The sequence below is a fragment of the Tenrec ecaudatus genome, chromosome X (genome assembly GCF_050624435.1).
Source record: "Tenrec ecaudatus isolate mTenEca1 chromosome X, mTenEca1.hap1, whole genome shotgun sequence".
Taxonomy (NCBI): Eukaryota; Metazoa; Chordata; class Mammalia; order Afrosoricida; family Tenrecidae; genus Tenrec; species Tenrec ecaudatus.
Window position 1 is genome coordinate 149,398,436 of NC_134548.1, and position 72,089 is coordinate 149,470,524.

General features: G+C 43.3%; 1 protein-coding gene and 1 pseudogene across 1 annotated transcript; both read left to right on the forward strand.

The window, feature by feature from the left end:
* The first annotated feature begins 23,837 nt into the window (after positions 1–23,837).
* Positions 23,838–33,503, forward strand: CCDC160 (coiled-coil domain containing 160). Its single transcript, XM_075538563.1, has 3 exons — positions 23,838–24,169; positions 25,216–25,273; positions 32,454–33,503. The coding sequence occupies exon 3, from the start codon at positions 32,478–32,480 to the stop codon at positions 33,465–33,467; it is 990 nt and encodes a 329-aa protein (XP_075394678.1). The 5' UTR covers positions 23,838–24,169; positions 25,216–25,273; positions 32,454–32,477; the 3' UTR covers positions 33,468–33,503.
* A 26,830-nt stretch (positions 33,504–60,333) lies between these two features.
* On the forward strand, positions 60,334–60,461 carry LOC142435438 (small nucleolar RNA SNORA32; annotated as a pseudogene).
* Positions 60,462–72,089: the final 11,628 nt, after the last annotated feature.

A 72,089-nucleotide genomic window follows, 5' to 3' on the forward strand; every position in this document is an offset into this window, starting at 1 on the left:
TTAGAACTGTCCTTCTGGGTTTCTGAAACTGTGACTCGTTAAGGAAGTAGAAAGTCACTCTGCGGTTGAGAGCCCTGGAGGCGTAGTGAGTTACTTGTTGCACTGCTAACCGAAAGGTAAGCAGTTCAAAACCACCAGTCTCTAAAAGTCAAGATTTCCTTCTCCAGTAAAGAGGAAGGCTCTCAAGGAGACAGGCGGACACAGTGGTGGCACCAGTGGCCTCTGGCATAGGGACAACTGTGAGGATGGTGCAGGACAGGGAGGTGTTTCCTTCTGTTGTGTCGACATGGGTCAAAACAGACTAGATGGCACCTAACAGTAACAAAGAGTGACAGCCTTGGAAACCCATAGGCACAGTTCTGCCTTCCCACAGGATCGCCATGAGGCAGCGTTGACTCGATGGCAGTGAGTGTGTGTGTGTGTGTGTGTGTGTGTGTGTGTGTTTATCTCCTATGACTTGTGAATTCGAACATCATTGGACTTTCAGATTATCGACCAAGTGTTTAGCCTTTGGGCCAACAAAGCTCCTTATCTATAAGAAGGGCTGGTTAAATAAAGTAATTTACTGTAATTTAAAGTACAGTACTAATAGCATCTAAAGGAAAAAAGTAGTTATGTGTAACTTGATACTGAACAGCCTCCAAGACGAAGCAGTGGGGGGTGGGGTGGGCGGGTAGCAACAAAGCGCCAAAAAACAAAATGGGCTGCTAAGTATGTAGAACAGGAAGAAAGAAAATATACATATGTATTGAGACTGCTTAAAATCTGCATGAGAAAGAGTTGACAAGGTGGCTTCTTGGGGGGCAGGAGAGTGAGTGTCAGGAGAGAGGCATACCTTCCTTTTCTAATTAAAATAACACAAAGAAACGCCCATTGAATTCACATTTAAAATATGGTCAGCAGGTAGGAAGGGAACTTCTTCACCGGGCTGTTTTTGCAATTCACAATTTGGCTGGGCGGTAAATTGGGCTGGGGTGGAGACTAAGTTTAAGAGCGCATTTTGAAATAATTCGCAAATTGGCCAGCGCCGTCACCCTCTGTGTCCGAGGAAGTGGACCACTTCTCACTCACAAATGAGGGAAACATGCCCGTGCGGAGATTCCCCGAGGGATTCATCTTTATAACCAAACACATGCTTTCAAAGGCGACTAAAACGACAGAGGAAATTCGACCCTCTGGAGCAGTGGCAGCCCAGATAATCTGAAACAGCAGATAATCCGAGCTGCGTAACACGTTGTTTTGAAGTGCAAGATCTTATTTTTAGAAGCGGCCGCTCTGGCTTCCCAGTCACTGGTCTTGCTGTGGAGGGGAGCCATCGGAAAGTGCGTTTTGTCTCTCTGGACACGCACCCACAGAGGTGGCAGAAGACACGGGCCAGAAATCTACTTCGGGCCACAGGAGCCGCTGATAACCTCTATCTAGGTCAGCAGGCAATGGCTGCAGACTCGCATTTCCCGGTCAAGACCCCTTTGGGGATCGCACGACCCTTTCCCAGGGGTCACCCGAATCATCACAGTAGCAAAATGACAGTGATGAAGTAGCAATGAAAATAATTTGAAGGGGGGCGGGTCACCACCACATGAGGAAGTGGATGAAGGGGTCGCGGCCTGAGGAAGGTGGAGAACCGCTGGTTTAAGCCTTCTGCCTTTGCCTGCAGGCGACCTCTCCTCCAACGTCCTTCGGAGAGCATTTCAGTGACACATCCTTGCAACCCACAGGTTGAAAGAACAATGCTGACTTGTAAGAGGAGAAGAAATCATTAGCATCCTGTCCATTTACAAAGTTAAGAAAAAAAGATTAGGGTATTTTTCAATTAATATGTTCCACATGGACAACTCCATTATCCCTGCCCAGTGACTGGCGAGTCGCAGCGACACCACGTTCTCCAGGTAGACAGTTTAACAAGTAGGCCAGAAGCCTTTGGGAGACAGTGTGGAAAGCCATAAATCATGGATAAGAGGGCTTTTTGTTGCTGGTGTGTGTGTGTGTGTGTGCAGACAGAGAAAGCAAATGCTACAAAAGGGGAAGGAATGAATTTCTCTGTCCTGACGGCCACTTGCCTGGCGCTGTGCTGAACTCTTCCTGACAAGCTACCTTATGCGGTTCGCTCCCCTCACAAAAGTCTAAGGAAGGAGGTGAGCACATGGGGAGCAGCTGCATGGGGCTACAGGAAGGCATCCTGAGGACTCCCAGCTTGCTGCGACGCCTTTCACAGAGAACGGGGATGCAGCAGAAGCTGCCAATTTGGGCAAAAGGGGTCAGTTAGGGAGTTCTATTCTCCACAGGATAATTGGTGGGTCAGTAGGTCCTGACAGGTCACGTGGTGCATGGCAGGTCATAACCTTTTAGCCAGTGAAAGAAACAAACCATCCTTTCTATCCCTCTGGAAATCTTAATTCTCACCATATGTTTTACTAACCGTGGCACATTACAGATCGTTGGTGTCGTTTATCTTAAATGCCAGAAAACCAGCATTTTCATTGTTCTTGCCTTTGGACATTAAGCATGTCCCCTAGCTTTAGAAAAGGTTTGTCCGGGTTCTTAAAATTCATCCACATTAAAGTGGGTGCTCTCCTAAGGTGGCATTTCCAACTCACTCAAGGAATCCTGCATTTCAAAAAGGGCTTCTTTAAAGAAATGCAAAGAACCAACAACCAAGGAAAATGCTTTTGTGTTGCAAAGCCAATCTTCTACCACCGGAGACACAAACACGCACATTGACTATGCACAACTATTATCCGCCTTCCTAAGCTGGCAACGGTATGTGGAAACCAGTGGGCATCATCCGTGCACTGATAATGAGCATTTAAATGCTTGCAAACTTTGGGGGCCAAAAAACCCTGTATTGAGTTTATGCTAATAGTGGAGAAATTATTTACAAAAGGATCATAAAAATGGCAGCACAACTCAAAGAATCTAATTAATCTTATTAAAGTGCAACAGATCTTTTATCAGACTTTCCCCCCCTAAGTAGTTTATATTTTTGCATCCTCCTGGAAATCGTGATGGTGCTGTTTCATAAGCATTGACCTACCTAACCACAAGGTTCATGGTTCAAACTCTCCAGCTCAACAGCCACTCTGGGAGAAAGAAGAGGCGTTTGCTTCCTGTAAAGATTGTAGCCTCGAAAACCCTATAGAAATTTGCTGAGTCAGGATTAACATAATGGCACTGGGTTTTAAAAAAATGATTATTATATAAAGGTATTGTTTGTTTTGATTTCTAAATTGGCTTGGTTGATTTCTATTGGCTTGTTCTGAAATCCTAGTGAGCAATGGTTAAGTGATTGGCTGAGAACTGAAAGGTCAATGCTTTGAACCCACCAGTGTATTCCTTCCATCTTCTTTTGATGTTTCCTTCATCGCTCAATATTGTTCTCATTAAATCCTTTCATATGGCAAATAAAGGCTTGTGTTTTTTCTTCAAATTTTTAAGTTTGGAATCAATATCTCCCTTTCCTAGAGGAATTTGTGCAAAAATAGTACTTCTTTATTAGACATACTGTAGAATCTGACCCTGGTGGTATAGTGGTTATGCATTGGGCTGTGATCCACATGGTCAGTAGTTTGGAACCACCAGCAGCTCAGAGGGAGAAAGACTGGGATTTCTACTCCAAGAAACAGTCACTGTCTCAAAAACCCACAGGGGGTCGCTATCAGTCAGCATTAACTCCAGGGCAGTGAGGTTTCAGGTAGCATTTGGCAGCAATGTCTTCTAGGCTTTGAGTTGTCTCAGTGGGAAGGTTTTTGGTAACAAATTCAGTATGTGTAATAGAGAACTAGACAAGTTATCTATTTTTTCATGGGTTATTTTAGTAGGTTGTACTGGTATCTATGAATGATGTGCTGATTTCATCTGTGTCATTGAATTGATAGATGTTGCTTTCTTTGTCATATATTCCAGCTTCTGGGATAACTTCCTCAGCATACAGATTTAATAAGTATGGTGAAAGAAAACCACCCTGCTCTAGGCAAACGAGTGTCTCTTGGTCTATGTACCAGTTCTGCATGAGCACAACTCAGTGGTCTGGAGTATTCATTCTTGGCAATGTCATCCATGATCTGTGAGTGAGTGAGTTTATTGTGCCAACCTGGCCGATAAACACATGTGGAGTTAATTGAAGGGTGGAGAGATAAAAGGCTTGGTGAGTCTGGCCTTTCTAGTGCTCAGGTCTCTTGCTTTGTGGTGGTTGCACCAGGGTGCAGCTGCTTCAGCAGTTCCCTGCTTCAGCTTGCAAGACTGACTTCCTACAGTACACCCTCAAGACGTCGTATGGACCTAACCCGATGCAGCCCTGAGTGCTGGAGCAGCCGCGTGGAGACCCCTGCCAATGCTGAGATGCTTACACATTCACTGACTAGGACTTCCTCCTGCAGTCGGCAGCATTGTCTCAGTTTTGTGAGATGAAGGAGGACTTTGTGGATTGGTGTTGGACATATGGGTTAATGGGTAAATGTTGGACTTGTGGGCTTGGGCAGCACTGATTTGGGATGTTTTCTTGATGCACACTTAACCCTTATATAAAACTCTCTCTTATACATGAGTTGCTGTGGATTTGTTTCCCTAAAGTACCCAGACTAATACAGTCTGTTATGATCCACACTGTCATCTGCCTTTGCCTAGTCAATAATACAGAGGTCAATATCTTCTTGTTTTTTTCTGCTTCACATAAGATCCATCTAATGTCAGCCAATGATAGCCCTCAGTCTGTGTTCTCTTCTGAATCTTGTTTCGACTTCTGGCAGCTCCCTCTCATATTGCTACAATTGTCTTTAAATGATCTTCATCAAATTTTTACTGGCAAAATAAAATTTTACTTGCATGCAATATTAGTGACATTGTTGGATAATTTCCACTTTCTGTTGAGTCACCTTTCTTTGGAATGGGTACAAGTATGCATCTCTTCCAGTTGGTGGGCCATGTAACTGTCTTCCAGATTTCTTGGCATAGACTAGTGAGCGCTTCCCTCCCTGTGTAAACTTAGTGACCTGTTTCCGTTGGTATTATTCTGCCCAGTCCTGGAGCCTCAGTTTTCACTATGCCTTCAGTGCAGCTGAGACTTACTCCTTTAAGGCCACCACCTATTCTTCACCATATGCTATCTCTTAAAAGGGCTAAATGTTGACAACTTCTTTTTGTTACAGTGACTGTACTCCTTTCACTTTCTTTTGACATTTCCTATATCATTCAATACTTGGCCCATAGAATGCTTCCACGTTGAAATTCAAGGCTTGAGGTTTTTCTGCAGTTCTTCCGCTTGAGAAATTCTGAGCGAGTTCTTCCCTTTTAGCTTTCTGCCTCCAAGGCGTCACACATTTCATTATAATACTTTGCTTTGTCCCTCAAGCTGCCCTTGATATTTTTAATTTAGCATTTTATTTCATTGTTTCTTCCATTCATTCACTTTAGCTACTCTATATTTTACTGACATCCATTTTGGCCTTTTCTTTCTTATTTATCTTTTTAAGACATGATTTTTTATCATTTTCGCCAAGGCATTTATTTTTTATTACCCTATATCATATTATTCAATAGTTCACGTCAAGCAGAGTTGAACAACTGCTACCACAATCAATTTCCAAGCACTCTTTTCTACATGGACTTCTTGACATCCTCTCCCCTTCAACCCCCACTCCACCACTAAACCCCTCTCGCCCTGAAACCCTTACTCTACCTTGCTGCTGTTCTCTATGCAGCTCATCAATCTGGGTTTCATATATCGAAAATTGGGAAAACATGTAACGCAACAAGAGGGTGACCTCCAATGACATGACACTCTTGAAATACATCCTAATATGGACAAGCAAAAACCAAACAGAACAATACAAACCAAAGATACAGACAACTTAGGAAACCAGATCAGGTTCAGCCTGCACCATAGGGCACAGATCCACTGACAACGTTTTAACTGTTCAAGACAGATGTATGCCTTTGATCTTCTACACCCCTCTCTCCAAAGCTCTCTGTTTAGTAACCACTTTCCTCCTATTGCTCAATTACAGATAGAGGGAGTTAGTTCTCTGGAGACTTCTTTCCTATGTAGTTCAACAAATGAATCCTGGGCTCCCACTGTCAACCGTAACCTTCTGTCCACGGGGTTCTCATGATTTAGGCTCTGATACTAGTCCCTCCTTTGATTTAGGATTATACTCATATGGTTTACCATCCTTTGATGACTGATGATGGTGTGCTTCTTTCATGTGGACCACTTTGACATCTCACTTAGATGGCTGCTTGCTTGAAAGCAAGCCTTTAATACCCCAGAAACTATTTTATCTGCTAACCGGGCACCATCTACATTCTTCAAGAAATTATTTTTTTTTTGTAAATTGTGAGTTTGCATTTCAGACCATCTTTATTGCTTTAATGTCCCTGGGCTTGCTTTTTGACCCCTCTTTTTAGCAGTTGTACTGGCATATACTTTACATATCATACAATTCAATAGTTTAATCACATCAAGAAGACTTGTACAATTATCACCATAATTAGTTTTAGAATGTTTCTTTCATTCTTTGTTTATTTGTTTGTTTCATTCTTAACGACCTTTTGCTTTCTTCGTGTATGATGTTCTTGATGTCTCCCACAGCTCATCTGGTCTTCTGTCTTTAGCGTTTAGTGCATCAGATCTGTTCTTGAAATCTATCTCTAAATTCAGGTGGGATATGCTCAAGGACAGAGTTCGACGTGTATAGACTTTTTAAAATTCTCTTCAACTTCGACCTGAACTTACATATGAGCAAGTGGTCTGCTCCATTGTCGGCCCCTTGATGTTTTAGGCTGATGATACTGATCTTCTCTTGCATCTCATCTCACAGATAGAGTCAATTTAATTCTTGTGGTTTTCATTCGGTAAGGTCCATGTGCATATTTGCTGTTTATGTTGTTGCAAAGGTGTGTTTTTAGTGAAGAAGTCATCAATCTTTTAAAATTCTATCGAGATGGCAGTCTGTGACTGCCTGTCCAGATACACGTGGGTTTTTTGTTTTTCTTTGTAAACATGGAACTGAGTTCTGGGAGTAGAGAGATCACCTGAATTGGAGTAGGGAGAAGCACATTGCTCAAGTGCCTGAAGTTAGCTCAAACAGTTGTCACACTCACACTCCGGGGCCACGCCAACCTCTTCCCGCTCAATTTCCTGAAATTTTGTGGAGGGTGACTTCAGTTGTATTATGGGTCTGGCAAGTGTACAAATAAGGATAGTCCAGTGCTGGCAAATGCAGAGTCAATTGCCTCTTGCTTTTGGTATAAAAGCTCCTTTTCCTTCGCAACATCTGTGAACAGGTTTAGCACTGTTGTAAAGCAGTAGCCCACTCTCAACGTTGTTTTTTGCTTTATTTCATGTAAGTGTCCTTCAAAATTGACGCAGAAGATTTTGGGTCGTAAGTCAGATAAACATATTTCATCGTCGTGAGATTTAAGAAAACTAGCATCATTTCGAATTCAAATACCCTTTTGCAATTGGCATTTTCAGTGGCCTGTACCTCGATCATAGTTTGGCAGCAGCGATCGATTACAACTTAGGGAATCTATCATAACTCTTTGTTACAACAGCCCATCTTTTGACAACTGGGCTCGGTGAGCCAATAGCCCTGTCTGTTAAGATGGCTGCGAAAGGAGATTTTTTGAAAGGTACCAAGAAAGGGAAATTTACAAAGGTGCGGACAGAGTAAACTGAAAACAAAAAGTGACACTGAAGCACACAGGGCTAATTAAAACCCAAAACCAAACTCAACTGCCCCGGTGGGTTTCCGACACTAACTGTTTACTGACGTAGCCAACATCACTCTCCTGTGCAACAGCAGCTGGGTTTGAACTGATGACTTTTGGGTTAGCCCGCGCATAACCTACTATTGCTAACAGGGCACCTAGAGGGCTAATAAACGATCCGTTTCCATCCTGAAAAAAAAATTCTATCATGTGCTCTTCAGCTTCATTTCTTTTTAAAAAAATAATTTCGTTGGGGATTAATGTAACTCTTAAAAAATCATTTTATTGGGGGCTCATACAACTCCTCACAATCGATACATACATCAGTTGCGTGAAGCACATTTGTACATTCGTTACCCTCATCATTCTCAAAACACCGGCTCTTCACCTAAGCCCCTGGCATCAGCTCCTCATCCCCCCCCTCCCTTCCTGTTCCCCGCTCTCTCATGAACACTTGAGAATTTATAAATTATTACTTTGTTATATCTTACACTGTCCAACGTCTCCCTTCACCCACTTTTCTGTTGTCTGTCCCCCAGGGAGGAGATTATATGCAGAACCTTAAAATCGGTTCCCCCTCTCTACCCAACCCTCCCCCCACCCTCCCGGTATCACCACTCTCACCAGTGTTCCTAAAGGGATCATCTGTTCTGGATTCCCTGTCCTGGATTCCCTGTGTTTCCAGTTCCTATCTGCACCAGTGTACATCTTCTGGTCTAGCCAGATTTGTAAGGTAGAATTGGGATCATGATAGTGGGTGGGGAGGAACCATTGAGGAACTAGAGGAAAGTTGTACGTTTCATCGTTGCTACCCTGCACCCTGACTGGCTCGTCTCCTCCAAGCGACCCTTCTGTAAGGGGATGTTCTGTTGCCTTCAGATGGGCTTTGGTTCCTTACCCCAAACTACCCCTCATTTACAATTATATGATTTTTTTTTGTTCTTTGATGCCTGATAATTCATCCCTTCAACACATCGTGATCACACAGGCCGGTGTGCATCTTCCATGTGGGCTTTGGTGCTTCTGAGCTAGATGGCCGCTTGTTTACCTTCATTCTTTAAGACCCTAGACAGTATAACTTTTGATAGCTGGGCTCCATCAGCTTTCTTTACCACATTTGCTTATGCACCCTCTTTGTCTTCAGCTATCTTCTTGGGAAGGTGAGCATCATAGAATGCTAATTTAATAGAACAAAGTATACCTGCATTGAGGGAGTACTTGAGTGGAGGCCCAATGTCCATCTGCTACCTTAACACTACACCTATAAATATATGCACATAGATCTATTTCCCCATCCTCATATATAAATATATTTACATAGATACATGCCTTTATTTAGACCTCTATAAATGCCCTTTGCCTCCTAGCTCTTTCCTATAATTCCTTTGACTTTCCTCTTGTCCCACTATCATGCTCAATCTTCATTTGGGTTTCAGTAATTCCTCTTGGTTACATTACCCTTGATCACACCTTACCAGGCCTCCTATACCCTCCTCACCACCAATTTGGATCACTTGTTGTTCCCTTGTCCCTGGGTTTGTTAACACCACAACCTTTCCCCCCACCTCCCCGTCTCCCATGTTCCCCCGGAACTGTTGGTCCCATTGTTTTCTCCTCCAGATTGTTCATCCAGCCTATCTTATTTAGAGAGACCTGCAGAGATAATAACATGCACAAAAACAAGGCAGAGAAAAACCAAGCAACAAAAGAAAACAACAACCACAAAAAGCCAATGACAAAAACAAAACAAAATACAACAACAACAAAAAAGCCTGTAGTTAGTTCAAGGACTGTTGGCCTTTAGGAGTGTTTTCCGGTAGAGTCTGATGGGGTACCATGCTCTGGCCCCAAAGTCTATTTTTGGTATTGCCTGGGGACTTCGTTGCTCTGGTCCACTTGCTGTTCTGTTGCACACCTTTAGTGTTTTGTCTAGGTGTGGCGGGATCAGATCGGGCGCAATCCCCACACTGTGTCTCCAGTGTTTTCCCCTGTGGGGCTATGGATCTGTGAGGGATGCTGTGTCTCATAGCTTTCCATATGGTCTTCTCTGTGGATTGGCCGCTCTGAGTGGGAATCTTGTCGTCAAGGCTTGATGGGCCAGGATGTGCTCCACTCTCTCTTTCTCCCGCTTCATTTGCTCCTGTGTGCTCTGATCAGACATGTCCCTCTCCCTGGGGCGAGGGGCCAGTGTCCATGTAGTTGGGATTGGGGCCAGCCCCTCAGACCTCTCCACTGGTTCTCTACTCCATGTGGGCATGTTGCATTCACATCTTGGAACACTGGATTGAAGCCTGCTCCCTCTTTCCCTGTGGAGATATAAATAATACCCTCCCTTTGGGTGGGTTAGTCCCCTGTTTTCTCGCTACCCATTTCTTTTTAATTTTTTTCCATTCCCCCCTCCTTTTAAGTTGGCTGCCCTGGATTTCATCTGGCCTATACCATACTACCTGGTCCTCACCCCAAGAATATTTGTATACAGTTTCAGCTTCATTTCTATCACCAATGCCATGTTTTCCAACTAATTACCCTTCCTCTGTGTTTCCAATTTTCATATTCCAGTCACCTGTCATTTTCTTTCTTTCTCCGTAATTTTCAGTGCATCTTGATTGCATGTTTTAACAACTTCAGGCTGAAGAAGTTGGTAGAAGTCTTCTGTTTCTTCATCACTAGCATTAGTGGATGATGCATTAATGTGAAACTTAATTTTATTAACTGGTCTTCCATGTGGTCATATAGATATCATCCTATCACCGATAACATTGTCATTCGAAATAGATCTTGAAATTATTCTGGATAAATGTAACACCATTCTTGAATTTGTCATTTTTGGCCTAGTAAACCATATGATTGTCCAATTAAAAATCGTCCAGACAAATACATTTCAGTTCACTAATGCCTAGCCTTTTGATGACTTTCATTTCGACAGATGCAGCATAAGAAATAAAGAGCTAATTAGTCGACAGAGCAGTACAAATGGCTCAGTTCAACTTACTTCTGTGAGACAGTTAATACACTGGCAATCCTTCAATTCATGAGGGCTCCTGGGTACAAGTCAAGGAAGCAAACAGCTGAGTCTTCTGTAGAGCAATACAGGCAGTCCGGCCACAGGCAGCAAACAACAGGGCAGGGCACCAACAGTCAGCTAGATGACAGGGTCTGGCAGTCCCCAGCTCAAGTGTGTTGAAGCAGGTCTTGAAGGAACCTCAAAATATAGTGACACAGTCCATGAGTTGGGTGTCCCACAGGTAGCCTAGCTCACAATTTGAGGCAGAGAACTAGCTAAGGTAGCCTCACACTGGTCAAATCATCAGAGAAGAAGAGACATAAAGGTGAGGCTCAATGAGCCATTTATCTCTTTGTCCTTCAATTAAACTGCAACCTTATTAAGCCCAGGTTGGTACAATAAACCCACCTATCACACTTGACTCTACTTTTAGGAAGCAGCTCTTCTCCAGTGGTACATTGAGTGCCTTTCAAACTGAAGGGTCCATTTTTTGACACTCTATCTGACAATGTTCTACTGCTATTCATTCAGTTTTCAGTGGGTAAACCCTCAGCTATAAACAGTATTTTCTTTTTTCCTAGTCTGTTCTTATTCTGGAAGCTCCACTGAAACCTGTTCACCATGTGTGACCCTACTGGTAACTTGAAATACTGATTTCAAAGCTGCCACCATCACAGCAACACACAAGGCACCACAGTATGACAAATTGACAGATGAGTGGCTAAAATTTTAACATATCAATAATTAGTATAAATGTAAATTACTTTCATACAATAGCTAGAGGATGCAAATTGACAAAGTGGACTTTTGAAAACATGATCCCAATATGCTGCCTACAAGAACTCCTCTTGAAACATTATTATATAAACTTAAAAATGAAGGGAAAGAAAAAGTTATATCATGCAAACCTTAATAAAAGAAGAGCAAGCATGGCTATATAAATAGGAGATAAAATATGTTTCAGAGCAAAGAGAATAACCAGACATACATTATTTATTTAAATTTGTTTCCTATATATTTATAATATAAATATTATTTGTATTTGTTACTCATCCACCAAGAAGACGAAGCAATCTGAAATGAACATGAGCCGAACAAAAGGCTGCAAAATAAATGAAGCCAAAAAGCAGCACAACAGAAGATAGACGCAATAATAACTGGAGTTTTTAAATTTTTATTTATTTTTATTATTTTTTTAATAATTGGAGATTTTAACAACATTAAACCAAACCATTGACAAGTCAGATAGAAAATTATTAAGGATATAGAAGACCCAAGCAATGCTATCATCAATTTAACCTAATTTATGTTTATAGAACGTTTTACTTCCAACAGCAAAATACAAACTCCTTTCAAGTGCACACATTGACAAAGATAGGACATATTCTGAGAGCCATAACACAAACCTCAACAAAATTGAAAAAACAGTTTGTTTTCTCTAGCGACAAAATATGTCCCAAATCAATAACATGTCCTAGAACTTGAAAAGCAAATTGGCATGTTTCAAAATAATCTCTGAGTCAAAGAGGATATAAAAATACATTTAGGGGACTAAAAACAAAAATAAAACAGATAAAAATGGTGGGAGAGCACAAAATCCATATAATGGAAAAGAAGAAAAACTCAAATCAATAATATAAGCTTTTATGTCAGGAAACTTGGTTTTTTTAAGAGCTAAATAAACTCCAAGTAAACAAAAGCATGGAAATAAAGAGCCCAAATCACTGAAATTGTAAACGGAAAAATATAGATTTAATAAAACAAAAAGCTGGTTCTTGGAAAAGATGAGGCACATAGACAAATCTCTAGCAAGACTGATAAACGAAAAAAGAGAGAAAATAGAACTGATCAAAGCAGGAATTGAAGCGGGATGTCACTATCAATCTTATGCATATCAAGAGAGCAATAAGGAAACATGGTGAACAATTATATACATATAGACTGACAAATCAGAAGAAAAAAAAGAAATTCATAAAAAGATACTACCACAGCACACTCAATATAAAAGAAACCATTTCAGTAGCACTATATATATTAAGGAAATTTAATTCATAATTTAAAAACATCCCTTGCCCCCAAAACCTCCAAGCCCAGATGATTTCACTGGAAAAGTCTACCAAACATTTTTTTAACCATGAAAAGGTGTTTTAATTGTCTCTTTTTGAGAAATTGCTTGGTCTCAGGATAAGGATGCCAGATTTCTGTGTACTCTATCTGCAGAAACCCATATATATAGTAGCATTTTGTGTTCTTGAAAAAAGATATTTGCTGTGAACAAGTCGTTGGTCTTGCAAAATTCTATCGTGGGATCTCCAGCTTTATTTATATCATCAAGTCTATATTTCAAACTCCCGCCCTTTCTTCTTTACTTCCAACTTTTTCATTCCACTCACCAATAATTTTCAATGCATCTTGATTGTGGGTTTGATCAATTGCAGACTGAAGTCCTCAGTAGAATTTTAGTCTACCAAACATTTAAAGAACCAGCACCTGATTTGCATAATCTTATCCAGAAAACAGACCCAAAAAAGTAAAAAAAACAAAACACTTCATTGCAATTAAGTCAAATTTTACTCATAGCAACCCAATAGAACAGTAGAGAACTGTCCTTCTGAGTTCTGAGACTGCAACTCTTTACAGGAGTAGAAAACCTCATCTTTCTTCCAAGAAGCTGGCTGGTGGCTTCGAACTGCAGAAAACAGAATAGAAAACTCCCAATTCATTTTATGAAACTAGTATTTCCCTGAAGCGCTGATGACCTAGTGGTTTACAATTTGGGATGCTAACAGCAAGGTCAACAGTTTGAAACCACCAGCGACTCCAAAGGAGAAAGATTAGGCTTTCTGCTTCCGAATAGATTTACAGCCTCAGAAATAGGGGTTGTTACGTTTCTGTGTGTATAATTGTTTGTTATATTCCCTTATTATTCCACTCTGTTCTATACATTCACAATGATAGAGAATCAACTCAATGGCAGAGATTGGTTTGAACTTGAGAGTATTTCTCCGGAGCCTGGTGGCGCTGTAGGGCAAGCATTGGGCAGCTAAACCAGGTTAGCAGTTCAAACCCACCTGTCAGTCATTTAGTGGGAAAAATATGAGGCTTTCTGCTCTAGTATGTCTTGATATCCTCAGAAACCCTATATAGAGTTGCTATGAGTTGGCATCAACTCAATGTCAGTAGGTTAATAATTATTTCCTTGGAAGAAAAAATTGAAAACTAAAGACAATTATTCTTCAGGAATGTAAATGAAAAAATCCTTAATAAGTTGAAGTCGGTAACATGTAAAAGGAATTATACACTAACCCAGTGGAGTTTTTTTCTATTGCTGTAAGGCTGATTCGGTATTTAAAACTGAAGCAGTGTAACTCATATTAACAGACTAAAGAAGAAAAACTACGTGATCATCTCAACAGATGCAGGAGAAGCATCTGACAAAACCCAGCACTTTTCATGATGGAAGCACTTAACAAGTTAGGAATATAAGGAAACTTCCTGAACGTGACAGAGGGCATCTCTGGAAACCCAACAGCTAACAGCAAGCTATACTTAATGGTAAGAGACTGAACACTTTCCCCCTAAGATCAGGATTTCCACTTTTGTCGATTCTATCCAACATTGTAGGAGCCCTGGCGATGTAGTGGTTAAGTGTTGGGTTGCCATCCAAATGGTCAGCAGTTGGAAACCAACAGCAGCTCCGAGGGAGAAAGACTGGATTTTCTACTCCCATAAACAGTTACAGTCTCTGAAACCCACAGGGGGTCGCTATGAGTCAGCTTTGACTCAATCACAGTGAGTTTGGTTTGGTTTAGTCAACACTGTACTAAATTCTGGGCAATTAAAAGAAACAAAAGGCTTGTAAAGGAAGAAGAAAATATCTCTTTGCAGAAGACTTGATGTTTTATATCCAAAAACCTAAGGAATACGCACACACATACACACAAAACCCCTTAGCACTAATGAGACCGTACAGAAAGTTCACAGGATACACAATCAACATATAAATATCACATGCATTCTTATTTCTATGCTTTAGTGAAGAATGATACAAAAATGAAAATTACTCTCTTTGCAATAGCCTCAAAGACATTAAAAGACTGCACAATGGCCAAGGTGGAGGGAAATTTCTTACTAGGACTCTTCTACCCATGCTCAGGATCCCTGGTGGCATAGTAATTGCACGTTGGGCTGCTAACTGAGAGGTCATCAGTTTGAAACCACCAGTACTGTGGGAGAAAGATGAGGCTTTCTATTCAAATAAAGAGTTACAGTCTGGGTAACTCAAGGTAGTTCTACCCTGTCTTATAGAGTCGCTCTGGGTCAGACTTGACTCAATGGCAGTGAGCTTGTTTGTTTGTTTGATCTATGTCTCAAGACCCAAGGTGGTGTAGTAGTTACATGCTGCAAGGTCAGCAGTTTGAAACCACTTCGGAAGAAAGACCGGCCTTTCTACTCCCATAAAGAGATACAATTTCAGAAACTCACAAGGGCAGTCCTAACTTGTCCTATAGCGGTGATTCTCAAACTGTGGGTCGCGACCCCTTTGCGGCTCGAATGACCCTTTCACAGAGATCACCGATTCCTAACAGTAGCAAACTTAGAGTGATGAAGTAGCAACAAAAATAATTTTATGGTTGGGGGGGAGGGATCACCACAACATGAGGACTGTATTAAAAGGTCGTGGTATTAGGAAGGTTGAGAACCACTGTCCTATAGGGTCACAATGAGTCGAAATCAACTTGATGGCAGTGAGTTTGGAATTCTTATCCACATCTCTGTCCAACATCCAAATGCACTGCCATCCAACTCATAGTGACCCTATCGGACAGAGTAGAACTGTCCCTGTGTGTTTCCAAAACTGTCCATCCTTATGGGACCAGAAAATCTCATCTCTCTCCTGATGAACTGATGGGGGGTTAGTCCTGCATATAACCCACTACACCCCCAGGGCTTGGATCATGCAAACAGGGAATGAACAACACTAATGGAAGAGAGTTGTCCATTTTAGTTGCTACTCCCCTGGTTATAGTGATGACCTGTGTGGACGGGAAAGGAGAAATTCTAGGACCATTGAAAGTGGCGCATGTTCAAGGTCTCTGTCTTAAGTGGCAGAGTTTATGTCAGCTTGCATCTGTGTGAAAGTGGCAGAGTGAGAGTCCAACCTATCAGACAGATCATAGCATAATTACGCCTCTTTGGGGGTGTGACTTTTTCTATAAGAGAGACATTTTAGAACTCCTCTCCCCTCTCTGGCCTTTCGCCTCCCTTCTTGCTTGGACTTTGTGTCTGCCTCCAGGGGTAGCCCCTTGTGGGCTGCCAATCTAGAGAGCTGTCAGTGCCTTGTCATGTCTCCACCAACCTTGGATCCACACGACTCTGCACCCACCTGCCTGCGATCTCCCTGCTTCCCTCCTTCATTTTCCTTCATCATTGGCCCACAGCTAAGGTAGGCTGGAGAGGGCTCCAGCTAACATGGGATGCATGGGGCTGGGATGCCTTCTTGATAGAAAATCCCTTCTTGATACAGAGTTCTTAGACATACATACATGAGCATCCCCAATGTAACACAACCACCATCTTCTGAGTAGGAGACCAAACTAACCCACAGTGCCACCATCGGAGTTCTTGTAGATTTTCTCAATTCCCATTCTTCCAGGCCCTGACAGGCAGTTCCCTCTGCGTTTACCCCTTTTGTCTATGTGAAGCTTTCCTAGCCTTTTTTTTTCAAGACTTAGCTCTGATAATTCAACCTCTAAGAAGCTTAAGACTGTCGTGATTCAGATTCAAATTGACCACTCCTTCAGCCCCTCCCAACTTGATAAATGCTTTCATCATTGTATTGAAAACGTTTGTCTCCGTGCAAGTGCCTGGCACATAGCCCTGATCACTGGCACCTTGTGGCACTCAGTAAATGACCCTGGAATAAATGGGAGCTCGGGGAAGTTGAAGAGAAGAAGTAGGGAAATTTAGGAGAAAATGGCTGTAGGTTTAAACCTGTTGTTTCTAAATAAACCGGAGGAAACGTGCTCATCTTTAGCACACAGCTCCATGATTTCTCACAAAGTACATGTATCCATGCAAGCAGTGTCCAGATCAAGAAACTGAACCTGGCTGGAAACCCCTCATGCCTGCCTTGTGCACTTTGCCAGTCACTACCCTCGATGGCAGGATACCTGGTGACCTGCTAACCACAAAGTCTGCTCTTCTTCCACCACCAGCTGCTTCTCGGGAGAAAGATAAGGCTTTCTGCTCCAATAAATGCTTCCTCCCCATCCCACACACACACACTATCATGATCCCAATTCTACCTTGCAAGTCTGGCTAGAGCAGAGGATGTACACCGGTACAGATAGGGACTGGAAACACAGGGAATCCAGGACAGGTGAACCCCTCAGGACCAGTGGTGTGAGTGGCGATACTGGGAGGGTAGAGGGAGGGTGGGTTGGAAAGGGGGAACCGATTACAAGGATCTACATGTGACTTCCTTCCTGGAGCATGGACAACAGAAAAGTAGGTGAAGGGAGACATCAGACAGGTCAAGATATGACAAAATAATAATTTTTAAATTATCAAGGGTTCATGAGGGAGGGGGGAGCGGAGAGGGAGGGGAAAAATAATGAGAACCTGATCCCAGGGGCTTAAGTGGAGAGCAAATGTTTTGAGAATAATGAGGACAATGAATGTACCAATATGGTTTACACAATTGATGTATGTATGGATTGTGATAAGAGTTGTATGAGCCCCTAATAAAACGATTAAAGAAAAAAGTTTCCCAGACTCGGAAACGCAAAGAGGAAGTTCTACACTGTCCTATAGGATCACTATGAGTCAGAATCAACTCAATGGCAGTGAAGGATGCGGTAATGTAAGTTACTGCTCTCACTTCTAACACCAGAAATATAATTTGCCTGTTGTTGAGTTTTATATAAGCGGAATGATTTTAAATCTGGATAATTTTCCTCAATATCATATTTGTGGAATTCATCCCTTTGGTAGTTCATTCTTACTGTCATATGTATAGCAATAGCTCTCATGTTGTTCCCGACTCAGAAGCATGAACATGAGTTGCAAGAGATGTTCTTCTTGAGTCCCACCCCAGAGCTTCCTAAATCAGAAACCCTCAGGGTTGGGCTCGATAGTCTGCGTTTTAACAAAGCCTCTGGTGATTCTGCGACATGCTAAACGTTGGACACTACCGTCCAGATTTTGGACATCTATGCCTGTCATTGTGGCTGTTGTGCGGTGCTGTGGAGTTGATTCTGACTTACCACAGAACCAACCCTTGCCAGGTCCTGTACCATCGTCACAATTGTTCTTCTGTGTCAGCCCATTGTTGCAGCCACGGTGGCAATCCATCTCTTCGATGGTCACACTCTCTTTCTCTGACACCTCTCTTTCACCACGCATCAGATCCTTTTCCAAGGACCGGTCTCTCCTCATAACATGTGCCAATGATCTGAGATGCAATCTCATCATCTTTACTTCGAAGGAGCATGCTGGCTGTCCTCCCCCAAGTCAGATGTGCTTCTCCTTTGGACAGTCCATGGGATGTATGGTCAATATTCTTCTCCAGCACCCCCCTTCGAAGACATCAATTTTTCTCCTCTGCTCTTTCCTTAGGCAGTGTACAGCTGTCACATGCATAAAGCAAGTAAAAATATCATGGCTCGGGTCAAGCACACCTTCGTTTGTCCTCAAAGTACCATCTATTCTCTCAAACAATTTAAAGATGTCGTGTGCAGCAGATTTACCCAATGCAATGTGTCCTTGATCTCTAGACTGCGGTTTCCATGAGCATTGATTATGGATCCAAGCAAATTGAAATCCTTGACAACTTCCATCTTTTCTTTATTTCTCATGACATTACCTATGGGTCCAGTTGCAAGGATTTGGGTTTTCCATACATTGTTTTTTAACCCTTGATCTTCATCGGCACATGTTTCAGGTCCTACTCTTTGTCAGTAAGGAAGATTGTGCTATCTTCATATTACAGGTTGTTGATAAGCCTTCCCTCCAATCCTGATGCCACATTAGTCTTCATATAAGCCATCTTCTCTGATGATTTTCTCAGCAAACAGATTGAAAAAAACATGGTGAAAAGATACAACTCTCATGCACACACTTTCTGAATTTAAATCACGCAGTTTTCTCTCATTCTGTTTGAAAGACTGCCTCTTGATCCATGTACAGGTTCCACATGAACACAATGAAATGTTCTGGAATTCCCATTGCCAACAATGTTGTCCATAGTTTGTCATAATACACAGCTGAATGCCTTTGCATAGTCAGTAAAACACAATTCATACTTTCTGGTACACTCTGCTTTCAGTCAAGATCTATCCTAACATCAGTAATGATATTCCTTGTTCCACATCCACTTCTGAAGCCAGCTTGACTTTTTGGCTGTTCCTTTTTGATGTACTATTGCAACTGTTTTGAGTTATTTTTTGCAAAAATTAATTTTTATGTAATATTAATGATATTGTCTGATAACTTCTGCATTCTTTTGGGGCATCTTTCTTTGGAATGGCCAAAAATAGGCATCTCTACCAATTGTTTGGCCAGTTAGCTATCTTCCTAATTTCTTGGCATGGACTAGTGAGTGCTTCCAGCCTTGCATCAGTGTGTTGAAAAATTTCAGTTGACATTCTGGTCAATTTCTGGAACCTTGTTTCTTGCCTTGGGTAAAATTTGGACTTAATCCTTCAATATCATTGGTTCTTCATCAAAAAATTTTTTGGTACAGTGACTCAACTCTGTGTATTCCTCTGATGCTTTCAATATTTTGCCTTTAAATCCCAAAAACCAAACCCACTGCCATTATGTCAATTCTGGCTCATAGCTACACTATATAAGGTTTCCGAGGCACAGATAGTCCTGAGGAGCAGGTGGTGGGTTTGAACCATCTACCTGTGGCTACCAATGCTTACCTGAAAGCTCCACCATATTGCAAGTCAATGTTTGAATATGCCACAATGTCTCCATTCTACTGTTGATGGATCAGTTCCAGTTTGGGATTATTAGAAATAATGCGTCTATGAATATTCCTGTACATGTATTCTGTGAACATACACACATGTACAAGCTATTAGGTATACATTCGAGAGTAGAATTCCTGGGTTGTATTTTAATAGACAGATATTACCAAGCACTGTTCTAAACTGGGTTTTGTACTCACTTGCCTTCCCACCAGCCAAGTTAGAGAATTCCAGTGGCTCCGCATGCTTGTCAACACTTTGTCAGTCTTTAAATTTGGCCATTCCAGAGACTGTGTAGGTATATCTAACTGTGGCTTTAAATGGCATTTCCCTGATTTCCAATGAGGCTCAGCACATGTTCACAAAGGGTTTTTGTTTCGTTTTGTTTTTTACCATTTGGATTCCCTCTGGTGTGGAGACTTACAGCTTCTAATTCACACAGGCCCTGTATCATAACTTCTTTATTACAACCAACTTTGGATCCAAAGCTAGTACTATTATGACTACCACTACTAGTAGAAGTGGCTAAGATTTTTGAGCATTTTCATGTACTGACCATCATTCTAATCTTTTAACATATAGTAATCAACATATGCTCTCAATCACCCTCTGTAGCATCTGAAAAGATGCTCGACATTATTATAGCTATTAGAGAAATGCAAGTCAAAGCCATATCACTCACCACTAAGATGGTTATGATTTAAAAAGTAGAAAACAACAAATATAGACTTTGGAACCCTTATCCATCTCTGATGGGAATGTAAAAGGCTGTAAGTGCTGTGGAAAACAGTTTAGCGATTTCTCAAAAAGAAAAAATCAAGCACAGAACTACCATATGACCTAGCAATTCAATTCCTGGATGTATACATCCAGGAACCTTGGAAGAAGTGCTTCAAACAGATGCTCACCCACAAATGTTCATCAAAGCAGCCAAAAAAGTAGAAATTGCCTAAATGTCCATCAATAGATATATGAATACACAAATTTCAATCATAAAGAGAAAATAATTTCTGATATATGCCATAATATAGATGAACCTTGAAAACATTATGCTGAATGAAATAAGTCAATTTAAAAAATGACAAATAATATATGATCCACAAATACGGAGTATCTAAAATAGAGACCAAAGTTTATTAGTAGTCCTTAGAGTGTGGTCAGAAGGGCACATTGAAATTCTGCTCAGGATGATGAAAAAGTTTGGACGCGGATAATCGTGAAGATTTAGCAACATAGTAAATGTAATTTCAATCCATTTCACATTAAAAAAAACTTCTAAATGACAAATAGTTTGTATATGTGCACAAAATAATTTCCATCTATATATCCTTTTATTAGTTTAACATAGGGTCTTAGATCAAGCAAAATCAAAGTGAACTCTTTTGAAAAATTAAAACATGATAAATGCAAGGCAGTGTGGAGACTTAAAATCAAGAAAAGATTTCCGTGAATTCATTTCCATGAGGCCCAGGATAGAACATAGATTGACATGAGGTCGTTGCCTTCTTCAATCTTTGTTGACATCAATTCTCTAAGCAGGAAAAAGTGACCAAGAACCAGGCCTCCTTGCCAACTTCCAACACCTGTTAGATCCAGTTCTCAAGAAATGTCTAAGATTCGAAATGTATCTTGGGATTGTTCCCCAGTCTCTCCCTTGTTAGGTCTTGATAAATTAGACTGTCACTTCTTTAATGCATTTAAACCTCCTGTCACTTATGATTTAAGAGTCCACATTTCTATTCACGCTCATGTTTCCTAGAAAATACTTTCTGAAAAATCACTGGTATGACTATTTCAGACATGCTAATTCAGCTCAGTTTCAGGTCCCACAGCTTTTGTCAGGCCCATCCTGGGTCTGAACCTGACTTGAAATAGTTTATCAGACTGTATTGTCCGGGCATGATATCAGGTAGCACAGATCAACTTGGTCATCAAAAAACAATAACATTAAATAATCAGGCTAATTCAAGTCTGAGATCATTCACTTATGCAACATAGTGCTATTGTCAAAATCTATAATCTAATGACTAAAAATGCCTATCAATACTGATCACAGCAACAATATATGGACCCTATCAGAATGGGGGCAGGAGCCCTGGTTTCGTAGTGGGTTATGCATTGGGATGCTAACCTCAAGGTCAGCAGTTCAAAACCACCAGCCATTCTGCAGGAGAGAGATGAGGCTTTCTACTCCTGGGAAGAGTTACCGTCTCTGAAACCCGTAGGAGCAGTTCTTCTCTGTCCTGTAGGGTCAGTATGAGTCAGAATCGACTAGATAGTGGTGAGTTTTTATCAGAATGGGAGAGAACGGTAGAGCAGAATTCAAATTCTTAAAAAGTCCAGACTTACTGGACTGATTGAGACTAGAGGACTCCCCAGAATATTCCCTCTAGATCTGGTCTCAGGCTAGTGGAGTCTATGGTTTCTGTGATCCTTTTGTCCTTTGGAGTAATTCTTTCTTCCTGATGGGTTTTCAAATGGCTTGCCAAACCTCTAAGACCCCAGTTGCTACTCACCAAAGTAGGGTATAGAACATCATCTTTGTGGACTATGTTATTCCTGTCAACCTAGATGCCCCCTGAGACTATGGTCTTAAGTTCCCAAGTCTGTGACTCGTTCCCTCCAGGTGTTTGGTAATGGCTAAGAAGCTTTCATAATTTTGTCCCCTGTATGCTCTACTATTAGGAGCCCTGGTGATGTAGTGGTTATGTGTTGAGCTGCTAACTGAAAGGTCAGCTGTTTGAAACCACCAACTGTTCTGTGGAAGAAAGATGAAACTTTCTACTCCTGTAAAGAGGTATAGTCTTGGAAACTCCCAGAGGCAAATCTACCCTGACCTACAGGGATCGCCTGGTTTGATGATCCTCTACTATATAAGTAGATATGTTTGTAGCATGCACAAATAGGTCAGTGGAAATCTCTCAATCTATATAAGTCTGCTCAATCTATATATATGTATTCATGGATATGTTCCTATGTGTTATCTCACACCTGTTCGGCTTGCATATCTACTAATAAATTATTTTTTGTTATTGACATTGTGTATGTGATCACATTCACCAGGGTCAGCTTTTACTCTTGAAGCACCTCCCAGAGTCTTCCTTTGCCTTGGTCCTGTTATGTTGACCTCTGGGAAGCAAGAGATTTTGCAGTGAGTTTATGTTTATGGTGGTGAAATGATTTAGAAAAGGACAGTGAGAATCTTCAAAGTAGCATGGCGTGCCTAAAGAACCAGCCAATCTGTCTTGGAAGAAATACAGCCAGAATACTCCTTAGAGGTAAGGCTGGCAAGACTTAGGTACTTTGGACATGTTAGGATAGACCAGTCACTGGAGAAGGCCACCATGATTGGTAAAGACTTTCAACGAGATGAAGTGACCCAGTGGCTGCAACAGTGGGCTCTAGGACCCGGCAGGCTTTCCTTCTGTTGTACTTCTGGTCGCTAGGAGTCAGAAGTGACTTGACAGCACCTAACAACACTGAGAGAGGTGGACCAACTTGAAAAATGTAGTCACTGACACTGAACTGGACAAGAAGAAATTGTTGAGATGGTGTGTGTTTTGTCATATATATTTTCATCTATCTAGCTATCTAATATTTAATCTGTAGCATAATGGAGAAACTGGGCCTCCCTCACCCCCACCTAAATCCTCGAAGTTGTCAGCAACCTTTGTAAGTGGAAGGAAGTGTTGGAGGGACGGCTCAACAAAGAGTTTGAAATTCATCCGGAGTGGTTTTGAGACATTTCTGAGTGATCAAAGATGAAAGTGTGAACCTATTTAAGAGACAATCTCCCAGAGGGAGCGCTGCTCTCCGGACACAGCCAAGGCCCTTAGAAATTCCACCCGGATCATTGTGCTGCCCTTGTGGGGGTGGGGACCGAGTGGGGCTGTGCGGTTGCCACATTATTAAGAACCCTGACCCAAATTCGGGCGCCCTCTTAAAGTATAGCCTCCCTGAAGTCAGGTCACTAAGCAGCAGGGCAGGGGATTAGCCTTCTGCCATTCCCTGCCCTCACCGCCCCCCCCCCAACAGCAATGGCAGAGTCCAGAGGGCATTGTGAGTCACGCAGACCCTCCTAAGACTGCCCCCCGGGGAGGGGTTTCTTCTCGGTTTCCCGGGGGTGGTCCTGCCCTAAGCGTGCTCAGCCAGTTCCACATTGCTGGTATTCTGGCCGCCAAAGCTCGTTGGCCCGCCCCACCGGACATGCTCAGTGCCCGTGCCAGGGCTGTGACGGCCGGCCGCAGGCTCCCGGCCCGGGGTCCCTTTAAGTGGGACCGTCCGGTTGCTAGGTGACGGCGCGGCCCCAGCCGGCGCAGCACTGCGGAGACTCAGCTTGGGCCACCGGCCGGGTCGAGGGGCCACGGCGAGAGCGGGCTCCCAACCACCCAAGCACCCGTTGGTGGCGGCGAGCTTCAGGGACAACGGAGAAGGCGGGAGAGAGGGGCCAGGGCTCCCCAAGCCCCAGCCACACCTCCAGGTACCTCTGCCCCGCTCGCCCCTTTTCTTGTCTGCCTCTGGGACAGGGAGACCCCCACTGCGCCTCTGTTCTCCCTTTAGGCAGCATTTGGGAGGGAAGGGACCTGGGTGTGTGTGGAAGAAATGAGGGGGTAGCCCTCTCCCCAAGGTATCACCTACGGATGAGGGAGCCCCTACCCGGGCCACTTTCTTTCCATGGGAAGCAGGAGTGATGGCGGAGTTTCAGTTAACCATTGACAGAGACACCCCCCTCCCCCCCTCCCGCGTGCCCAACTCCAAACTATGTATACCGACCTAGCGAAAGCTTTATAGTGAGCGTGCCTTCCTAACTAAGAAAGTCTCAGTCTTTGGGAGTAAGGTGAGTCTCCGATGTTTTCTTCTAGGAGAAGAAAGACTAACAAAGAATTGGTGGGTCTTCAAGCAACTCCTCATGGCGGGGGGCGGGGGCAGTTTCCACTGGCACTTTGCTTGTCTCTCAATAGCTGCCAGACAATAGGGAAGATTTTGTCCCACGAAGTGGGCACTTGACTTGGCCCATACGTTAGGTCCCTAAAAAGATAAAGGTAAAACCCAGGATCACTTCCCCTTGTAAGGATTTTGAACATTAACTCTGTACCGGGAAGGAGGGAGGGGGAGAGGGAGGGAGGCAGAGCCCCAGCCCTTTGCTAACGTGGCTCTTGGCATGCTCGTTAATAGCAGGCGAGCTGCTGCAGTTTGCCACTAGCTCGTTTGTTCAGGAGGTGCTAAAAGCAAGGAGAGTCCTGTGTTGAGTAAGATGTCTCCTGGATTGGATTCTTGTCCCATTTGATATTTGCATTGCTCAGGGAAGAAAGCCTTGGTGGCATATTAGTTGGGGATATAGATGGAAAAATTCAAAAGAAAGTTGAACTCTGTTTAAGCTTCAGGCATCAGATTTCAGAATGGCCAAGTGCTATTTTAAACATATCATTTGTAATTTTCCTTTACATTTTAGAGAGAAACATAGATTTGGGTGTTCCAGTTTAATTCTATTTTCTAATTACTTTGGGGGGGATTTTTGTTTTACAGTTCAGATTTGATAAAGGAAGTTACAGCATCCAAAGTAACACCTTGTATCTCTAGAACTGTAAGTATCGCCCTGTTGGTTTCAATCTTGTCTCAGTTTGTGCTTAGAAGCAGTCTCATCCAACCTAGTCTTCAACCTTGTAACTAGATCATTAGTCTGCACTCTGTGGTACACTTTAAAGAAGACCTCATCCAAATGTAAAGGAAACTGCCCCCAACACTTCACTGAAGCCCAATAACCCTGAGGGGGGTCTTTTCTTTTCTTTCTTCTTTTAAAAATCTTTTTATTGGGGCTTAGGGGGTCTTTTCTTTTAGGGAAAATGCACCCCCACCCCCAAACTTTCAAAGTCAGAGAAGAAACTATAACATTTTAACCAGGAAAAAAAGAAAGGAAAATTGATAAGATTAACAACATTAACAAAATTTCTAGAAGGATCTTAAGGATCATTCTTCGTTAAATGAATATTTGACTAGGCATATACAAAAGAACAGGACGACCTGGTGGCATAGTCATTACAAACTGGGCAGCCATCCCTGGTGGCGTAGTGGTTACACATTGGGCCGCAAACTACTTGGTCAGCATATGAAAATTACCAGTCGCTCTTTGGGAGAAAAATGGAGCTTTCTACTCCCATAGAGAGTTACAGTCTCAGGAACTCATATAGGCAACTGGACCCTGCACTATAAGGGTCGCCAGGAGTCAGAATCAACTTGGTGACAGTGAGTTTGGTTTTTTGAGTGGTTAGGTGTAACCTAACAGCAACTCAGCAGTTAGGAGATGTAACTCAGCAGTTATCTAGTGATGTGATTTGACAGTTAAGTGATGATGTCATTGGACAATCAGGCAATGGTGTAGTCATCCTCCATTTTATGATCTGATGTGATCATCTTCCCTTTTTTTGCGTAATGCTGATTTTCACACTACGGTCTAGTCTTTGGAACTTAACGATATCAATAAGTGGGCATATGTTTGCCATAGAAAACTTTCATGTTTCTGCTTAGATAAAATCAGTTTAGTTTTCACAATTTGGAGACTTAAACAACTTAGAGAACATTTAATTCTTTCTGAGGTTGCTTGTTAAATTCATTTAGTTTCATTTGGGGTTCCCTTCTGCTTTCTTAAATCATAAACCAAGACCTAGTGGCATTGAGTTGATTCAAACTCATGTATCAGAATAAAAGTACAGTCGATTTAGTGTTTAAAGGCTGTATACTCAAACAGTAGACTTCCAAGAAGAAGCACCACTAGGTGGATTCAAACCTCCAACTCTTAGGTTCATACCCTTGAGTAAAAGTAAACTGTACCACCTGGGGTCACTGGTAGCAAAACAAACAAACAAAATTCACTGCATGGAGTAAATTCTGACTCCTAGCCATGCTATAGAGGCCTTGTGAGTTTCTGAGACTGTAACTCTTTACAGGAGTAGAAAGCCTCCTCTTTCTCCAAAAGATCAACTGGTGGTTTCAAACTGCTGACCTTGCACCTTTGTTTCAGAGCTGTGTGGGCTTCAGACCGGCAACCTGAAAGCACATATCTTTGGAGAAACATTGGGCTATTTAACTAGCTTGATTCTGTTGAAGAGACAGGAAAACCTAAGGGGGGAAAAAAATAACAAAACCAAACAAAAAACTTGGCACTTCACAGTACACTTTTAAATTGCTCCTATTTCCATTTTCACTCACTTCTTTTACCCACCCGGGAAATAGGTATATCATCCTACTTGTACACCCCAAGAGACCTAGACATACAAAAGATAAGTTTTCTTATTGTTGGTAAACATGGGAGCCAAGATTTTGACCTCCTAGTGTCTCTTTTTGCATTGAATTCCTTTCTCAAGGAATTTCTTTTCCCTTAGCCCCCAATTTTGTACTATGAAACCTGTGGACACCCCTTGATTTCAGACAGCTCATTGGGGTCTTCGCTTTGATGTTCACTGGTTTTCTGTAAGTCAAGTGCTTGTCAAGGGGTGGGAGATACAGAGACAGCCTTGAGGAGGCAGGTCAGAATTTGACTCCTGTAAGCAGAGAGAGGGTGATAGTAGCAGGCCTTTGTGCCTGGTAATGGTGAGAGCAGAGAAGAGCTTGAGAAAGACTGCTTTTAAGTGGGCTGGACCTCACCATAGAGCAAAGAGGCAAGGCCTCTTTTCATTGTAGCTGAGGGTTTTTTGGTTTTTTTCTTCTTTCTTTTCTTTTTTGATACAGCAGGGGTTTTTTTTTTCTTCTGAGGGTCCAGAGAACTGAAAGCATCCAGGAATAATAGGAGAGAATTCTTAGGTTAAGAGAGCCCCTTTGTCTTTGCCTTACTGCCCTTAGACAGTCACTGGAAGCCCTGCCCCCCAGTTGAGGGGAGCTGAAGGCTGGAGGGCAGTGATAGAAGAAGTATGGCCATCAGAGAGAGGTTGCCTAGTGTTTCCCCTTTTCCAACCCTCACTCCCTTATTTACAAAGTTTGGGATTAAGGGCTCTTCAAAGCCTCTGGATTTCTTCCATCTGGTTTCCACTCCCCCACCTGGGCGGGGGTGGGGGGGTGGGGGCGGGGAGAGAACTACATTTTGCAGGCAGATGGTGAGTTTTATCAACTAGATGGTCCTGACCATTTGAAATCCAAATGTAATATGTGATGAAGCCACAGAAAGCAAACCATCTTTGACTCTTTCCCCCTTGTCATGGCTTTGTTTAAAGTATGTGGTTTAAAATAGGTGTATCACCTGAGGTGAGTGCAGGTCCCCAGGCTTCCGTGCAATGGCAATCCGAAAGGAAAGTCCAGATAATCTGGTGGGTTTTTTCCTTGCAGAGGAAAACAGCGAGGTGTTTCCTGCAATTCCTGATAGAAAAAGCTGCACCCACCTGGGCTTTCTGTGGGAGCGTTCTACCTACAGAGCCCTAAGAAATGATCACGATTTGCTTATTTCCCAGCACTTGTGTTTTACACTGCAAATGCTTTTTACTTTTCAGTTCATCAGTGGTTCTCAAAATTCTGAGGTGCACATCAGCCACGTTCATGGAACTCCTTACTCCGCAAAAGGACCTCTGCCCAAAGGGGGTGGGGGGGAATAGCCTAGCAATCCACAAACCACCAGAGGATGAATGGGGATGTGCTGAGTGTGATCCTGACTAGAGCCATCCAGAGTCGTAACTAATTCATGGTGGCAGACACAAATCAATTGATATAGTCATCTTATGGGCACCGTGCCTTTAGGCTACCATCCCAGGGCCTTCAGGGGAGTGGGACAGGGTCGCCATCTTAAAGGGACATTGATGTTACTTTGGCCCAGGGATTTTGTCTGGGGTTTGGATTCTGGGTTCTGGTTTACTTCTCCTGGGTCTCCCTGCCACCCCTTCAGACTCTCTGTACCTACTGTGATGTAGGGCAGGCACTCAGAAAGCATGGTGACCACTGACCTGCTGTCCCAGCCTGCTTGTGCTTCACTGATGGCCTCCCATTCGGTTACCTCCCTCATCCCCTACCACCGAGTTAAGGCCAACCCAGAGCGACACTCTAGGACAGAATAGAACTGCCCCTGTGGGTTTCTGTGACTGCAACTCTGTGCAAGAGTAGAAAGCCTCTTCTTTCTCCTGAGAAGCAGCTGGTGGTTCAAACTGCTGACCTTGTGGATCGCAGGACACCTTGTAACCACTGTGCCACCAGGGCTCTTAGTCAAGTTCATTGCGAGCACACCAGGGTAGAAGAAGGTCTGGATTTCTGAAAGACATGCTGAGCCAAAGCCCATAAGCCCCTTCCCAGTCCATGGAACCTCGGAGCCCTGATGGCATAGGTAGAATTTGGCTGTGATCCTCAAGGTCAGCAGTTCAAAACCACCAGCTGCTCCAAGGGGGGAAACAGGAAGCTGTCTACTCTCTTAAAGAGTTACAGTTTTGGAAACCCACAGGGACAGTTCTACCCTATCCCTCCAGGGTCACTGTGAGTCAGCATGGACTCCATAGCAGCAAGTTTGAGTTTGGGGTCTTCCCATAGTACATGAGTGCCACACTTATTCTGCACCCTCCCCCCAACCCCCACCCCTCAAAAAGCAAGTGTTGTCATTTGTGACGGGGAAATGAGACTGGCAGCTTTTGCCCATCAATTCAGCCATATTCTGTGAAGAGATTTGGGAATAAGTCCTTAGAGGAGTGGTTCTCAACCTGTGGGTCACAGCGCCTTTCATGGGGGTCGCCCGATTCATAACATTAGCAAAATGACAGTGAAGTAGCAACGAAAATAATGTGATGGTTGGGGTCACCACAACATGAGGAGTTGTATTAAAGGGCCCAGGTATTAGGAAGGTTGAGAACTGCTGTCTTAGATCCTAGCTTGCCAATGAAAGAGCTTCTTCACATATCTACCAAAAAAAAAAAAAAAAGGAGAAGACGATGATGAAGAAGAAAGAAAAGGAGCAGTTCAGGGACCCGTCACCCTGATTTGTGTAAGCCATGGGAGGGCAATTCCAAAAGGCCTCACAAGCCTGTCTCCTCTCTGTGCCCTTTGATATGTGACATGCAGTTCTCTTCTCCACCCCCCTTCATTCTTTTCTTCTTTTGTGGCCCTTGAAAAAAATGCTTAAACAGAACATACACTGACTTGGGGGGAAGGCTCTCCAATTTACCGCTCTCCATCTATGTGGCCTTGGTCAAGTCTCGTAACTTCTCTGAGTGTCGGTTAGAAAATAGCTGTTCATCTTAGTGATTTGGAAAGCACTGACTCCTTAGGAGGCCTGCTGGCTTAGTGGGCTATGTACTGAGATGCTAACCGCAAGGGCAAGAGTTGGAACTTACCAGTTGCTGTAGGGGAGAAAGATAAGGCTGTCTGCTTCATTAAGGCTGAATGTCTGCAAAACCCAAAAGGCAGTTCTACTCCGCCCCAGCAGGTTGCTGTGAGTCAGAATGGAGTTGATAGCGCTGAGCAGCAGTGCTCTCTAGGGTTCCTTGAAAAGCATCACCTTCCAGTGACCCGGGTATTGTGTGGAGCTCAGAGGAGAAAGGTAATAAAATCTGAGTGGAGCAGCTGGTGGCTGGTGGTTTTGAACTGCTGACTGTGTGGTGAGCAGCCAACACGAAACCACTAGTCCATCAGGGCGCCTAGCTCAAGTTTATCCTATCATTTTATCTCCAGGTTTCAAGGGACCTCACCTCAGTTGCCAAGCTGCTCACCTCCTTTCAGATACATCCCATTCAATCAGAATTAGGACTCTTCTATTGCAGCCTGATTAGAAGCATGTTGATTTTTTTTCAGGATTGTCTGGTTAAAACATTTTTTTGGACTAATGAAAATGTGACTGATAAAATGGCAGCACCCTCTTTTCTCTTGTCCCCATCCCTTCTCTGCATGGTGGCGGAGCCCTTTTCCTTCATTGGCATTCATACTTGTAGAAAGGTGGGAGACCAGGATTTGGGGTCCCTTCTCCTTTAAGAAGAGCAATAACAGCTGTTTCTGGGGGTGACAAGGTCAGACAGAGAGAAGAGAGGATGCACCAATGAGAACTGTACACCTACACTTTCAAGTCATGGCCTTTGGACCAATCATAATACCACCCTTACTGAAACCCCACCCCCAGTCTATTTTAAGAATGATTGTACCTGTGCTTTTCTTCAAAGCCAAGTAGTTGCCAATGGGGTTGTAGCCTTGGGGAGGAGCAGAGGAGGAGGGATGGTAAGTACATTCAGTACTTGTAGGCATCAAGTTCTTTTCTCTGATGATCTGATGCAAGGAAGGCCTGTGTGAGTCAAATTAATGTTGGGAAAGAGAAAGAGAGAGAGAAAGGAAACAAAACCACACCAGACTAGAGAGAGAATGGTGCATGAGATGATCAGAGTGTGTTCCTTTTGTTCTCGGGGCTTTTGTGTATTTTCCCAATGTGTCCAAATAACATGCCCGCTCCTCGCTTTCTAACCAGAAAGAAAATGGCATTGAAGTAGAAACCCAACCATAGCCCTTTCTCATCACCAGGAGAAAATAGTACTTGTGTGAATGGGGGAAATCAACGCAGGTGTGCTTTGATTTTCCTTATTAATCAATGTCACAGTCAATGTGTGTGTCGTTTTCGTAACTAATGCACACACCCATGTAACACACATAGCAGAGCTAAGAAGATAACTAATATATGAGGGGATGGCATGGTTGGCAAAAATGGATATTGCTTGCATTGTATTGCATGAATAGAATGACCCACACTCACACACACACTCGAGTGGTAACAGCAGTCACCATTTCCTGGCTTCCGATGGGTGTAGGCCTTACGCTTCTTGCTGGGACTCTCGTTCTCCCTCTTCTCAGTAGTTACCGCGCTCTGGGATTTGCACAGTGGCTGCACATTGGGCTGTGATCTGCAAGGGCCACCATTTGAAACCACCAGCCACTCAGGAGAAAAAAAACAAAACAGGGCTTTTTACTCCTGGAAACAGTTAGGGGCTCAGAAACTCACAGAGGCAGTTCTACTCTATCCTATAGGGTTGCCATGAGCCAGTCTTGGATCAGGGGCAGTGAGTCGGGTACATAGTTTTAGAAAGCTTTAGAATATTCTAGAAAACAAGATGTCTGCAGTTTAGGAGAGCTGCAGTGAAGTTTTGCTTTGAAGAAAGAAGAGTCCCTTGGCAACAAAATAATTCTCCCCAAATGCTAATGAATTTGGCTGCACGGAGATTAATGATGGCCAAGTTTGGGCCTCAAAACAACACTTGGAATCGATGTCTCGAGGAACGTCTCGATTGTTGACATTGGGTTCCCATCATGAAATTGCTGTCCAAGAGACAGAATTCCGTACACTTGGCAGTTTTGCCTCAAAGCACAGCCCAAGACTGGATGAACAGGAATGCACAGGTCAAGGCAGAAGGGCATTTGGCAGCATTACTCATAGGAAGGCTGCCTACGATACTTTACCGAAAGAGCTCGCATTGCATTAAGCTCTGATGTTGCAGTCACTTGAAGGAATGAATAAACAGTAGGCCCACTGAAAGAACTCAGGCATGGGGGTGGAATCGGACACTTACGTAGCCCAGGTATTAACATCTTAGCCTATTTATTCGAGAGCATTTGGATTATTCTAGAACAATCTTGTTTCGAGTATATCTAGCTGCTTTCTCAGAATTTTTTTCTGTCTCCTAGAAATAACCCAACAGTGCAATTTCCCGGGTGGGTGTTGCAGGATCAGAGATGGTTAAAGGTAGAAGGGCCTTTAGAGGGCAGCTACTTCAACCCTTTGCTGGTGGAACTAGTGTGCCTTTGATATACCTTTTTTTGTTTTTCAGGCAACAGAAGCAGTTCCAGGAGAAATGGATGCTGTCAAAAACCCCAAGGAGACAGAGCAGACGTCTTCTTACGCTGCACTGGATTGTCCAGGTCAGGCGTCTCAGCCAGCATCTGCAACACCAGCCACTGTAGACAAGACCACAAAAATGGAAGAGACTTATTACTTGTCCAGTCAGAAATTTCGTGAGGAGAATAAAGGGAAGAAAAAAGTATCTTTTCCCCACCTCCATGAAAAAGAAGAAGAGCCGAAGTTAAGAGAGAGAAAGATAAATATTCCAAAGGGCACAAGAGCCACAAGTTCTGCCTCCTGTGAGCTATCTCACTTGGCTCTCTGCACTCAAGCCAGTTGTAAGACCACCGAAGGTCGTGCTCCTTGTACCAAGGAGTCACCAAGTGGAAGATGCCATCACCGAAGGGGTGACCCGAGGCAGAAACCAGCGGGCAAAACATCTCTCAAGGTTCGCCCAACCCTTTTAAAGGCAGAACTGGAAGACCTGAACAAGAAATACAAGAAAATCGAAGAAGAATTCGAAAATGCCGAACGAGAGCTTTTGAATGCTAAACAGGAAGCCCCCAAGAAACACCTGAATTTTCTAGAAACAAGGGCGGTGACTTCGAAGAAAGACTTTGAGCTCCAGGCTTTGAGAAATGACCTGTCCAAAAAAGCAACTACTGTCAAGACCTTATCCAAAGAGCTACAGCAAGCCCAAGAGGTCATCCACAAGCTGCACCTGGAGAACCGCAATTTAAAAGAAATGGTGAAGAACCTAAAGCAGCGAAACGAGGCAAGCAACACCCTCCTCCAAGAGGAGATGAAGCTGTATTATGAATTAGAAATAGAAAAGATTCGAGGGGAGCTGAACGCCATCAAGAGCGAACTGAAAATGGAGAAGACCCTGCAAGCAAGGAACAACAGGGCCCTGGAACTGCTGCGAACCCACTTTACCTCAGGAAGGCCAACCAGTGCCCTTGGCCCAAATCCAGGGAATACTTCTGCAAACCCTACAAAATGAATTAAACAATAAATAAAGCCTTCCATTAGGCCAGTCCTGGAGCAAAAGCAGTGTGGGTTGTGCTTTCTTTAGGATACTCCTGGTAGGAGCCTGGGTGGCACAGTGGAGTACGCATTGGGGTGCTAACCACAAGGTCAGTAGTTCAAAACCACCAGCCATTTCTATGGAAGAAAGGAGAGACTTTCTGTTCCCATAAAGATCAAAAGTCTTGGAAACCCAAGGGGGCAGTTCCACTCTGTCCTGCAGGGCTGTGAGTCTCGATGAAAGTGAGTTTCATTTGAGTGTTTAAGGTGTGTCACAGGGTGGCGTGAGACTTCCTATGGGTAAAACCTAGCGCTGTGAACTTTAAAGCTGCTGACTCTCTCTCTCTCTCTCTCTCTCTCTCTCTCTCTCTCTCTCTCTCTCTCTCTCTCTCTCTCTCTCTCTCTCTCTCTCTCTCTCTCTCTCTTCCCTTTGCTTGCTTTTTGCTGCTTGGGTTTTTGTTTTGTTTTCCTAATGCAGCTCTTGCCAGTGTCCAAATAGAAATTAAGCTTGGGGTGGGGAAATGGAGAGAGTGGAAATGTAAAAGTCTACCTTTCACCCAAAGATATGTAGCGATTCATCAAATCATTTCTGAACTAAAACCGTAGTGATTTTGTGCTCTTTGAAGTATGCTGTCCTGGCACATGCATATCCTTCGATCTGTGTGCCCATTGATGTTAAAAACAACAAAATTGATGTCTGTAAGCATAACATTGCCTCTTGGGTGAGTCGCCTGGTGACAAACTCCATGGGACACCAAAAGACTTACCTGCTTTTGTGAGGGTCTTCACTTAAATTTGACACTTATAAACCGCGTAGGGAAAACTGCCGAGGTTTCTTCTCCCTGCTGTTGTCCCATGATTTCTCCTTTGACCTCGCCACCCTTCCCAGGGACTAGACCTTTGAGAGGAGCCCCAGGTTTTGTCCGCAGTGACTTCTGCATTGACTCATGTTGGCCAGCAAGGGGCGCTGTGTATACAGTTCTTCCAAAAGTCAAACTCCACACCCACCCCACCACCCACCCCACCCCCGGCCAAGGAACCAAGCTGTAGGACAGAGTGGAACTGACCCTTGTGGGTTTCTGAGGCTGTACATCTTTACTGGAATAGAAAATCAAGCCTAGGGGAATGGGTAGGTTTCCTGAAACCGAGTACATCTCCATGGGGGAAGCTTGTGAGCTGGCTTGATAAACCAGCCCTACAAGGGGCCCGGACAATGCCAATTGATTGTATAGTTCTACAAAGTAGAAACAGACTAGCCCATCCTTTGGGGAAATAAATGCCGGGCCAACTGATTTTCTGCATCTGTTTGCATCAATCGGTAAGATTGGTCATCGGAGTGCTGGTATTTTAAGGCCAGCAAATCAAGTGTAATTGTAGCTACATTTAGGAGAGTTTAAAGTCTTCCCCCGATGGGAGTCCAGACAGCCGGGTTCTAACACCAAGTCTGGCATTTCCTAGCTAATAAACTTTCTTGGCTCAAATTCCCTCATCCATCCAGCTCAGCATCAAGAGGCACTTCTGTTCCAACCTTCTGAGATTTCTGCCTAGTGATTTTATTTGCAAGCCTAACAGTTCCCTGGTGAGGCAGGAAAATACCTAGGGTTCTTGGATGCATTTGGTTCTAATACACTGGGGGGACTTGCTTCCCAGACCCCATTTTCAAAGGAGATAGAAATGGGTTGTTTGGGTTTATTTTCCTTAAAAAGAAATATTTTGGGCATTTTGAAATCTTGTGTCAATAATAAGTCAGGAAAGGGTGTGAATTCGTATCTTGCTTGTATGGTCTCTTGTTTCCTCTTTCTGCACTGAGGCAGGCACTGAATACAGACTGCCTGGAAACTGAGCCGGGCTGGCCTAACCTGGGAACTTGGCCTTAACTGGAAGATGCTCATCTTTGGAATTTTCCTAACAAATGTCTCTCCCCCTCCTCCCTTTCACAATGGTTTCCCAGCAAGAGTTCAGGCACTGCAGCAAACTAAAAACTCTCCACCCTAATTGACCCTCATAATGCCCTTAAAGACAATGTGTTCTGTTCTCTGTGATGCACCATGAACTCCACCCCCTTCCCTGACTACTCCTGTGCAGAACTGCTTCCAAAATTAGGTTCCCTGCCACCAAATCAACTCTGGCTCATAGCAGCCCTCTAGGGCAGGGTAGAACGCCACCAAGTCAACTCTGGCTCATAGCAGCCCTCTAGGGCAGGGTAGAACTGCCCGTGTGGGTTTCCCAAACTGTAAATGCAGGAGCAGACAAAATCTCCAAATAAAACTCACTGCCATCGAGTTGATTGAGACTCAAGGTGACCCTATAGGTCAAAGTAGAACTGCCCCTGTGGGTTTCCGAGATTAACTTTACTGGAGTAGAAAGCCACATAGTGGCTAGTAGGTTTGAAATGCTGACCTTGTGGTTACCAGCCCACAAGAAATTACTACAGCACCAGGGCTCCTTATGGGAGCAGATAGCCTCATCTTTCACCCCTGGAGCAGTTGCTGGATTCCAGCTAGCTGCTGACCTTGGAGTCATATAATCCACTGCGTCACCAGGGCTGAATGTCTAAAATAGCTCATCAATTGTACATGAACTCTATGATAATTAGTCTGTCAGTATATTGTAATTTTTCAAGAGGCACTTTCAGTCCAGGAGAATGTTTATCAACCAATCGTGTGTGTGTGTGTGTGTGTGTCCCTCCTTAGCATGCTTGGGGTCAGGAGAGAGGCTTGTGGCAGAGGTGATCCAGAGCAGACAAATGTGGGGCTCAAACCACCTCCAGAATTGGGATTTGTATTTCTTAGGATGGGTTTAGAACACAGATTCTGTTTTTTTTTTGTTTTGTTTTAAATTTATTTATTTATTTATTTTAACAATTTATTGGGGCTGATACAATTCTTTTCACAGTTCATACATATACATACATCAATTGTATAAAGCACATCTGTACAGTCTTTGCCCTAATCATTTTTTTCTCTTTTCTTCTTTTACATTTTATTAGGGACTCAAACAACTCTTACCACAATCCATACATATACATACATCAATTGTATAAAGCACATCCATACATTCCCTGCCCCAATCATTCTCAAGGCATTTGCTCTCCACTTAAGCCCCTTGCATCAGGTCCAGATTCTGTTTTAAAATAATAGTTTAATTGATGTAAAATTCACATCCCATACATTTCCAGTTAAGTTGCTTTTATTTATTTATTTAGTTTTGTTTTAATCATTTTATTAGGGGCTTATACAACAATTATCACAATCCATACATACATCAATTGTGTAGAATACATTTGTACATTTATTGCCATCATCATTCTCAAAACATCCGCTCTCCTCCTAAGCCCCTGGCATCATCTCCTCATTCTTCCCCTCCCTCCCTGCTCCTGCCTCCCTCATGAACACTTGATAGTTTACAAATTATTATTTTGTCATATCTTGCCCTGTCATCTCCCTTTTCTGTTGTCCATCCCCCAGGGAGGAGGTCACATGCAGATCCTTGTAATTGTTTCCCCCTTTCCAACCCACCCTCCCTCCACCCTCCCAGTATCACCACTCTCACCACTGGTCCTGAAGGGATCATCTGTTCTGGATTCCCTGTGTTTCCAGTTCCTATCTGTACCAGTGTATGTCCTCTGGTTTAGCCAGATTTGTAAGGTAGAATTAGGGTCATGATAGTGGTTGGGGAGGAAGAATTTAGGAACTAGAGGAAAATTGTATGTTTCATCGTTGCTACATTGCACCCTGACTGGCTCGTTTGCCCCCCTCCCCCAAGACCCTTCTGTAAGGGGATATCAAGTGGTCTACAAATGGGCTTTGGGTCTCCATTCCGCATTCCCTCATTCACAATGATATGATTTTTTTGTTCTTTTGATGACTGATACCTGATCTTTCGACACCTTGTGATTGCACAGGGTGGTTTCCATTTTCCATGTGGGCTTTGTTGCTTCTGAGCTAGATGGCCGCTTATTTACCATCAAGCCTTTAAGACCCTACACACTGTCTTTTGATAGCTGGGCACCATCAGTTTTCTTCATCACAGTTGCTTATGCACCTATTTTTCTTCAGCATTCCTATCAGGGAGGTGAGTACACGATATAATTTTTTGTTCTTTGATGCCTGATAACTGATCCCTTTCAGCACCTTGTGCTCACTCAGGCTGGTGTGTTTCTTCCATGTAGGCTTCGTTGCTTCTGAGCTAGATGGCCGCTTGTTTACCTTCAAGTCTTTAAGAGCCCAGATACTATATCTTTTGATAGCCAGGCACCATCAGCTTTCCTCACCATATTTGCTTATGCACCCACTTTGTCTTCAGCGATCTTGCCATGAAGGTGAGCATCATATAATGCCAATTTAGTAGAACAAAGTATTCTTGCAATGAGGGAGTACTTGAGTGGAGGCCCAATGTCCATCTGCTACCTTAATACTATACCTATAAATATATGCACATAGATCTATTTCCCCATCCTAATATATAAATATATTTACATATGTGCATGCCTTTATTTAGGCGTCTATAAATGCCTTTTGCATCCTACCTCTTTCCTCTATTTCCTTTGACTTTCCTCTTGTCCCACTATCATGCTCAGACTTCATTTGGGTTTCGATAATTCCTCTTGGTTACATTACCCTTGATCGTGCCCTACCAGGCCTCCTATACCCTCCTCACCACCGATTTGTATGATTTGTTGTTTCTTTGTCCCTGGGTTTGTTAACACCACAACCTTTCCCCCCACCTCCCCATCTGCCATGTCTCCCCGGAACTGTTGGTCCTGTTGTTAGCTCCTCCAGATTGTTCATCCAGCCTATTTTATTTAGACAGACCTGCAGAGATAATAACATGCACAAAAACAAGACAGAGCAAAACCAAGCAACAATGTACAGCAAAATAAGAACAACAACAAACCACTGACAAAAAAGCAAAACACAACACAACACGAGAGAAAAGCTTGTCGTTGCTTCAAGAAATGTTTCTTGGACTTTAGGAGGGTTTCCCAGTCCAATCCGTTGGGGCACCACACCCTGCCCCCAAAGTCCACCTTTGCCATTCCCTGGGGACCTTGCTGCTCCGTTCCCTTGCTGTTCTGTTGCACCCCTTAGTGTTTTGCCTCAGTGTGGCGGGATCAGTTTGGGCGCAATTCCCACACTGTGTCTCCATTGTTGTCCCCTGTAGGGCTATGTGTCAGTGAGGGACCTTGTGTCTCATAGGGGGGTCAGCCATGTGGTCTTCTCTGTAGACTGGCTTCTCTGAGCGGGAACATCATCCCCAAGGCCTGGTGGGCCAGGTTGGGCTCCACGCTCTTCTCGTTCCCCTTCATCTGCTCCCCTGTGCTCCTATTAGATATGTCCCCTCCCAGACCTGCAGATTCAGTGCCGTCCTCTGACATAAATTCTTCTGTGGGGGAGGTGCCAGTGTCCACATAGTTGGAATTGGGGCCAGCCCCCCATCCTCTCCACTGATTCCCTACTCCACGCCGGCATGCTGCATTCACATCTTGAAGCACTGGGTTGAAGTCTGGTCCTTCTTTCCCTGTGAAGATATAAACAATACCCTCCCCATGGGTGGGTTAGTGCCCTGTGTCCCCACTACCCATTATTTTAAAAATTATTTAAAATTTATTTTTCCCTTTCCCCACCTCCTTTTTAGTTGGCTACCATATGTATCCCTGTATTTGGTCTGATCCATGCCATACTACCTGGTCCTCACCCCAGGAATGTTTGTATACAGGAGCTTTTTCCCTATGCCCCTTTTGCATATATATATTTTTAAAGCTTACCTCAGCGGACTCATGTTGTACTTGTCCTTTTGTGCTTGGCTTACTTCGTGTAGCATGGTTTCCTCCAGTTCTTCCCATGCAGCGATGTGCTTCATACATTCATCACTGCTTTTCATTGTATGTATGTAGCAGTTTTTTATTAATAAATCTTTTTATTGGGGCTCATACAGCTCTTATCACAATCCATACATACATCAATTGAGCAAAGCACCCTTATACATTCGTTGCACTCGTCATTCTCAAAATTCGCTTTCCTCTTGGGTTCCGGGAATCAGCTCAGTTTCCTTTTTTTCCCCTCTCTCCCCACTCCCCTCTTCCCCCTGCTCTCTTAATAGTTTATAAATAATTATTTTATCTTATCTTACACTGCCAGGCATCTCCCCTCACCCACCTTCCCATTGCCCATCTCCCAGAGAGGAGGTTACACATAGATCTCCAAGATCGGTTCTCCCTTTCTACACCCCTTCCCTCCCGGTGTCGCCACTCCCACCACTGGTGTTGAGGGGTTCATCCGTCCTAGATTCCCTGTGTTTCCAGATCCCTACTGCACCACTGTACATCCTCTGGTCTAACTAGGTCCGCAAGGTAGAATTGGGGTCATGATAATTGGGAGGGGAGGAAGTGTTCAAGAACTAGAGGAAGGTTTTGAGTTTCATTGTTGCTACACTGAACCCGGAGTGGCTCATTTCCTCCACAATACCCCTCTGCACAGTTTTTAATCCACTTGTGTGTTGATGGAAATTTGGGTTGTTTCCAACTCCTTGTCATTGTAAACTGTGCCGCAATGAACATTGGAGCAGAGATGTCTGGCCTTGGTTTGTTTCTTGCCTCTTCAGGGTATATGCCAGTAGGGGGATTGCTGGGTTGTATGGTAACTGAATTTACATCTGTTTTAGATATTGCCAGATCGATTTCCAGAGTGGCTGTACATACTTACATGTCCACCAGCAGTGGATGAGAGTTCCTGTCTCTCCACAGCCCCCTCCAGCGCTTGTTGCTTTCTGATTTTTTGAATTGGGCTACCTTTGAGGGTGTTAGGTGGTACCTCATTGTTGTTTTAATTTGCATTTCTCTTATATCTAAAGATCGGGACATTATCTCATATGTTTGTTGACCATTCAGATTTCTGCCCCTGTAAAATTTCTGTTCAGGTCCTTTGCCCACCTCTGATATGGGCAATTGGTTTTTTTTTCTTTTTGGAAGCTAGCAGAGTATAGTAGATTTCAGTAATAAGGCCTTTGTCTGATGTGTCATTGCTAAAGATGTTTTCCCAGTCTGTGGACTCTCTTACTACTCTCTTGGTGAATTCTGTAGATGTACACAGGTATTTTATCTTCAGTATATCCTGTTTGTCAATTTGTGCCTCCTCTGTGTTTGTGCCATTCCCTGTTTCTGATAACCTATGTATTCCCTGTGCCAAAGTTCTCAAGTTAGTCCCAATCCCCTCATTGATGGCCCTAATAATTTGGGGTTTAACTTCAAGGTCTTTGATCTACCTTGAGTTTAGTCTTGTGCACGGAGTGAGATAAAGGTCTTGCTTCATTTTTCTGCAGATAAATAGCCAATTTTTCCAGCACCACTTGTTAAAGAGGGCATCTGCTTCCCATTGGATATTTTTTGGGCCCTTATCAAAGATCAGTAGTTGTCTGTATGCTGATGATTTCTGGGTTTTCAGTTATTTTCCATTGGTCTGAGTATCTGTCATTATACCAATACCATGTGTTTTTGACCATTGTGGCTGTATAATATGTACTGCAGTAAAGTAAAGCAAGCCCACCCACTGTGTCCTTCTTGAGGAGTTCTCTGCTAATTCTGGGCTTCTTCCCTCTCCATATGAAGTTGGTAATCAGTTTTTCCATTTCCTTGAAGAAAGATAAGGATAATTGTATCGGGATTGCAATAAACTTATATAATGCCTTAGGCAGAACTGACACCTTGACTATATTGAGTCTTCCAATCCACGAGCATTGGATATTCTTCCATTTGTTGTGGTCACTCTTGCTTTCTTGTAATAGTGTTCTGTAGTTTTCCCCATATAGTCCTTTTGTTCTGTTAGTCAGGTATATCCCTAGATATTTCAATTTGTGTTTGCCTATTGTGAAGGGTACCACCTTTTTTATCTCCTGTGGTCTTATCTGATGTGTATAGCAGTCCGATGGACTTCTGTTTGTTGATCTTGTATCCTGCCACTCTGCCAACCTCCTCTATTGCTTACAGTACTCCCCTTGTGGAGAATTTGGGATTTTCCATATATAAAAGCATACGATCTGCAAAGAACGATAGTTTCACCTCTTCCTTCCCTAGATGAATACCTTTGATGTCACTTCTTTGCCTTATGCTGTTAGCTAAAACCTCCAGCACGATATTATGTAAGAGTGGGGACAAGGGACATCCTTGTTTGGTTTCCCTTTTTCAGTGGGATTGTGTTATTCTTTTCTCCATTGACTACCACGTTGGCTGTTGCTTTTTCATATATAGCTTGTATTGTCTTGAGAAATTTTCCTTCCATTCCTATCTTCTCAAGTGTCTTAAACAGGAATTGGTGCTGGATATTGTCGAATGTTTTTTCTGCATCTATCGATATTATCATGTGGTTCTTATATTTTTTGATGTCAATGTGGCGAATGATACTAATGGTCTTTCGTATGTTGAACCATCCCTGCATTTCTGGTGGGAATCCCACTTGGTCATGGTGAATTATTTGTTTTATATACTTTTGTATTCTGTTGGATAGTATTTTATTAAGGATTTTTGCATCAATGTTCATTAGGGATATTGATCTGTAGTTCTCGATTCTTGTGGGATCCTTGCCAGGTTTTGGTATCAGAGTTATATTAGCTTCATAGAAGGAGTTCTGGAGTTTGTCGTCTTTTTCTATGTTCTGGAAGAGTTTGTGTAGGATTGGTGTTAGTTCTTCCCTAAATGCTTGGTAGAATTCTCCAGTGAAGCCATCTGGTCTGCGAGATTTTTTTGTTGGTAATCCCAACTATCCTGATCCCAATTTTACCTTACATATCTGGCTAGACCAGAGGATGTACACTGGAACAGATAGGAACTGGAAACACAGGGAATCCAGGACAGATGCTCCCTTCAGGACCACTGGTGAGAGTGGCGGTATTGGGAGGGTAGAGGGAAGATGGGAGGAGAAACAGGGAACCGGTTGCGAGGATCTACATATACCCTCTTCCCTGGGAGACAGACAATAGAAAAGTTGGTGAAGGGAGACGTCAGACAATGTAAGATATGACAAAATAATAATAATTTATAAATTATCAATGGTTCATGAGGGAGGGAGTGGTGGGTAGGGAAGGGGAAATGAGGAGCTGATACTAAGGGCTTAAGTAGAAAGCAAATGTTTTGAGAATGATGGTGGCAACAAATGTACAAATGTGCTTGACACAATGGATGTATGTATGGATTGTAATAAGAGTTGTAAGAGCCCCAAATAAAATGATTTAAAAAGAAAAAAGAGGCAATTGTATGAATAGAGCAAGGGAATACTCCATGGTTTGAAATCATGAAAGGTGTGTGTCAAGGGTGTAGTATCATCTCATCACACTTGTACAATCTGTATGCTGATCAAATAATCAGAAAATCTGGATTATATGGAGAAAAATGAAGCAACAGTTTTGGAGGAAGGTTTGTTAACATCCTGAAATATGCAAATTATATGACCTTGCTTGTTGACTGTGAGGAGGACTTGAAACACTTGCTGATGAAGATCAAGAATTGCAGCCTTCATTGTGGATTACAACTCAATGTAAAGAAGACCCAAATTCTCACAATTGGACCAATAGATAACATCATGATATAACAGCAATGAAAGCATGAAACACAGCATGACATGGAAGGATCTGTAAAACATTATGCTGAGTGAAGTTATTGTATGAGTCTACTACTATAAAGAAAAACACTCAATTAAACAAATCTTAGATACCCATTCCCAATCAAAAGGGCAGAAAGTCTGCCTACTGGCCATGAACCTAACTTCACTCCCCTTATGGGCACTTCATAAGAATCACCTCAGAAGACATGACCTCACATTGGCTGGGGTCACTCCTTCAAGAAGTGGGGAAAGGGAGAAGACCAACCACTTGATACCATACAACACAGAAATGAGAGGAGAACCTTCCTGGAAAGTCAGGTTCAGACCAAGGGAGCATCGACATTTCATAAGAGGCACTGACCTTTCTGTTGGTGGATATGGCAGGTCAATGAGGAGGAGCTACCTCATATTAGGAAGGGATGATAAACACTAATTGCAGGACACTTAAGGGGAGAATAAATCCGATTTTATGTTTCTGGGTAGACACTACAAACATCCTCCACCCAACATTCAGGCCTTACACTCTGCCTTCACAGATAACATGGAATCCCCCAAGGGCCCCACCAGAAGGACTCTACATGGAAAACTGACTAACAAACTGGGCCCACCCTCAAAACTACCTGTGCCTTTGGACTTAGGACTGAAATACTCTGATGGGAGAGGAAGCAAAGGGGGCCACCCCAAGACAGTGGAAATGGCAGTCATTGGACCTTTGGTGTGACCTCTGGCTTAGTGGGGGTCCAAAGAAAGGGGACTCAAATCCACCATATAAGTAGTACTTCAATGCTCTCTTTGCATTAATATGATGGGTTTAATCAGAGAGGCAAGATTCTGCACTTGTAAGAAATGATACAGGAAATGATCCCCTAGCACCAACCCTCATGCTCAGTGTAACTCAATCAATTAAGAAAACCTGTACAAAGCAGAAATTCATGGATTACAGCTCTCAGTTGAAATTTACTCATGTAAACTCATATCAACTGTACGTTAAATTCTATGTCACTGGAGAAATTATTGATGTTATCAATGCAATTGCCTTATACCCTAGGGGGATGATTGACAATGTTTTCCTTTTTTGTTTCTTTGCTTTTATGCCTTATGTTGGTTCATTTCTTTTTATTTTTTGTTGTTATTGTTGGCATTTTTTTCCCTCATAACATGACCTCTAAGGTAAACCAGAGTCATTCAGAGCCCATTGACAAGCAGATGGATTTTGGGCTCCCACTTAAGTCTAACCCCAATCCAGGAAGTTAATTCTTATAACATGGCCCTGCTCGATACTTGCCTTAATGAAGAGATCCCTGAAGATAAGGGTGCTATAGCCAAGCGTGCTGAAGATGGTGCCTGGCTATCAATAGGAATAGTGCCTGGGGTCTTAAAGGCTTGTATTCAAACAAGCAGACATCTAAGTGACCCATCAACTAAGTCCACATGGAAGAAGCACAGCATCCTGTGTGATCCAAAGATGATGGTAACAAAATCCAAATATGATGTAGAGAAAAGCATCAGAGCTTAAATTATGAACACCCAATTTGTAGAAGGCTATGGAGGAAAGTGGGAACCCCCAATCCATCTGCAGAGGATCTAGTCTGATTGAGGTTCTGGTAGATCCCCTCTAGCCACAGGCAAGAGATTTGAACAGCTTTACTATCAGACAGGGATTATTATAAACTTGGTTATGGTGGATTGAACTGTGGTACAATTTGATACTTGGTCAGTTGACCTCCCTCTTGACCTAACCTGAATTTGCTCTATAATCCAATATTCTTTGCTTGTTCGAAGACAGAAATTGCTTCTCTGGGTTTTAAAATATTGTTGGTGATCTTATCTTTCTTCTTTTTAATCTTTATATTATTGTTGTTGTTTTTGTCTTTCTGTTTCATTTCATTTTTTGTTTTTTATTTTTCTTTTACATCTCCCAGTTTAGGAGTCACAGGAGTGGAATAGCAATGAGTGCAGGGAGGAAGAAAATGTTTTCAAATAGATCGTGGTAAAGATTGTACAACTCTTCTTGGTATTGTTGAGCTATTGAATTGTATGGTATGTGGATAAAGTGACAATAAAACTGTCCATAGAAATATACTAAACATAAAAGCAATTTAAATATGGAAGTGTGAGATATGTAAATATTATATCAAGCAAACTACTTAAAAAAAATGAAACCAAACTTTACCAATGGCTACCATGGTTGAAGGAGGAAGAGTTTTTGCTTAGGGAGCAGTGAGTTTATGCTAATTAATGGTGGCAGAATAATTTGGAGAGGGTATCCTCAATGGTTGTACAATACAGAGTATAATCAATGACACTGAATTATACATGAAGAAGTTGTTGAATTGGAGAGTGTTTTGTTATGTATACTTTTGCCATAACTAAAACAAATAATTATATATTTAAAAGACACACGTTCCTGCCAGGATAAAGAGACAGACAGAGAAGGTTGAAGTTGTCAGAGATTTCATCTTGCTTGGACCTACAATCAATGCTCATGGAAGCAGCAGTCAAGAGACCAGAAGATGGGTTGCAATGGGTGGCTGCTGCACAAACCCTCTTTAGAGTGGGGAACAGCAAGGATGGTTCTTTGAGGACTAAGGTGTGCTTGACCTAAGCCATGGTATTTTCAATCACCTTATATGCCTCTGAAGGTTGGACTTTGAATAAGGAAGACTGAAGAAAAACAGATGCATTTGAACTATGGTGCTGGTGAAGACTGTTGAAAATACCATGGACCACTGAAATACATGCAGATCATGGGGTGGGGGGGGAGTTCCACCAAAATGCTCCTTAGACGGGCAAGGATGGAAAGACTTTGTCTCACATATTTTGGACATGTTGTCAGGAAAGACCAGTCCCTGGAGATGGACATCAAGTTCGGTAGAGAGGCATCAAAAAAGAGAAAGATCCCCCAATGAGATGGTTTGACCCAGTGACTGCAGCAATGGGCTCAAGCTTAAGAACCATTGTGAGGATAGTATGGGACCGAGCTGCATTTTGTTCTGTATAAGATTGCTATGGGTTGGAAACCAGATGAATGTACCTAACAACAACAACAACAATAACATTATGTGCTAGTTTTAGTAAGTCAGTTTAGGTTCAGTCACTTTTGAGGTAATTAAACTTTCCCAAAGCCAACCTGGTTTATAATTACAATCTGGACTCAACTGAGGCCAGCCATCTTACAAATGATTGAGATGAACAAGGGAAATGCATCTCATTATGGGAAGAACCATACAGTTTCTATAGGTTTGTTAGTGGGAGAGTGGGTCAACAAGACAGACATAACTTCTCTTCCTAAGAATGAAAATTCTGTAAACTATAACTGTAACAAGTAAATGTAATCGAAAGATGTTGCCCCGTGGACAGGTCTCTGGAGAAAGCGCCAGACGATGAACGTGTGTAGCACCAATGGACCCCATTTAAAAACAACCAGGACTCTTTGATCAACACTCACCAGGGCCTGGAGAATCTGAAGCTTTTATAAGGAAAAATTATTTATTATCTCTTTGTCCAATAGCTAGTCCCCACCCTTGGATGCTTTCTCTCTGAAAATGTTTTCACGGAAAGTTAATTACTTTTTGAGAAAGAAAATCAAGTGATCTCGGGCCCATTTGTGGCTTGGAAGGTGGTAATGATACTGATACTCGATGATTTAAATGTTTGCCGTTTGATCCTGGCCTTGCTTGACCACCTGGTCAGCTTCACGGTGTTACAATACAGGACACACATTCCGTTCAGTTGTCACTTAAATGAGGCTTGAAAAAAAATCTATACTTCAGGATCACTTAATTTTCAAGAGCTCAGCTAAGGAGACAAAATATTTTCTTTAACACATACACACTTAAATTTTGACAAAAACCTTCCCTTGACATGTATCACAAAATCATGGACAAGCTGGGTGCTGCTTTGTGTATTCAACAATGTGGATCATGTTAGCACAGAGCCCGGGGACATATCTGGTTTTGAAGTAATCAGCCTTTTAAACCACATAATATACTTTTATGTGGCTGTAATAAGTACAAAAATATATTTGCATCTGACAGAATGGACTTTTCACCCATCAAACCTGAGTTATCTTCAATCTTGTCCTCTAGGTATATATTAAGGCATGTTGATAAACCAACTGCTGAGAGCAAAGTGACTCCGGTGCTTATGCTTGTGCCAAAACAGAGCCGAGGAAGTGTGACGCTATGGAGTTTTTCTAGTTGAACTCACTGGTAGAAGATGCTGAGATGGAGTCTGAGCTGGCAGAGGTTTACTAAGGATCAACACTTGTGAAGTAAAGTGGGGAGGGAGCAGACTTGGACTGAGGAGATATTGAAGAAGTGCCACGCAAGCTTGGCAAAGCCCCAGCATCCATGGCAGGGAGCTCTGGATGGAATGCTCTCTACCTGTCTCATTTACTGGGCCCTAATGGCTGAGTCTTTATGGTCCTGCCGAGCTCCATGACCAGGTGTGTGCTTTACACGTCAGGCTCAGCCTGAAGTATCTGCCTACTAGAGACCATCTGCTGGCTTTACTCCCCACCATTGGACAGTAAGTCTTCCTTTTAGGGAAACCTGCGTGGATATATATATATATATATATATATATATATATATATATATATATATATATATATATATAGTTTTATTGGCACTTCATCCACGTGTCATACAATTCAATAGTTTGATTATATCAAGAAGAGTTGCATGATTATCACCACAATCAATTCTAGAACATTTTCTTCTTCTTCCTTGTACTCATTGTTATTCATGTAATTTTTTTTTTTAGGAAAGTGTGGCTGGTGTACTTCCTTTGGGTTTACCATAGCATGGCTCTTACGCTGTTCCTTCTGGATGCCTTTGGGCCACTCTTCCAGAGGGCAAACTTAGGATGATGTCAGTGGGATGAACGATAGGCCCACTGTTGGTCTTGAGGCTGCAATGGATACACTGCCTCCCTCTTCTGCTCTCTTTCTGTCCCTTTCTAGATCTTCCTTACTCTTGGCTACTGCCCTCTGGTGGTTTCAGTGACTTACAGTGACCCTAACACAGCTCGGCATCGCTGAGGAACCTGAGGCCTTGCTCACTAGTCTCTCCTCAGGCTGGAGCTGGAATCCTCGTGCACTTAGGGCCACAAACGGACAAGGGAATTAATTCTAAGATACAGCCAAGTGGCACATATATTTACACACACTTTTCTCCTTCGTCCCATTGAGGAACAGAAGCCCTACCTCTTCCTGATAATCAGGATCAGTGACCCTTGACAAAACAGTGACTCCTCTTCTGGCTTGCTGGTCCCTAGACACAAGGAGGCCAAAGTGCCCAGGCAAGAGCTGCAGTTTCTAGTTCAATAAGACTCTTGCTGTGACCTTGGAAAAGGTATGTCCCTATTGGAGACCAGATCTTTTAGCAATATGGAACTCAAAGTTAATAGGTATGTTGTTGTTGCTGTTGCTATTGTTGTTGTTGTTAGGTGCCATTGAGTTGGTTCCAAACCATAGTGACCTTATGCACAACAGAACGAAACCCTGACTGATCCTGCACCAGCCTCACAATGGTTCCAACGCATTAGAGCCCATCGTTTTAACCACTCATTTAGACCCTTCCTCTTTTTTGCTGCCCTTCCACTTTAGCAAGCATGATGTCTTTCTCCACGGACTGGTCTCTCCTGACAACATGGTCAACATAGTAAGAGGAAGTCTTGCCATTCTGACCTTTAAGGAGCATTCTGGCTGTACTTCTCCCAAGACAGATCGGTTTGTCCTTTTAGCAATACATGTTACCTTCAGTATTCAAACTCATGGGTTCTTTTATGGTCTTCCTTACTCAATGTCCAAATTTCACATGCATATTAGACCATTGGGAAAAAAAACATGACTAGGCTTGATCCAAGGGTAATGTAACCAAAAGGAATTACTGAAACCCAAATGAAGGCTGAACATGATAGCGGAACAAGTGGAAAGTGAAAGGAAATAGAGAAAAGAGCTAGGAGGCAAAGGGCCTTTATAGAAGTCTAAATACAGGCATGTACATATATAAATATATTTATACATGACAATAGGGAAATAGGTCTATGTACATATATTTATAGGTTTAGTATTAAGGTAGCAGATGGACAATGGGCCTCCACTCAAGTCCTCCCTCAATGCAAGAATAGTTTGTTCTATTAAATTGGTATTCCAAAGTGGGTGAATGGAGATGTTGGACAGTACAAGGCATGACAAAATAATAATTTATAACTTATCAAGGGTTCATGAGGGGGAGCAGGGAGGGAGGGGAAAAATGAGGAGCTGGTGCCAGGGGCTTAGGTGGAGAGCAAATGTTTTGAGAATGATGAGGGCAACAAATGTACAAATGTGCTTTACACAATTGATGTATGTATGGATTGTGACAAGAGTTGTATGAGCCCCTAATAAAATGATTAAAAAAATAAATTGGCATTTCATTTTGCTCACCTTCCCAACACGAACGCAGAAGATAAAGTGGGTGCATAAATAAATGTGGTGAAGAAAGCTGATGGTGCCCAGCTATCAAAAGATATTGCATCTGGGGTCTTAGAGACTTGAAGATAAACAAGCAGTCATCTAGCTGAGAAGCATCAAAACTCACATGGAAGAAGCACACTAGCCTGTGAAATCACAAGGTGTTGAAGGGATGAGGTATCAGGCATCAAAGAACAAAAAAACATATCATTGTGAATGAGGGGGAGTGTGGAGTGGGGACCCAAAGCCCATCTGTAGGCAACTGGACATCCCCTTACAGAAGGATCTAGGGGAGGATACGAGCCAGTCAGGGTGCAATATACATACAACTTTCCTCTAGTTCTTAAATGCTTCCTCCCCCCCGCTATCACGATCCCAATTCTACCTTATCAATCTGGCTAGACCAGAGGATGTACACTGGTACAGATATGAACTGGAAACAGGCATTCCAGGATTCCTTCAGGACCAGTGGTGAGAGTGGTGATACTGGGAGGGAGAACCGATTACAGGGGTCAACATATAACCTCCTCCCTGGGGGTTGGACAACAGAAAAGTGGGTGAAGGGAAACCTCAAACAGTGTAAGATATGACAGAATAAACATTTGTAATTTATCAAGGGTTCATGAGGGAGGGGGACTAGGGGAGAAGGGGAAAAACAAGGAGCTGATGCCAAGGGCTTAAGTGGAGAGCAAATGCTTTGAGAATGATGAGGGCAACGAATGTACAAATGGGCTTTACACAATTGATGTATGTATGGATTGTGATAAGAGTTGTATGAGCCCCTAATAAAATGATTAAAAACAAACAAACAGAGCCAGTAATCAAATAAACAAACAAAAAGAACAATACATCGATTGCATCAGGCGTGTTTGTACATATGTTGCCTTGATTCTTTTCTAGACAAGCTCCTTCTATTGAGCCCTTGGTATCAGTTACCCTTCTTTTCCCTTCGTCTCCCCCACCCTCATAACCCCTTGATAGATTATAAATTATTATTTTCATATCTCACACCGACTGCTATCTCTTTTCCCCCATGTTCTCTGTTGCCCCCTGGAGAGAGGTGTATGGTTATGTGTTGATCACTGTGATCAGTTCTCCCTTTCTCCCTTCCCTTCCGTCCCCTTCCTCCTACTGTTTTCATATCACTATTCCCACTCCTGTTCCTAGATTCCATGTGTCATGAACCCCCATCTCTTAGCTATCTATACTTGTGTACATGCTCCAGTCTAGTCTAAATTGAGAAGCAGCACAGGGCTCATGATAGTTAGGGGTGAGGAAGCCTCAAGGAACCTCAGGAATATGGTGTGTTTCATCGATGCTTTACTGCACTCTGGTTGACTCACCCCTTCCCTGTGGCCCCTCTGTAGGGGGATTGTTCTGTTTTCCCAACTTCCTCTTGATCCATGTACAAGTTCCGCAGCAGCACAATAAAGTGTTCTGGCATTCCCATTCTTCTCAAGGCTAGCTCCAGTTTTTCAGGGTCCACACAGCCAAACCTGGCAGAGTTGATAAAACACAAATAAAGCATAGTCAAAAAACACAAGTCAACATCTTTCTGCTTCAAGCTAAGATCCATCTGACATCAGTCATGATAGCTCTTGTTCCCAGCCCTCTTCTGAATCTGATCTGAACCTCTGGCAGTCCACTGTCAACACACTGCTGCAACCGTTGTTGGACGTTCTTCAGCAGAACATTGCTTGCCTGTGATATCGGGTGTGGTCACAGGTATGGTAATCACAAAACCATCAGTCAACTTGTGCTCACCAGGGTTTAGTCAGAGAAACCTGTACCTGTCAGGGTTCAATCAGAGGAGTAGAGCCATTGGGAGAATTTGTATTTGTATCAAGCAACTTCCCAGTGTTGCAAACAACTAAGCACTCAGCTAAGGTTGGTGGCTCAAATCTATTTAGAGGTGCCTTGAGAGGAAGCAAAGGCATACAGTGATCTACTCCTGAAAGGATAAAATCCAAGCCAACCAAACCCATTGCCCATTATCCTTGAGTAGAGCTGGCCCACTAGGTTTACTTGGCTGTACTCTTTACAGAAGCCGACTGCCAGACTGCTCTTCTGCTAGGTGCCCACGGGGTGGGTTCAAACCATCAACTTCTCAGTTAGTACTCAAGTGCAAACTCTTTTGTGCCACTTAAGATCATTCTGAAAGATTACAGCCATCGAAAACCCCATAGAGTGCAGTTGTACTCTGACACCCATGTGGACTCACTGAATTGGAATCTACTTAACAGCTGTTTTTTAAAATGTCAGTATTTAACTACGGAGAAAAAGATAGGTATCCGAGAGTTGACCTTTCCCAAGGTTAAGCAGTCTCTGTAAACTTGACCTGAGGCTGGAACTTGAAGTCTGTGGAGCAGTCGGGAAGAGACGGTGAACAGAAGTCGGGGAGGGCGAGGACACGCTCAGACCCAGCAGGATGAGCGGGAATCGGTGTCAGTTGCTCACCGTCTCTATCTTGGACCATATGAGTGCCCTGCAGGAGAAGCTGACACTCTTTAGCTATACGCAAACACACACCTGGAGCTATTCCTACTTCTATCCTTAATTCACAGCTCATGTATGCCCACAACTGGGAAAATAGTACTGTATGGTTCCTTGATTCAATGCTTAGGCTGCATATACTCACATAACATTGCCTTCATGCTTCAGCTCTGCCTTCAACTGGCTACTTCAGCATTCTGTCAGACCAGCAGCTTCTGGGCTGTAACCAATGGGCCCTATAGTCCCAGGTCCACTGCCACACTGCCTTTGCTGGAAAATGGGTGCCCTGGCGTGATGTGATGCTGTGTGGGATTGCAGGGTGGTGGATGGATCAAACATCCTCAGAGAGAGGTGCTGGTGACATCCCTGGAGGCAGGAAGTCTCAAAATACGTATCTATTCCTATGAGAAAGAACCAGTAGCCCTTCCAGGATGGCAGGGTGTGACGTTACCACCTAGTGGTCCATTGCACTCCTCAAGGAAGAGTGTAATACTGGAGGCTCAGTGCTGGCTTCTGTATTAGGCAGTGGCAATAAAGAGCTCTGCCTTGGTTAGGTGTAGTGGTTACGTGTTCAGCTGCAATCCACAGCGTTGGCAGTTTGAAACCACCTTTAGCTCCTTGGGAATGACTGGACTACTTCCAACTCTTGTCAACAGATACAGTCTCAGAGAGCCCCAGGGGATTTCCATGAGTCTTCAATGACTCGATGGGGGGTCATTGGTTTTCCTTGGTAAGTAGGAATCCACACTGCGGAGCCCATGCACAGGCTCCATTTCTGCCACTATAACCTCTTTGTTCATCTGCCTATTGTGCCACGCCAGTCATGGCACATGTCAACAGCCAAAGTCACTGAGTCTACTTGGTTGTTCAGTGCTTCATCTACTACTTCATCTAGTCTCTTATAGCTACTAACTAGTGATACAAAGATTATTCAACTTAGTGGCCACTCTCATGCTTCTACCTCATGTTCCCTTGCCCCTGACCTTCCAGTTTTTTGCCTTCCAAGCCCTTAACCAACCAGTCAGGATACTCACTATTGACCATGAGTCATAATTATTTTAGCCTTGGGCCCCTTCTTTTACTACACAGGGTGCATGGTCAAGTGCACGGTCAAGTGCATGGCTGGGAGCTCTGCGCTCTGGCGGGATTTTCCTCTCACTGTCTGTCAAAGCCTCCCCTGGGTTAGGCTGCCATGCAATCACTGTCCATTTGGGCTTGTACCCATGTACTGACCCAACCCACGCAGAAGCCAAACTCAATGTTATTCCCTCCTTGTAGTTCGCCAGATGGGATCCCCCTTCAGCTGGAGGCATGACTTGAAGGAAGAGCCCTGGTATACCAATAGCATGTGATGGGGGGGGGGGGGCGCTGAGCTACGCCATCATGCCATATGCTGATGTCCTTTTCTTGTGCTCATATGCACTCCTTTCATCTCTGGATGGATTTTTGCTGCATCTGCCTAACCTTATGACTCAGTGGGTGTGTTAGGACCCAGCTTCTGATAGACAGCTCTAGCTGCATGGTTGAAGGAGCTCTTGTCGTGTAGTGGATTGCACATTGGGCTGCTAACCACAGGGTTAATGGATCAAACCCATGAACTCTACTCTGTCCTTTGGGGTCACTATGAGTCAGAATTGATGATGGCTCTGAGGTTTGAGTGCGCTGTGCGGTCCCTTAGTGATGGGTGTTCAGGTGTTCCATCCCTACCAGGGTCCATTGTTTATCTTTATTTTTAAAAAGATTTTACAGTTTGTTAATTCTCTGGTGAAAAAGCCATATAACCATTGCAGATCAAGTCACTGTAGACTCTGTTTCCTGTGATCCAGTCTCCAGCTCACATTCTGCCAGTACTGACGTTGGCCTTTGCAGTCCCGCTGACTCTCTCCATTCTGCTCTTGCGCTCCTTGCGCTGCTTTCTGGGGGTCTTTTTCTTCTCATATAGGCCATGCCTGGAAAGTCGGGGTCTAGGTTCCTTTTTCTTTGCATGATCCAAAGCTTCGTAAACCATGTCGGAGTTAGTAGCTTTGCCACCACCAAAGTGGGTTCTGAATCTAAATACCAAAAAAAATGACAACTTGTGTTGTCTTTTCCATGTGGGCTAGTTTTTCATGAATTTCTGTCTTAGGCACTGAGGCTTTCCCAGGGTGAAGGACATCACCCTTATCTGCTGGATCATATACCCTTAAAGTGGCAGGGCAGCTTTCATGCCATGTAGACCAGCTGCTGAGTTCTTTACTGCTCGGGGCCCAGTCATAGTTAGCAGCCTTCCATGTGTGATGAAGCAGAAGCCCGGTGTCTGGAATAGATCGGTTCTACAACCTTAAGATCATCCAACATTGGTTACAGCAGCACATTGACAGGGAAGTACCAGAAGTTCAGGACAGATTCAGAACTTGGCTCAAAACAGAGAATACCAGAAAGATGTTTACTTGTGTTTCATTGACTACAGCAAGGCATTTGACTGTGTGGATCATGACAAACTGTGGAGAACCTTGAGAAGAATGGGAGGCTTCCAGAACCCTTCACTGTGCTCCTTTGGAACTTGTACATGGATCAAGAGGCAGTTGTGTGAACAGAACAAACTGCATGGCCTAGAATAAAGAAAGGTGTGTGTCAGGGTTGTATCCTGTCATCACACTTGGTCAATCTATATGCTGAGCAAATCATCAGAGAAGCTGGATTATACACAGAAGAAAGCAGCATCAGGAGATCTTATGAACAGCCTGTGATGGGTAGATGACACAACCTTGCTTGCTGAAAGTGAGAAGGCCTTGAAGCACTTGCTAATGAAGATCAAGGATTGCAGCCTTTGGTATGGATTACAACTCAATGTAAGGGAAACTAGAATCCTCACAGTTGGACACCATGAGAAGTGGAGAAAATGTTGAAATTGTGAAGGATTCCTATCTTGCTTGGATTCACAAGCAATGCTCATGGAAGCAGCAGTCAAGAGATCAAAAGAAGAGTTGCTTTAGGTATATCTGCTGCACAAGACCTCTTTAGAGAACTGAGAGCAAGGACTACTCATATGCATGTGAGAGTTAGACATTTGAATAAGGAAGACCCCAAAAGAGTGGATGCATTTGAATTGCGGTGCTGGAGAGGAATATTAAAACTGCCATGGACTGCTAAAAGGACAAGCAGATCTGTCTCGGGAGAAATGAGGCCAGAGTGCTCCTCAGAGGCCAGGACGGCAAGACGTCATCTTACATTGGACATATTGTCAGGAGAGAGCAGTCCTTGGTGAAGGACATCACACTTGTTAAGGTAGAGGCGTGATGAAAAAGGGGAAGGCCCTCAATATGATGGGTCCACACAATGGCTGCACCGATGCGTTCTGGCATCAGAACGATTGTAAGGATGGCACAGGACCGTGCAATATTGTGTTCTGTTGTGCAGAGGGTCTTATGGATTGGAACTGACTCAGTGGCACCAAAAACCACCGAACCAGAAGAGCCCATCAGATGGTGTGATATCCTCTTTGCAATAGGATTTGTATGTTACTTTGAAGAGGATGCCCCCAGTACAATCCTGACCATTGAACCCCCAAAAATGTCATGGTTGAAGTTGGTTTCTAAATCTTCTGAGGACTTATTTACCACTTTCAAGAATGCATGTGTCTTATCAAGAAGCGACAGACTAGCTAACCCTTCTGCCAGTCACCAAAACGCCCTCCGTGTTATGATGCAATGTCCAAAAGGTTCATATCTCGTCAGATTAAATTAGGACAGTGGGTGAGGGGCGTAATACAGACCTAGGGAAAAATATATATATACACGATTGTCTGTTCCACATGAATGTCAACCCTTTGGGATTCTCTTTTCCAGATGGGAAAGAAAGCAATATATTTGACAAATAAAAGGCCATCCAACACACTATTTTTAAGACTACGTTAACTTGCTCCCACAAAGAGATCACACAGCTAGCCAGTTGTGATCAGAACTGCTACTTAATGACACTTGCAGTCGTTTGTAGTTGTCTCCCGAGATCCATCTGGCTTTTGCAAATATGAAATTGGTAAATACAATGGAAATAGAATAAGAATCAGATCTCCTATATCTCTGTGTTAGTCTAGGTACTTTAGAGAAACAAATCCACAGAAACTCATATATGAGAGAGAGTTTTATATAAAGGTTGAGTGCACATCAACAAAACATCCCAACCCAGTGCTGACCAAGCCCACAAGTCCAACATTAACCCAGATGTCCAACACTAATCCACAAAGTCTTCTTCCATCTCACAAAACAGAGGCAATGCTGCCAACAGCAGGAGGAAAGCCGAATCAGTGAATGTGCAATCATCTCAGCGCTGGCAGGGGTCTCCAAACGGGTGCTCCAGCACCCAGGGCTGCATTGGGGTGGGTCCTTGTGGCTTCTCCTCAGGGATGTCTTGAAGGAAGTGAGTCTTGCCAGCTAAAGCAGAGAACTGGCTCCACCCTGGTCTGACCATCACAAAGCAAGAGACCCGAGAACTAGAAAGGTGAAGCTCACCGAGCCATTTATCCCCTCCACCCTTCAATTAACCCCACGTGTGTTTATCAGCCAAGTTGTCACAATAAACTAACTAACTCAATCTGTTAGGTTGTTAAGAGTGACACTAATCTCCACAATTCTTTCCTGAGATGTGATGATTCACTATCTTGGCTGTGGATGGTGGTCGTGGTGGTGGTATAGTATCAGAGGCTTCTAGTTAGACTTCCCCACTAAGATAGCTATTGTCTCACCGGCTGTCGTGGTTCATTTTGTGGGTCGACTTGGTCAAACACTAGTCTCGAAATCGGTACAAAATGTAATTAAATCAGTTGACCCTCCATGATTTGGTTAGGCCTCATCCATCAGGTGAAGGCCTTCAGAGCAAAAAGTGGAGGTTTTCTGAGCAACTGTTCAGCCTCTAACCCAGTGGTTCGCAACCTTACTAATGCTGCAACCCTTTCACAAAGTTCCTCATGTGGGGGTGACCCCCCAACCATATAATTTTATTTTCATTTCTATTTCATAACTGTCATTTTGCTACTGTTAGGAAGAAGGCGACTCCTGGGAAAGGGTAGTTCAAGCCCCAAAGGGGTCATGACCCACAGGTTGAGAACTGCTGCCCTAAATTATCAATAGGTACTGTGGTAGAATTCCAGGTACTCCCCAACCCCACCTCAGCTGGAATCTTCAACCTGTTGCCTAGCCTGGGTTTCCAAGGGTGGCATGCTTACCTTTTCCCTGACAAGTGTGCCTGCTGTGCCAGGTGGAGGGGCTTCCCAAGGCTGAAGGATCAGGACCATGGACACAATCGTCCTGAACAATGGGGCCTTCACTCAGGACTCCTGGGACTCAATTCCGGGTTTAAAGGTCTCAGAGGAGCAAAATATGGACCAAAACCCCAAATCATAGAAACAACTAGGCTTACTGGTCAGGTGAAGACTAGTGGATCCCTAAGACTCTGGTCCTTATTCACCATTCATGTCTATAAATGGTTTCTTCACTAGACAGATAGTCACACTTTAGAATAATCAACCTTTTGAAATCAAAAAGGTTGGGAAAGAAGGAGGGATAGAAGCAGGAAATACAGGGAGGAAGTGGAGCGAATGATGCTACACTGTGGGGATCGCAATCAATGACATGGCATAAAATGCATACGAATTATTGCATGCAACACTGGTCTGCTCTGTAAACCTTCACCCAATTCACAATAAAAAAGAAATAAATAAACGAAAATTTAGAAAACCGTTTCAGAGAACAAAGATTTTTTTTCAAGCCTCAGGACCGAATGATATTTTTTCCTTGCTTGGTACCCATGACCACTCCCTTCTTGACCTCCTGTTTCTCTCTTGTGGAATAGAAACATTGTTGCATGTTGGAAACGGACGTTTGTCTCTTAGCATTACCAGTCCGCAAATGGAGAGGAGTTTTGCTTCAGGATGAACCATAACCAGAGTCTTACCCATTTTAATTAATCCGAAGATGAGAGTTTAGATTTAGAGTTGATGCTGGAATCTGGTTAAGACTTTTGGGGGTGCTTGAATGTATTTTTCACATGGGAAAGACTTGATGCTTGAGCCAAAGGGTAGAGTACTATGGATTGAAGCGCTTCCCCCACCAAAAATATGTTAAAGTCCTAACTGCTGTCCCTGTGAGCGTGGTCTGTTTAAAAATGGGGTTGTTATGTTCATGAGGACATACCAGAGCAGAGTGCATCCTAAGGCTTTTCAAATGCTGTCTTATAAAAGGAGCAGAATAGACACAGACACAGGAGGGAGATGGGCATCATGTGATCACAGAGGCAGATGCATCTACAAACCCAGGAACCTCAAGGATTGGTGGAAACTACCAGAAACTAAAAGTAACAAAGAAGGACCTTCTCCTAGATCCAATGCCCCGAATTTGAGCATCTGCCTTGCAGAACTTTGAGAAAATAAATTTTTGCTCTGCAAACTCACCTACTTTAAGGTCTTTTATTTATGACTGCCCTTGGATGCTGACCAAAGACACAAAATGGTTGTTATACCAATTGCCAGGTGTGTCAATCCCAATTGTATCCTTGAGGACTGGGATAATGACCACTGCATGATTTCTTGAGTCCAGTGTGATCTTGAACCCCTGAGCTAGATCTTGGGCCAGATTTCATTGATAACCTCATCCCCTTAAGTTCCCGCTCTCACCAAAGGTAACTATGTCAACTCAGACTCTATTGAGTAGGAAACATGTATTCTTGCTGTGCTATTCCGGTGTTTTTTTTTTCCTCCCAGGGACTCAGGCGACTCTTTTTTTTTTTTTTTCCTAAATTTTCAGTCTGGAAATGTACTTATATCTGAAAACCAGGTGACTTCTCTCAGCCTCCCAGTCAGCCACCCTTGGTTTCTCACACTATGACAAGCTGAATCATACCCTTATTAGTTGCCCATCAATGTTACCACGAGGGATGTTATATTCTATTAACCACATCCTCAACTGTCTGCGGATCAAGCCCCTTCACTGCCACACAACTTTGCTTTATTACTGTCACTGAAAACCCCTGGCTTCTGACAATGGTCTCCATTGTTTCAGGCAGCAGCATCTCCATTCTCTCCATGAATCTAACAGCCTCTTCTACCTCATCCTGGGTATGACTTGAACTTTGGAGTGATGCAGGTGAGCCTCTGATCTGTGAATTCTGTCTTTGTAAAATAGCGGGTCCTTTGGATTTTCCTGGGGAATAGAATCAACTGGTAAGTCTTGTGGCAACTTGAACATGCCCACCTTCCCGAGCCTTTTAACGCCCTCCTCCACGTGCCATCCGCAACTCAGACATCCCTCAATACAGGCCATTACTTTTCCCTAAAGGCCTTCCTGAGGGCAGATGTGCACCATTTCTCAAGGTTCTTGACAAGTGCAACTCTTGTCTCTCTGAAGAATTCTCAGGTCAATAAACTCTTCCTTTTAAATTAAAAAAATTATGTGCTATTTTTTATATCATTTTATTGGGGGCTCATAGAACTCTTATCACAATCCATCCATACATCCATTGTATCAAGCACATTTGTACGTTTGTTGCCATCATCATTCTTAAAGCATTTGCTTTCTACTTGAGCCCTTGGTATCAGCTCCTCATTTTTCCCCTCCTTCTCCCCACCTGCTCCCTCATGAACCCTTGATAATTTAGAAATTATTAGTTTTTCATGTATTACACTTTCCGACGTCTCCCTTCACCCACTTTTCTGTTGTCCATCCCCCAAGGAGGGGGTTATCCTTTTCAATTTTATAATCCAATCCTCCCCTCTTGATCAAGTACCCTCAGGATCTAGTCTTGTATTGCTGATACATGCCAACCGCCTTTTGTGATTTCTTTATATGACTAGGGCGTGTCTGAAAGGTCAAGGAAAATGGAATGAAAAGAGCGAGGAAGATTCCACCAACCTTCTGAAGCCCCTCATATAACAATTTGCCCTCGCACACTCCTTTCTTAGGCCTAGCATCATCTCTGTTGAGTCTTCCAGCATGGGGCTGGGAAGGTGCTCAATTTAAATAAGAGTGAGGTGGGCCATCTCTATGGGTTCAGAAGATTTGGAATAGTCTGTGTTGTCCAAATCATTGCCTGTATTCTCCTAGATGACCCTCTTCTTGGTTGGGTTTTGAACTTTATTTGAAGTTTAGCTGCTCTGACAGTCCTGGATTTGGGTCTCAGAGTTCTCTGCTCTCCTTATATAAGAGCTGGGCTGAGCTTTTGGTACTCAGCCCAGGATGTCTCCTTGGCTTTCAGCTCAAGCTTCAATGTCCAAGGGCTTCCATAAGAAAATAACCCACAAAAAAAAAAGAAAAGAAAATAGCCCACGGTCAATACCAAGGCTTTTTGAATGCAGTTTCTGGTTTGCTGCAGACATGGCCATCAAAGATTTCCCAGTCGGTTGTTTTTTTCATTTCTTGCTACCTGGCGAGCCTTCAACCAATTGGAAACATCAATTACTGAGCTCTGCACTAATAGAAATATGAAAGCTATATGCATTTTCTGTAGGCTTTATGATGATACTCAATGCATTTTGTTTTGTGCTAATTTTTCAAGGAAAAGTTAAAGATCACACAGTGGATGGCTTTAAAGAACATGCCATTATTTTTCTCACAGGACAGAAGGTCATAACTCTGAATTCAGGGCATTGGCTCGAGGGGAAGGTCCTTCATATATTGCAACCACTCACGTATTGGGTGGTGAATACGTGTTTGCTTTTTGCTGACTATGAATCCTGCATCTGGCTCATTGAGCTCTGGTTCTTTAGACTTGTGATGACGGCTATTTCCCAACAGGCTGCTGGCTCAAGTCCACCCATAAGCATCTCAGAAGAAAGTCATAATGCAGTGGTTCTCAACCTGTGGGTCGTGACCCCTTGGGGGGGTGGTGTCGAACACCCCTTTTCCGGGGGTCACCCGATTTATAACAGTAGCAAAATGACAGTTATGAAGTAACAACAAAAATAATTTTCTGGTTGGGGAGTCTCCACAACATGAGGAACTGCATGAAAAGTTCGCGGCATTAGGAAGGTTGAGAACCACTGCCCTAATGGGTTATTTATTCCTGAAAACACAGCCATCAAAAAACCATGTGAAGCACAGTTCTACCTGGAAATGCATGGGGTTGCCCAACGCCGTGGCAACCAGCACTTGCAATCCACCACAGGTGAAAATTAACAATAAACTCTAGTGCCTGATGCCAGCTGCGCTCCACCAACTACCTAGAAGTGGATGGTCATTGCCACGTAGGCAGCGAATAATCTTTTCAAATGTCTCTCTTATTGATCATGTAATGCTCATCTTATTGATCATGTTCTCAGATGTTGGGTTCCCTGGAAATGGATAGAGCGTTTAAGTTTCAGATGCAAGTTATTTGTCATATTTGTTATCAAAGGCAGGGCGAAGATGCAGAGAGTGAAGCTGAACTGTAATGAAGGCACAACCAAGTCTCGGCCAACCCAGTGGGGAGCAAACATTGCCCATCAAGCCTTAATGACCACACCTTTATGTCCCTTAACCCGATGAACAGTTCTACTACGTCATACAGGGTCACTATTAGTCAAACTTGACTCAATTGCTGTAAATGTGAGCTTTTGTTATCCAAAACGTCCACATTTATTGGTATTCATAGAGCTGCATTTGTTTCCCTTTTCTGTTCACTGGCTTGCTCCCATTTCTTTGTGCTACATAAATCCAGGTGTGTTAGTCTGGGGACTTTAGAGAAACAAATCCACAGAAACTCATGTATAAGAGAGTTTTATATAAAGGTTAAGTGCACATCAATAAAACATCTCAACCCAGTGCTGCCCAAGCCCACAAGTCCAACATTAATCCATGTCTGACACCAATCTACAAAGTCCTCCCCAATCTCACAAACCACACACTATGACACCAACTGCAGGAGGAAAGTCGAATTAGCGAACATGTGAGAATCTCAGCGCTGGCAGGGGTCTCCACACGGCTGCTCCCTCACCCTGGGCTGCATTGGGGTAGGTCCATGTGGCTTCTCCTCAAGGATATCTTGCAGGAAGTGAGCCTTGCAAGCTGAATGAAGCAGGGAACTGGCTAAGTCAGCTGCACCCTAGTCTGACCATCAGAAAGCAAGAGACCTGAGAACTAGAAAGGCGAGGCTCACCAAGCCACTTATCTCTCTGCCCTTCAATTAACCCCACATGTAGTTTATCGGCCAGGTTGGCACAATAAACTTTAACTAACTCAGCAGGCAAGTGATATACTGAATGAAATAGGCATTTTTCAGTACTGAGTTAGAGGCACTGTGGGTCAAGCATTGAGCTGCTAACCACAGATTGTAGTCCAAACTCATCAGCTGCCCAACAAAAGATGAGGCTGTTTGTTCCCATAAAGATTTACTGTCTCCCCAACTCGAAGGAGCCGTTCTACTCTCTCCTGTTGAGTCTATCGGGATTGACTCAATAGCAGTGGGTTTGAGTTAATTAACATTAATTTATGCAGTGATGCTTACATCTTATGTCAACTTGATGCACCTGTGTGCAGGTAGTGGTGGAGTGCAGCCTCTTTATCAGGATATAGCCTAATGATGTCTCCTTCGGGTGTGTGGCTTCTTATGAGAGACATTGAGAACTTGCCTCTTTCTTTTGCCTCTCTCCTTCCTGCTTCACTGGGTTCTATGTCTCATGTTTGAGGCAGGTGGCCCATGTGGCCTGTTGACCCCAGGAGCTTTCAGGACCCTGTCATGTGAGGACCTTGGATCCAGGTGACTCTGCATCCGGGTGACTCTGATCACCGGTCTGTGGTCAACCAGCTTCTCACTTCACCTTTCTGCTTCATCTGATAGCAGCTGCATGAGTCTGGACTGGAGTTGAACTTGGCTAGGCCACTTTCTTGATATAACATTCTTTCTTATACATGAGTGTCACTAGTTTAGTTGCTCTAGAAAACTCAACCTAACACACATGAGATTGGATATCCAATAGTCCTTGTATTGGGCTAGATTCTCTAGAGAAGGAAAACCAGATATATATATATATATATATATATATATATATATATATATATATATATATATATATATATATATATTTATATGAGATATTTATATCAAGAAAATGGATCACAGTTGTACTAAAGGAAGCTTCTGCTGCCTCATGTAGCTTTACAGGTGCTGATGAAACCCAGACTGGCAGGAATCCCACAGACTAGTGTCTACAGAGGTGGATGAATCCAAGGTCAACAGCTCAGATGGCAGTCCATTGATGGCTCCCGGATCAGTAGGCAGTAACGCACACTGTTGTCTCAAGTCTAAAGAACCGAGGGTTTGATGAGCCATATGCAGGATCCATATCCAGCAAAAAGCAAACAAGTGTTGCCACAGAGTCCACTTATATAGAAAGTGGACTCCACTCCCAAGGAAACGTTCTATTAATTCCATCAAGGGCTATGGCCTGAGTAAGGGGTTTGCAGTGCAGCCTAGTTTTCTTGCCTTGGCTGCTCACAGCAGGTCCTATTGTGGAGTTAATTATTTGTGTGACGTCACATTATGGAGGATTACAAGGCCCTCGACTGCCAAACCACAAAGAAACTTGGCCCAGCCAAGTTGGCACAAAACCCAACTATCAGAGTACCTAACATGCAGCTGAATAAATTTTAAAAATTCAATTAATGAAAAAAAATTCAATTAATGAATGGGATGGAGTACTCCACTTCTAGAGGAGAAAATCAATGTTATCAGAAACAAAGAATTAGCTGGAAGAAAATTAGGGTGTCCTTGTAGACTCGAGTTTGTGGCTAAATCCTGAAAGGTAGTGGGAAACCGGTCCCAAAGTTGTAACTAGAGGTCATAAAATTAGGGTGTCACGTGGGCTTCCCAAACCTGTGACTGACACCTGCTTATTTGACAGTCTGAAAAATGTGCTCTGACCCTAGCTAGGTCAGACAGAGGGAATGCTGCTGGGCTGGCGATGAGAATGGAGAATTAGGAATGTGAGGACTGGCTCCTTATATTTGGGGGATTACATTCATGCTACTCCTCACTGCACACCCAGAACTAAGGCTTTGTTTATACAGCTATGCATTCCTGAGTGTTCATGATACATTCTATGAAACAAGACGTTGTGTGCTTTCGATGTTGTGCAAACACTGTGTTATATAGAGGATGTATGTTTATATTTGATACACTTATATTAAAGCAACCCACAAGATGTTCTGACTCTCCTATTACATCCAGTGGCTTGGGATTTACAAACTTGCACTTGCACTTGGTTGCCTCTGGGGAGCAGTGCTCTCCAAGCAACTCCAGGGAGTCTGGTTGGGGAGGGAAGCTCTGAGGGACAGGGCAGAGCTGTTCCCACCCAGTATCTCCCCTTATGGTGTTATGTGACATATATGATGCTATGTAATATATACCTGTATAGTTGAACTATGCCCTAAAGAAAATGTATACCTTACTTGCCATATTAGTATTTCCTTTCATATCACCAACATTAGTTATTAACAGTTTTGGGTTTTTTTTCCCCCAGTCTGACAGGGGTGGAGTGGGGAACATCATGTTTAGTGATTGTTTAGTTCTATTCTTTGTTGTCAACTAAATATATTTTCCTACTTTACATATTTGTTGTTGACTTTTGTTATTAATTGCTTCTTCAGGGCCTTTGACCACATATTTTCTCAAGGTGTTGGCTCACTCTCGATCAAAATGACTATCAACTAAGGATATGTATATATTTCATATTATTATTTTATAGGTAAAAATATTTTAGCCAAATTTTTAATTGATCTAGTATTTTAAGAAATCAAATGGTGGTATAGTAGGTAATACATTGATTGAACTACTAACCACAGTGTCAGCAATTGGAAAGCACCAGCTGCTCCTTGGATGAAAGGTGAGACTTTCCACTGCCGGAGAGAGTGAGTCTGGAAACCCACAGGGGTCTTTCTGCCCTGTCTGATTGTGAGAGAGCCAAACTAATTTCCTATAGATATTGTCTTTCTCTTTTATTGGATGAGTTTTAGCTTTCCGTATCTCTTGTTTGTACTCGCACACACAAACACACATTCGAGCGGAAGTCAAAAAGTGTTTGCTACAAAACTGCAGCTCCCTTTATTAAACAACAAAAAATATCAAAATGTGAAGCTCTTGCTTCTTAACTTATCCTCCATCAAGGTCTACACACTTCTGAAGATGGTGGTGATAGGTGGGTTTGTTGTGGCAACATGGCCAATGAACACATGTGAGATTGGTTGTAGGGCGGAGAGATAAATAGCTTGGCGAGCCTCGCCTCTCTCTCTTGCTTTTTGATCATCGGATCAGTGTGCGGTGCCTTGCTTGTTCTGTGCCTCCATTTGCAAGCTACACTACCTGTGGGACACCTACCCATGTACTGTGTCGCTGTACCTTGAGGTTCCTTCAAGACCTGCTTCGCCACGCTACTGGAAGGTACACCTCTTGAGCTCGGGACGGTCAGACCCTGTCATCTGGCTGACTGTTGGTGACCTACTTGCTGTTTGCTGCCTGTGGCTGGATAGCCTGAATTGCTCCACAGAGGACTACCCTGCGGCCCCAAAGACTTGAAGGACTGCCGGTGTATTAGCTGTCTCATGGGAGTGAGTTGCACTGAGCCATCTGTACTGCTTTATAGATTAGTTAACAGTTTATTTCTTATGTTATTATCTATATAAGTATATACAAAATGATTATTGTCCTGCCTTTGTTGCTCTAGAGAACCCTGTCGAGCACAATGATATGTCGACCTCTCGAACTGTCCCTGCAGGAGGCTGTGCGCTTCCATTCATACCACGTCAACGTGGCAGGTTGGGGAATGCTCAAGAGACTCCCTACAAGTTCCCTTTAAATGTCCTTTGAGTTTGGGGACTCAAAGGAACTCGGAAAGGGCACGATCAGGACTGCAGGGTGAGCAGGGTATGGTTTCTTGCTAAGCTGGAAGAGTAGGCGGGTACATTGCTGTAATGGGTGTGGGGGAGGAATGCTTGGTGAACATTTCCTGGTCTTTTTCTCATAGCACAGTTTTCAATCTTTTCAAATTGATTGTGACAATGATTGTACAACTCTTCTGGTTATGATTGAAAGATTGAATTGTATAATATGTGGATGAAGTGCCAACAAAAAGGGGGGAGTCGGTCTTAAAAATCAACAAGGAAGTGGAGAGCAAATGCTTTCAAAATGATGAGGCAAAGAATGTACAGATGTGCTTTACACAATTGAGGTATGTATGGATTGTGATAAGAGTTGTATGAGTCCCTAATAGAATGTTTTTTTAAAAAAGAAATCAACAAGGGCAATTCTACTCTGTCCTGTAGGGTCACTATGCATTAGAATCAACTGGGGACAATGAGTTTGAGTTTTGACCATTAAGAGAAGAACCTGGCCCCTCCTCTTGGCACCAGGAACAGTTGTCCTCCCTCAGCCCCTCAGCCCTAAAAACTTGTCTCCACCCCTTCTCTAAGCAGCAGCATCTCTCAGCTACTGAGCCGACCCTTGTCAACAGTGGTGCTGAAACAGCAGGAGATACTGACAGAAGAGAGCTCCAACAGCTGGACAGACCCACTGTTCCCTGACTGCACTTGCCCCTAGTTGCAGCCTCCAAACCAGCACCACCTCAAGGGACATTGACACAGCAGCCAAGTCCGTTGTGGCCACGGCTGCCACAGTCGGAGTGGCTGACTCTGGAACCGGCATTGGGACTGGGTTTGGGAGCCTCATCATTGGTTATGCCAGGAACACTTCTTGGAAGCAGCAACGCTTCTCTGACCCCATTCTCAGAGGCCATGGGGCTATAATGCCTGATGGTGGCCTTTCTCACCCTCTTGGCCATGTGAGGACACTATTTCCACATCCCAAAGTTCTTCTCCCAGGATCTCATCGGGACTATCTCTTCTTCTCCCTGTACCTCCCCAAGCATCCTGGAGAAAGTACTTAGCTCAGGGTTTGGCCGACGAAAGACAAACACTGTACCCATATGGTTAAAAGGAGGAGGAGGAGGGGGAGAGCAGGAGCCCAGAGTGGAGCAGGGCCTTTGCACCTGGGCTCCCTGTGCTGGGAGCCTCCGAACTCCAAGAGGCGATTGATGGCAAAACTCATGGGAGTCACCAGGGAACACTGAGCCCATGGATGTGGAAAGGAAACAAGGACCTTACCCCAGAGCTGAGCAGAGAGCAAACCTTCCCCTAGAGCAGGCGCCTGACTTCAGAAGCCTAGCCCACCAAATGGCAGCACTACGTAATGGTCTTAGGCTGGGCTGTCTATGGAAACAAAACCAGTGACATTCCTAGATCGATAAGAGACAAGTTTCCGATCAAGAAGACAACCCAGTCCAGTCCAACTGAAGTCCTTATGTCCGACGCAAGCCTCTTCAGACTCATGTGACTGCCGGCTGATGGTGAGAAAGGTGAAGTGGGATGCAGGAAGGTCACAGGCCAGTGGGTGCAGATTCTCATGGATCTGAGGTCAATGGAAACATGCAGGGTGCCAACAAAGGTCAATGGAAACATGCAGGGTGCCAACAGCTTTCACCATTGGGTGACTCACATGGGGACAGCTCGGAGACAGAGTCCCAGCAAGCAGGAAGGCAGAAGGAGAGGGAGAGAGAAAGAGATTCCCAGCTTTTTCCCTATAAAAAGACCGCACCTCCCAGGAGGCATCATCGGGCCTGACAGGTTGGACTCCACCCCTCCCTAAATGCAAGGTGAAATAAAATCAGGCAGCCGCCACAATAAACAGGACAGGTACAACTTGGCACTAACATCAGTTAGCCACATGTTCGTCTTAGTTCATAGTATGGAGTGCAACTTTGTGTGCATAAAATCACTAACGTATCTTGAATATAAGACCAAACTATATAAACCCGTCCCTACTATACAATAAAAATTATTATAAAGCATCCAAAAGCAACCCCCTTGTACCCAGCAGATCTCACCCAGAGCAACCTGCAGGACAGGGTGGACCTGCCCGTATGGTTTCCAACGGCACGAACCTTGACAGAAGCAGGCTTTCTCCAACGGGGTGGCCAGTGGGTTTGAACTGCCAATGCTCAGTGATCCACCAAGTACGTTAGCCACTGCATCATCAGGGACCTGTTTAATATAATAACCCAGTCATAATAATGTTTCAATGTCCCTTGTAAGGCAGTACCTGTTGCTGGCTGTTACAAACCACTGTATGTACTGTAAATCTGTAATAGAATAGTCTTTATGGGATCTGGGACTACAGACTATGTGCTCTGAAGTTGCTGAAACAGACAGGATAAGGAATATATATATTCCACTTGCCATCGAGTCACCTCCGACTCGTGACGGCCTCATGTATTCCAGAGAAGAAATGTGCCCCATTTTTTCAGTGGCTGATTTTTCAGAAGTCAACTGCCAGGCCTCTCTTCTAAAGTGCCTCTGGGGGACTCGGAACCTGTAGTTAGAAGCCAAGTGCACGGCCCACTGGCAAGCTGTATATACATGAGTATGCATACACATACACGCACATATATTCTGTTATAAGCAACACATTGGCACTTTTTTCAATTTGCAACTTTTTATACTTCAGTTCTCAACACAGCCATTGCCAATTGATGATCCTTGATGACATCAAACTTAAATGAATAGAATATATTGCAAAACCTTCAGTCTTATTCCCACCAAAAAACTTAAATAATTAAAGTCATAACTTGCATGTATAAACAGTATTTGAAAAAAAATCTCCTTTCTAGTTAAGAACAGAAATATCCATCATACCTGCACCGAATGACAACATTTCCATTATTCTGCAAAGTATTTAACATACAATTTAGTACATTCCAAAATATTCATTTAAAGTATTGTTACCTTTGCAGAAAAGTGTGGTATTGTAGAAATTGCTTTGCCTTTGTTATGGTAATTTTGCAGACGCACAAAAGTGGAATAATATGATGACCTCCACATACACCTCACTAAGCATAAATAATTACCCACACATAGCCCAAATTGTTTCATCTATATTCTCGCCATTTTCTCCCTTCAACTTGTACCAAATGATTTTAAAAGCAATTCTCAGACAGCATATTACTTCACCTGTAAATACTTCATTAGACCATCTCTTATTGCTTACTGGTGTGTATGACAATATTATTTGCCTTGAGGAAGATATAAAATAAAAAAACTGAGAAAAGGTAGTGTTGGTATTTATGCTTGTTTATTTAATAAATTAAAAGCTAATACTATTTACTATCACAGTTTCTGTGTATCAGGAGTCCTAGTATGGCTTAACTGGGTCCTCCACTTTGGGGTCTTTCCCCAGACTACACTCAAGGCATTGGCTGAATTTGAGGTCTCATCTGAGACTCAAATGGGGAAGGATCTCCTACCAAGATCACAGGGTTGTTAGAATTCAATTCCTCATGCTCTTGATCTGTTGGACGAGGAACTGAGTTTCTTGCTGACTATTGGCTAGAAACTTACTGCCATCAAGTCGATGCTGATGCATAGCAGCCGTATAGGACAGGGTAGAACTGCCCCTGTGAGTTTCTGAGACTGTAACTCTTTACAGGTGTAGAAAGACCCATCTTTCTCCTGCAGAGCCACTGGTGGTGTGGAACTGCAAATATTTTGGATTGCAGCCTAATGCATAACCACTAAGCTCCCAGGGCTCCTTTGTTGCTAGAAGGTGACTTCATTTTCCTTGCCACATGGGGCTCCCCAATATCACAGCCTTTTTATCAAAGCCTACCAACTGAGAAGGCAACAGAGAGTCTCCTAGTGAGGCAGAAGCTACAGTCTTATGTACTGCCACCACAGAGGTGACATATTTCATTTTACCTTGTATTTGATTGATTAGAAGAGAGCCACAGGTCTCAACCACACTCAAGGGGAGGCAATAACACACCCGGTGTGAATACCAGATAGTTGGTATCATTGCACAGAGCCCTGGTGGCATAGTGGTGACATGTTAGGCTGCTAACTGCAAGGTCAGTAGTTTGAAACAACCGGTCGCTCCTCAGGAGAAAGACATGACTCTCTACCCTCGTGAACAGTTACAGTCTCGTAAACTAATAGGGGCAGTTGTACCCTGTCCTATAGGACCGCTATCAGTTGGCAATGACTTGATGGCAGTGGGTAAGAGATCATTGGTATATGGTAGAGCCTATCCACAATAGGAGAAGCTTGAGGATGGTTGCTAACATGGTTGGTAAAAAAATCACCTTCACCTTGGACGTCTACTCAAGCACTCCCTCAATGCATGAATACTGTCTTTTATTAAATTGGCACTTTACGATGCTCACCCTCCCGACACAACTGCTGAAGCCAAAGCAGGTGAACAAGTAAATGTGGTGAAGAAAGCTGATGGTGCCCGCCTATCAAAAGAGATAGTGTTTGGGGTCTTAAAGGCTTGAAGGTGAACAAGCGGCCATCTAGCTCAGAAGCAACAAAGCCCACATGGAAGAAGCACACCAGCCTGTGAGATCACGAGGTGCCAAAGGGACCAGGTATAAGGCATCATCCAAAAAATATATATATACCATAGTGAATGAAGGGGAAAGTGCAGAGTGGAGACCCAAAGCCCATTTGTTGGCCACTGGAGATCCCCTCACAGAGGGGTTTAGGAGAGGAGACGGGTCAGTCAGGGTGCGAGGTAGTACCGATGAGGAATACAGCTTTCCCCCAGATCCTGGATGTTTCCTCCCCCCAACTACCATGACCCGAATTCTACCTTGCAGGACTGGATAGGGCAGAGGTTGTACACTGGTGCAGATAGGAGCTGGAGGCTCAGGGAATCCAGGGTGGATGATACCTTCAGGACCAGGGGTGTGAGGGGTGATACTGGGAGAGTAGAGGGTGAGTGGGTTGGAAAGAGGGAACCGATTACAAGAATCTACATGTGACCTCCTCCCTGGGAGATGGACAGCAGAGAAGGGGGTGAATGGAGACTCCGGATAGGGCAAGATATGACAAAATAACAATCTATAAATTATCAAGGGCTCATGAGGGAGAGGGGAGTGTGGAGGGAGGGGAAAAAAAGAGGACCTGATGCAAAGGGCTTAAGTGGAGAGCAAATGTTTTGAAAATAATTAGGGCAATGTACAGATGTGCTTTATACAATTGATGTACATATATGTATGGATTGTGATAAGAGTTGTATGAGCCCGTAATAAAATGATTTTAAAAAGGGAAAAAAATCACCTTCAAGGCTAGGTCCCCAGGGGAAGGACTCTACAGTGCCCAATCTTAGAGAACAGGTTTCCTGGATAACCTCTGCTAATCCCATCAGCTGCACTAACGGATGCTCTCAGTTTCTCCAGAAAGCACCAATGTCCCAGGTTACTGCATGTAGGAGGCTGGACGGCTTCTCTCATTCCAGCTCTGACTATGTCTGTTGCTTCCATTTGGGTAGCATGGCCGTTGAGTTCTCATGTCCCTAAACCTGACATCAGCTATTGTAATGATAGTATTAAATAATGAAATAGTACATCAATCACGCAGATGAATATAAACCCATGTGTTTATAAACTGAGTTGAGAGCTACAGAAATTGTTACAGGCATCATTGACAATTCAGGTGTGGTTGAGATACCTTTGATGGTACCTCCACATCTGTTATCTACTTTAAATAAACCCAAATTGGAAATCAGAGACAATGTCTAAATGTGCTGTTTCTGTAAGGAAGAGGAGGAAAAAAGCTCATCAACATGTTCATACTTGGAGAAACATCAGTAGATTTCAGTCAATAGATTTTTTAAGTCAAGTTTTTTAAGTCAAGGTTGTAAGTTTGAATAAAACAGTCATGTCTCTTTTCAAACTTTTGGAAATAATTGTGTAGTTAGCACTTACCAATCTCTGTGTCACACTATTACCATCTGTTTGCTCATGTGTATATTACAGATGAGAACTGGAGTCATGTGTTAGGCAGGGTTCTCTAGAGAAACAAAATAAGGACACTTATGATTAGAGAGATAGATAGGTTTATATAGCAAGAAATATAGCAGCTAATTAGTCCACACCGAAGTACCGAGGGCTCAGTTCAACTCACTTCCATGGAACAGCTAATACTCTGGAAGTCCTTCATCACACATGGGCTGCCAGGTCCAAGGTCAAGGAAGCATTCAAGACTAGCAGAGTCTGCCCACA

Coding starts and splice junctions, on each gene's coding strand:
- CCDC160 (XM_075538563.1), top strand. CDS start 32,478: ATGGATGCTGTCAAAAACCCCAAGGAGACAGAGCAGACGTCTTCTTAC.